The sequence below is a fragment of the Zalophus californianus genome, chromosome 17 (genome assembly GCF_009762305.2).
Source record: "Zalophus californianus isolate mZalCal1 chromosome 17, mZalCal1.pri.v2, whole genome shotgun sequence".
Classification (NCBI taxonomy): domain Eukaryota; kingdom Metazoa; phylum Chordata; class Mammalia; order Carnivora; family Otariidae; genus Zalophus; species Zalophus californianus.
Window position 1 is genome coordinate 43,525,097 of NC_045611.1, and position 68,421 is coordinate 43,593,517.

General features: G+C 52.9%; 5 protein-coding genes across 5 annotated transcripts in view; 2 read left to right on the forward strand and 3 right to left on the reverse strand.

Annotated features, from left to right (window-relative positions):
- The window catches only part of DMKN (dermokine), a 13,983-nt gene extending 13,932 nt beyond the window's left edge, over positions 1 to 51 (reverse strand). Inside the window, exon 1 of the mRNA XM_035725016.1 lies at positions 1 to 51. This exon is cut by the window's left edge and continues 469 nt beyond it. The gene's annotated coding sequence lies outside the window, so the exon portion shown is untranslated.
- A 6,073-nt stretch (positions 52 to 6,124) lies between these two features.
- Positions 6,125 to 10,694, reverse strand: SBSN (suprabasin). The gene is made up of 5 exons (XM_035725028.1): positions 10,374 to 10,694; positions 8,799 to 9,044; positions 7,324 to 7,389; positions 7,171 to 7,215; positions 6,125 to 6,288 (listed from the first exon to the last, which is right to left on the reverse strand). The coding sequence occupies exons 1-5, from the start codon at positions 10,659 to 10,661 to the stop codon at positions 6,265 to 6,267; spliced, it is 669 nt and encodes a 222-aa protein (XP_035580921.1). The 5' UTR covers positions 10,662 to 10,694; the 3' UTR covers positions 6,125 to 6,264.
- Positions 10,695 to 14,620: 3,926 nt separating this feature from the next.
- On the forward strand, positions 14,621 to 24,082 carry GAPDHS (glyceraldehyde-3-phosphate dehydrogenase, spermatogenic). The gene is made up of 11 exons (XM_027617876.2): positions 14,621 to 14,775; positions 17,209 to 17,365; positions 18,079 to 18,175; positions 18,426 to 18,532; positions 21,132 to 21,222; positions 21,316 to 21,434; positions 21,788 to 21,869; positions 22,181 to 22,332; positions 22,495 to 22,657; positions 23,710 to 23,807; positions 23,893 to 24,082. Exons 1-11 carry the CDS (start codon positions 14,709 to 14,711, stop codon positions 23,963 to 23,965), a joined length of 1,206 nt encoding a protein of 401 aa, XP_027473677.1. The 5' UTR covers positions 14,621 to 14,708; the 3' UTR covers positions 23,966 to 24,082.
- Positions 24,083 to 24,275: 193 nt separating this feature from the next.
- On the forward strand, positions 24,276 to 26,068 carry TMEM147 (transmembrane protein 147). The gene is made up of 7 exons (XM_027617944.1): positions 24,276 to 24,482; positions 24,551 to 24,620; positions 25,074 to 25,133; positions 25,219 to 25,355; positions 25,493 to 25,577; positions 25,666 to 25,787; positions 25,868 to 26,068. The coding sequence occupies exons 1-7, from the start codon at positions 24,406 to 24,408 to the stop codon at positions 25,989 to 25,991; spliced, it is 675 nt and encodes a 224-aa protein (XP_027473745.1). The 5' UTR covers positions 24,276 to 24,405; the 3' UTR covers positions 25,992 to 26,068.
- A 2,886-nt stretch (positions 26,069 to 28,954) lies between these two features.
- ATP4A (ATPase H+/K+ transporting subunit alpha) lies at positions 28,955 to 40,389 on the reverse strand. The gene is made up of 22 exons (XM_027617396.1): positions 40,378 to 40,389; positions 40,151 to 40,291; positions 40,004 to 40,063; positions 39,442 to 39,645; positions 38,570 to 38,683; positions 38,083 to 38,335; positions 37,638 to 37,906; positions 36,860 to 37,058; positions 36,365 to 36,474; positions 36,150 to 36,284; positions 35,476 to 35,668; positions 34,519 to 34,694; positions 33,280 to 33,416; positions 33,048 to 33,198; positions 32,789 to 32,957; positions 32,521 to 32,675; positions 31,371 to 31,494; positions 30,815 to 30,960; positions 30,111 to 30,244; positions 29,712 to 29,813; positions 29,528 to 29,619; positions 28,955 to 29,347 (listed from the first exon to the last, which is right to left on the reverse strand). The coding sequence occupies exons 1-22, from the start codon at positions 40,387 to 40,389 to the stop codon at positions 29,319 to 29,321; spliced, it is 3,105 nt and encodes a 1,034-aa protein (XP_027473197.1). The 3' UTR covers positions 28,955 to 29,318.
- Between the last annotated feature and the right edge of the window lie 28,032 nt (positions 40,390 to 68,421).

Genomic DNA, 68,421 nt, shown 5'->3' on the forward strand with positions numbered 1-68,421 from the left:
CCTCTGCGCTCTGCCCCCTGACTTCCTCTGCTGTCCCCCTCAGTCCGCAGCCTTCTCTCTCCTTTCCTGGACTCCCCTGCCTTCCCAGAGTCTCCTCCCTGCCACCACTCCTTATACCGTGGCCTGGGAGACGGGGACAGGGCTGGGTAGCCCAGAGTCCCTCCCTCGTGACTCAGGGCCAGCCACCGATAGGGTAATGAGCTGTAATTGTGAGCCTGAGAGTCTGTGTTGAAACAGAGAGGGGAGCCCAAGCATCAGGGAGGGGGGACAGAATGGGATAAGGCAGGTGCCAAAGTGTTCCGATTTCCTAACCCCAGGAATTTGGGGCGCAGGGTGGGGATGGGGACATCTGAGGAGATGGTTGGTTGGTGTCTCCTCGAGGTGATGGGGTGGAGGGTCTCAGGAGAAGGGAACCCCAGGCGGGACCCAACCGGGAGGGAAACGTAGGGAGCCCAGCGGGGCGGGACCCACCCGAGGGGTAAGCCAGCCTGGCTCAGGGGCCCCGGGATGAGCGGCAGCTGCCCTCTCTTGGCCTTGCTCTCTCAGTTTTGGCGGCCTTTTTCTCTCCCATCTCTCTTCCCTCCCATACTGCCACCTAAAGGTGACTGTCCTCACACTCTTCCATACCTCCCAGCCCACAGAGTCTGGCAGCTGTGAGACTGCCCTCCGCGCGGACCCCAGGTACCAAGGAAGGAAGTGGCCAGCCTGAGAGGGGTCATCAGGGCGTCTCAGCACTGGGGCTGCTCTTGGCCGAGAAAGCTGGGTGCGGAGCAAGGAACTGGGCGGGCCAGCCACCCCCAGGCCATGAGTGGGAGGGAGCAGCTGACCCAGGCACCCATCCTGTTTACCTGGCCCACAGGGGCACGTGTGTGAGCTCAGAGCCTCCTGAGAGGACCGGTACTGCTGCTCGCCCCACCCACCCCCAGTCTCCCCAGGGCCTGGCCGCACCAGCGGGGGAGGAGGGGTCAGCGTGAGCCCCCACCCCACCCCCTTCCAGGGCCCCAGGTCAGCAGCACGGCCCTCTCCTCGTCCCAGCTCAGGACGCAGGGCTCAGGCATCTTCCCCATCTCGGCCCTGTCCAGCACCCGGCTGCTTCTCTGCTCCCAGGACCCCTGGGCCTCCCACTCGTCGCCGGCCTTGTATCACTGGAACTCATCACCAAGTTAGGAGGGGCTGGTTTCCATCTGCCTTTCCCAATGTCTCTCAGTCAGTCTCTCCACCCCAGCACCCGCACCCCAACTTGTAACATCCAACACCTCTCACCATGTAAACACAACCCCTGTCTGTCCTGGGCACCTACTACCTCCCTGTTATTCCACCTCTCTTTAATGACAGTGATAATGGTGGTAGTGGTAACCATCATCGTAATTGTCAGTGCAGCTCCAGTCTATCCACAGCTCTGTGTGCCCAGCGCCGGACCAAGCGCTTTAAGGCTCACACAGCCCTGGCAGATAGTCTTAGTATCCCCCCATTTAGAGACAGACAATCTGGGGCTCAGAGGGGAATGGTGGTGTGTGGTAGAGCCAAAGCCAAGCCCAGGCCTGCTCCACTTCTAAACCCTGCTCCCAGCACGTTCTTTCGTCCTCTGTCTCAGACCTCCCCCCCCCCCCCCCCGCTTGTCAAAACCTTCACTCTTCTCTGGATGGAATTGGTGGTGGCTTTGCCCTGGGGCCTTATGGAGGGCAGGGGCAGGGGGGCAGGAGTAAATCTGAGGCCTCCGGATTGCTGATGGACACCTCGGCCCCTGAGCCGGCTGCCTCCGCGTCCAAGGGCAGGACCATGGGGCTGGAGGTAGAGCGCTCCCTGCTTCAGAGATTCATTCCCACACTTCCCTCATGGGATACCACCTTCACCGTGGTATGTATCTGCCCCCTGACCCAGCTCTGTTACTAGTGTTTTTCTTTAAGCCAGCTTACTTTCTTAAGCATATTTTATGTCGCTACTGTAAGTGGAGAGCCAGGATCACTTGCCCATAAAGAGAAAGTACCAGAAAACACAGAAGGAGATTGGCAAGTATGAGGGAGGTATTCAAGGCACAGGAGCACAGAAGTTGAGTCTTCTTCTCTAACATAATCAGAAAGTTTCAGAGAAAATTGAGAAAAGGGCACGGCTCTCACTGTGTGATTCAGACTTATTCAAAGCCATGTTCCTGAACCAGCTGGATTCTCCCATGCACTCCCATGCTCTGCCTTCTGGAGAAAACTACCCTCAGGCATCTCTGGACCTGAGAGGTCACCTCACGTGGTCTGCAGGCATATTTATGAAATACCTGTTGTGAACCAAATAGAAGGCTAAGTGCTTCCACATGCATGATCTCATTTAATCCTTACGACAACCTCGGGGCGGGGGGGCGGGTAGACATTCCCATTTTACAGGTGAGGTAACTGAGGCCCAGGGCTGGTAAACACATACATAATAGCGTATTTAAAAGAGATGGTGGTAAAATGGTGCTGTCCGAATATGACCCAGGTCTGTCTGACTCCAAACAGCTTTTTCTCCTACATCCATGCCTCCTTGGTTCTTGTACCTAATGGCGTCCACAAATCTGAACTGCCTGACCTCATGTCCTCTGATTTCAGCTTTTCTAAGTCACTATTTCATTCATTCTGTAAGTATTTATTGAGTACCTACTGTGCTGTGTGTCACACCTGTTCTAGGCACGGGGATACAGTGTAGAAGATCATCTAAATCTCTCTCCTTAGGGAGCTCACATTCATTGTGAGGAGGTTGGACAATAAACGTATCAGGTGGTGAGCACTAATGAAGAAAAATAGAGGGAGGTGGGGGACTAGAGAAGACAGAGTATTTTAAATCGGGTAACCAGGAAAGGCTCTTCAAGATGTGACCTATGAACTGACACCCAAAGGAAGTGAGAGAGTGAGCCATGAGGACGTCTGGGGATAGGGTATCCCAAGCGGAGGGACAGCAGTGCAAAGGCCCTGGGGCAGGAACCTACTTACTCTATTTGAGGACCATTGTGACTGGAGCAGGGGGGGGAATGGGAAGAGTTGAAGTCAAAGTCAAAGAGAAACTGGCCCAGACGGGGGGACTTGGGGCCATTGTGAGGATTCTGATTCTTATTCTGAATGAAGTAGAACCAGGGGAAGGTTTTGACTGAGGAGGGCTGTGGTCTGACTCAGTGTTAACAGGGTCCCTCTGAGGAACAGGCTGGGGGGCAAGGGGCAGGAGGTGGGTACAGAGACCAGGGAGGAGGCTTCAGGGTGGGGGGTGGACAGAGGCTGGACTCAAGCAGAGAGAGGAGATGGGGCTTTGGATCTGGGTGATGTCTCTGCTCCCCTCGGTGGTATCCCGAGCCTCCAGCTGGCATCTGCTGATCCACCTGTGCGCAGTACCTATCCTGCCGCCGAGCTTCAGATCCTGACTCCTCCCCTTACTAGCTGCGATCTTAACCCACCTGTGCAGCGGTTTCCTTGTCTATCAGAGGCAGGAATGCAGGGGTGAAGTGAGGGAATCCTGGCGGGGTGCTCAGAACAATGCCTGGCACGCTCCTGTGCACTCACTATGTGTTCTTGCTAGTGGTGGGCACGTTGATGTTGGAGTATTTGCTTGGCAGTTTAATTGCGAGACACATACACAGGCACGCACACACCTCCTGAAGGCAGAAACTTAATTTTAAAGAGGACTTATTTTGAAGTAGCCCCCCTCCTCGCCGAGGGTCCCAGGGAGGCCAGCCATCTCGGCCACCAGCAGAGACCAGCAGCTGGGAAGTGCTCGTGACTAGGAGGAGCCGGGCCATCACCACTCACTAGCTGGGCGGCCTCAGTCTGGGAGGGGGAACCATCATGGTGCCTGGCTCACGGGGAGCTCGAGAGGATGGAATGAACCTGTCTGTAAGTGCTCAGCACAGACGTAGTCAGCACCCAATAAAAGAGAGCCTCCCCTCTGTTAGCTGCCAGCCATCTGTGCCTGGCCTCGGCCTCTCCTCTGGAACATGTTAGTCTAGGGGGAAAATGGACATTAAATGAGTAAATATATAATTACACATTGTCATAAGCACTGTGAAGAAAAAGATCAGTGTGCCAGGCCAGAGAATAGAAAGGTGGCCCTTTGGGTGGTGTGGTCAGGACAGCCGACACCTGCAGGGTAAGGAAGCACTGGCACAGGGGAAAGAGGGACACAGAGAATATTCCTGGCGGACGGAGGTGCACACCGGACCCCGAGACAGAAGTGAGCCAGGCCTCGTTTACCCTTGAAAACCGGCTAAGTTCTTTTCCAGAAGCCTCCCAAGATTGACACCCCCCCCACACACACACACCCCCATAGGATTATCCCATATCACTTTGACACTTTCAGGACCCCCATCCAAGTAAACCCAGCAACAAAATGTGCGTACAAATAAAATCGGTGAAAGCTTTTACTTCAGGAAAGAGAGATTCCCTAGAATATGCCCTTTCCAGAAGGGACGACTCCAGTTTGTATGAAATGAGCTCCAGCACAGAGTAGACCCTCAATAAATGTGTGATGTGAATGAATGCTTCTTGTTCATTAAAATGCGGGAAATGGACAATTGCCATTTAACGTATTGATGCGTGGCTGCATGGGTAGATATGTGACAGATGGACGTGTGATCAAGCAAGGAGAGTAAACTGTTAATGGTAGACTATAAGGGGTGGCTACGCAGGTATTCACTATAAACCTCATCTTTATGGTGCGTTTGAAATATTTTCAAATTAAAATATCGTAGGGGAAGGGAAGGACCATAGGTCGTGAAAATGATGGTATTCTACAAATCAGGAAAAATGCAGTGAACATGAAGTCTCGGGAGCGTCACCTTTATTGTACACATGCAGCCCCCACCCCCACCCCTCCTGGTGGCATCTAGTTCTTTTCGATGCATTGCTTCATATTTGTTTTCATATTCTGTTTATGCACCTTGTATCCCCCGGGAAGCCTGTAAATTCCCCAAGGGCAATTTTGGGCCTCCTATTTTTGGTCCCACAATTGATGGAATTTTGGTGTCGGAAGCTATGTTTGCAGTCCTCCCCTGCAGACAACCCCCCCAAGACACACACACACACACACACAAGCACACACATATACAGAAGGAAACTGTGGCCCCCAGAAGGGAAGGAAGCTGCCCACAGGTACATGGTCCTACTAGGAATGCACACCTCCCGGCACACAGACCGGTGCTTGGCAAGCCTTCTAGAGACTTTCTAGGCAACCGTGAAAGGTCAGGTTCTGGCAGTGGACAGCCAGGGCCCTGGGCCCTCTGAGCCTCCGTTTTCCTCATCCATACAATGGGGATCACAAAAGGGCTTCTGCCTTTGGGTTATGAGAGGCTTAAATGGTTTCAGCTCTTCACACAGTACTGGAAGCTAGCTAGTGCTTAGTGAACAGTCGCTGCTGTCATGCATCTGAAAACCGGGCCTTCTGTGTCCCCTTTCCTGTCCATCTTAAGGAGGCCCACCCTCCTGTCACCAGGGTGCTTTCCCCCTGGGCCTTTGGTGCTCCTCCCCATGCAAGCACCTCCCACACGTAGCTTCTTCCTTTCCTGTCTGCACCATTCCCCACTGCTTGATGCCAAAAGGAAAAGACCGTATTTTCAGAATATGCTTTGTCGCTCAAAGTCCTTTCCCCTCCACTTCCTGACTATGTGACCTTGGTCATGTTTCTTAACCTGCGGGAGCCTCCATGTGCTTCTCTGTAACAGAACCTCTTACCTAAGGAGGTGGGGGGGGGGAGGATTCAGTGATGTCATGCGTGGAAAGCACCCAGCAGGGAGCCCAGCATTGCACAACAATTACAAGTTACCATTGTTATTCCTTTGGTGCCACACCCCCCAAACGAGGATGCTACCCCCTTGGGCTCCATCTAGGTTCCCGCCATTCTCTTCGCTGGTGCTTCTGCCCCCACTCTGGCCTGAAGTGGCCTTCTCTGCACAGATGCTCCCCTTAGTACCAAGCACGCACGGGTTTTGCCCACTAGCGAAGCCTGGCTTGTCCCCGTGAGCGCCCTCTTACATCTGACCTGCCTGAAATCTCCAGCCCAGCCTTCCTGTGCATCAGCCCCCAGCTCCTTCCACAGAATAGCAAGGAAAGAGAAGCCTCCCCCCACCCACCCCTCCTCGGGGAGCACAGTGGATCATGATGAGAGTATAACGTGTCATATTTATTCACAAACCCCAGTACAGCCCCCTCCCGGGACTCAGGAAATCTGCCCCCCGCCCCCAGCTCCTCCGGGTCATTTCAGCTAGTATGACAACAGGAATGTCAGTCTGCTGAGTGAGGCCAGTGCATCAGTTTAGGGAATGATGTTGGCGATGCTCTGGAAGAGAGGAGAGAGGAAATGAATGCAGGGAACACAGCCCTGAGGGGACCAAGACCTCTGCCCTCACGTCCCCTAGGGAAATGAGGGGGGACATGGCCATTAGCTTCTCAGGCCCTAGGGGTTGCCTATGTTCTGCGGAATGTCTTCAGCAAAGTGGCTCCTAGATTCAGGAAGAACAGGGAGCCAGCCCTCCCAGGGAGAGGTGCCAGGGCCCTGTGGAGGGGCCCAGAAGCCTTGTCTGTTTTGCCTCAGAGGGTCCCCTGGCACCCCCATAGCCCAGGAATAAACAAGGCTGTGCCCCTGGGTTCCGGGCACGGTCCACAAGGGCTGTTCCACACCCTCCTCCTTTTGCCCCAGGCTCATGCAGCCATGCACTACATGCAAAGAGAAAACTGCAAAGCTAGGATTTTGCTCTGCGCCCAGGGTAGGGACCAGGGTCCCCCAGGAGGCTTTCTACTGGGGAGTCCCGTCAGCCAAGGAAAGCCCAGAGCTGCAGGTTCCCACCCCCCAGCATACTGCTATAAGGCAGCAGAGGGCCCCACGGTGGGTTGAGGTAGGGAGGGAATCCGATGAGAAGCGGTGAGCACACGGAGGGGATGGTTTCAGCAGCGCGCCTCCCTCGCTGGCCTCTGGGGGTCTGTTTTGCCAGCTTGCGTTTGCCTCAGCAGGAATGGAAAGCAGCCGGAAGAGGAAAACAGGGTGTAAGGGGCAAAGAGCAGGTGAAGAAAGGGAAGGCCAGAGCTGGGAAACAGGTTGGATGGTGTCTGCAAGGCTGAGAGTGTGTCCACAGTGAAGTTATCCGTGGACAGGCAGTGGGAAGGGAACTTGAGACTCTCTCCAGAGACAGAGAGCAGAAAGTTGAAACCTCCCAGCACTCACCTTCCACAGAGCTGGAATGTTGATGAAGGGCTTGTTGACCGAGGCCTAGAATTCAAGGGCAAGAGGGTTGGTCCCCAGAATCCATCCCACCGCCATCGTAGGGCGGCCTTCCCTCCCCCTACTGAGTCCTTGCTGTGCCCCCGGGGAACTTACTCCAGATGCTACTGTTGTGGTTGCGCCCCCTCCGTGCTGGCCGGTGGAAACGCCTGGGTGAGTGCCCTGCGGACGAAGCCCAGACTGTCATTACAACCCCTCAGCCCTTGAGGATCTCGCAGGTTCCTCTTCCCCGGTGACCTGCCGCCCTCTAGGGGCTGGGGTGGGAGGCAGAAGCTAACCCCCTACCCCCTCATTACCCAGAAAGAAAACCCAAAGCCCATGTCACTGTGGGAATTCTGTGAGACGGGAAGAAAAGCCTGGAAGGATGTCTGCCCCTCCTGACTAGTCTTCCCCCAATTCCCTTTTATTTCAGTGAATGAAACGCCCTCAGTCGCTGAGAAGGGCCTGAATGGAAACTGGGAAGGGAACCCAGACGACCCACGCAAACCCTAGAACCATAGTTTAACCTCAGCCCCGACCTCAGCTCTACCCCGTCTCTACCCCCTCTGGCCTGGTCCCTGACTTCGGTTGATCCCTGACCTCATTTTCCCCTCAGATACTCAGCCGTGCCTTTGCCGCTGCTAGGGCCAGCTTGGATCCCATAACAAACCTCCCCTTCCTGACTCCTTCCCAGTGAAGCCTGCCGTCTGACTCAGAGCCCGTTCCTCTGCCGTGCACACTTCCTGTGGAGTCCCTTCCTCCTCAGCCACCCAGCCCTGGGTCCTCTGCCTGCGGCCCGCGTGGCTGTCGGCTTCCGGGTCTGGGCCAGTCCTCCAGATGGTGTCCCAAAGACTCCTCATGGAGATTGGAGAGTGGGGAACTGAGGCAGGCAGGGGTCAGGCTTCTGGCCCGCTGTGAATGGCGCCCCTTGCCTCCCCCTGGCCTCCAGTATTTGTTGCCTCTACAGAAATCCTCCTGGAGACCTCCCCTGATGGAGCAGTGTCGGGGGGAGGGGGGGAGACAAAGAACCCTGACCTGTGATTGGCCAGACCTGCTCGCTAGCCACCTGACCTTGGCAAATCCCCTTAAAACTCACTTCTATCTCCTTATCTGAGAATCGGGGAGTCAACATCCTCACCCTGACTACCTCAGAGGCTTGTTATGAAAATTAAACAGAAGAGGGCTTATCTCCCAAAGCCATTCCTCATGCTTACTCTGATGCTCTGGGTTTTCTCAACACTCGCTCTGTTTGCACTGCACAAGATCTTGACTCAGTAATCATTTCCTGTTCCCCAGGAGAGGCTTCATGTTCCTGTCTTTACACCTCCTCAACTAGGAGGGCAGCTCCCTGAAGTGCGAAGGTTCTCACTGTCTGATCTAGGGCTTTGCGGACAAGATGGTGTGACCCATCTGACCAGCAGAGCACCAGCTCCTTTGTAAGGAGATGGAGAGGAAGAAAGGGAACGTGATCATAAAGCTCCCCAAGCTTCTTTCACTGAATGAAGGCTACATGGACTACCCAAATGTCCCAAGGGCTTAACCTCTCCCTCCCCCAGCCCCTTCTCCCCATTTCCCCACCCCTGTTCACCTACATTCAGCAGCTGGTTGGCCTCCTTGCCGGCTTGGTTGACCCCATTATGAACATTCTGCTGCAACCTGTCCACCTCCTTCCCGGCCTGGCCAGCAGCATGGTGGACACCTTGGCCAAGTTTATCCGCTTCCTTTCCAGCCTGGCCAGCAGCGTGGTTGACCCCTTGGCCAAATTTCTCTGCCTCCTTCCCGGCCTGGTTGACCCCATCGTGGACCCCTTGGACCACTTTGTCTGCCTCCTTTCCGGCCTGTTCAACGGCATGGTGAACTCCCTGGCCAAAGTGCTCCACCTCCTTCCCAGCCTGGTTGACCCCAGGATGGATCCCTTGGACTATTTTGTCTCCCTCTTCCCCAGCCTTCCCTGCAGCATAATGAACATCATGGCCAAATTTCTCTACCTCCTTCCCAGCCTGGTTAACTCCGTGGTGGACCCCTTGGGCTATTTTGTCTCCCTCCTTCCCAGCCTGCCCAGCAGCGTGGTGGATCCCCTGACCAAATTTCTCCGCCTCCTTCCCAGCCTGGTTAACCCCATGATGGACCCCTTGGATTATTTTTTCTCCCTCTTTCCCAGCCTGCCCACCAGCATGGTGGATTCCCTGGCCAAACTTCTCCGCCTCCTTCCCAGCCTGGTTAACTCCATGGTGGACCCCTTGGACTATTTTGTCTCCCTCCTTCCCAGCCTGCCCAGCAGTGTGGTGGATCCCCTGGCCAAACTTCTCCGCCTCCTTCCCAGCCTGGTTAACCCCGTGATGGATCCCCTGGCCAAACTTCTCCGCCTCCTTCCCAGCCTGGTTAACCCCGTGATGGATCCCCTGACCAAACTTCTCCGCCTCCTTCCCAGCCTGGTTAACCCCGTGATGGATCCCCTGACCAAATTTCTCCGCCTCCTTCCCAGCCTGGTTAACCCCGTGATGGATCCCCTGACCAAACTTCTCTGCCTCGTTCCCAGCCTGCCCGGCAGCATGGTGGACCCCCTGGCCAAACCTCCCCGCCTCGTTCCCAGCCTGGTTAACGCCATGATGGATCCCCTGACCAAACTTCTCCGCCTCCTTCCCAGCCTGGTTAGCCCCATGATGGACCCCCTGACCAAACTTCTCTGCTTCGTTCCCAGCCTGCCCAGTAGCATGGTGGATCCCCTGACCAAACTTCTCCACCTCCTTCCCAGCCTGGTTAACCCCATGATGGACCCCCTGACCAAACTTCTCTGCCTCGTTCCCAGCCTGCCCGGCAGCATGGTGGACCCCCTGGCCAAACCTCCCCGCCTCGTTCCCAGCCTGGTTAACGCCATGATGGATCCCCTGACCAAACTTCTCCGCCTCCTTCCCAGCCTGGTTAGCCCCATGATGGACCCCCTGACCAAACTTCTCTGCTTCGTTCCCAGCCTGCCCCGCAGCATGGTGGGCCCCCTGGCCAAACCTCCCTGCCTCACTTCCCACCTGGTTGACCCCATGATGGACCCCCTGAATCACTTTGTCTGCCTCCTTCCCAACCTGTCCAGCAGCATTGTTGACCCCATGGGCAAACTTCTCTGCCTCCTTTCCTGCTTGTCCGGTGCCACTGTTGATCCCATGGGCTACCTTGTCCAAGCCGTTGTTGAGCCCCTGGACGCCTTTGTCCAGTTCCTTGCCGGCCTGGCTCCCCACGTGGCTAAGTCCATTAAAAACTTTTTCCACTTCCCTTCCAGCGTGAGTGATTCCATTATTGATGCCTTCCAGGGCCTTGCCCACCTCTCTCTCTGCATTGCTCAGCCCTCGGTTGATTCCTTCAATGACCTTCTCAATGGGGTCATCATTGGCCGCCCATCCAGGAAGGGCCCCCAGTAGCAGTAGGAGGGAGCAGGAGCTGACCAAACTGGCAAGGTGCATGTTGTTGGCAGGGTGGGGAGGATGCAGAGAGGAGCCAGAGAAGCAAAGCTGCTATTTATACTCTACCTCCCTCTCTCTTCTCCACCCCTCATGACTCAGTTACCCCTGTGAGGCACTGACTTGGTCCCCAGTCAGGGAGGTATTTCTCAGGGAGCTTGAGTTAAGCAATGCAGAGGAGGAGGAAGAGAAGGTGAGTCATGAATGGAGAACACTCACGTGTCATCTTTCCTCCTTGCCCAGCTCAGGCCCTCCACCCCAAAGCCCAGATGTCTGCCCTTCCAACCACCCCCTCTTTTCATTCCTCACCCACTATCCAGGCCTCCTCTCTCCCAACCTCACCTGCAGTCACCCCCATCCCCAGGACCCAGGCCTAGTTCTTCACTCCTCTCAGGGGATCGAAGGGTCCAGTTTCCCCAGCAGCAAAAGTCTAGGAAGATGGGAGGCTCAGTCAGGGGGGAGGAGAGCACTCTTGGGGAGTTGAGGGAGTCTTCAGACCTTGCTGTCACTGTTCTCGTTGACACCCCCCTACGCTTACTACGTCCCAGCCCCACGGGTCTTCTCCCCGGTCCTCAGACACCCCGGGCTCATTCCCGCCTCATGGCCTTTGCACATGCTGCCCTCTCTGCCTGGAAAGCAGAACTCACATCTTCACATGGTGGGTTCTTTCTTATTCTGTTCTTGGTTCAAATGTCACCACAAAAAAAAAAAAAAAAAAAAAAAAAAAAAAAAAATCCCTGGCCGTCTCTGTTATCCTGGGTGATATCATCGTTTTGTTTTTACAAGCACTTACCACGATCCAAAATTATCTTTTATACTGTCTGCCTCACCTATCGGATTGTAAACTTCCAGAGGACAGGGCTTTTGTGTTGGCCACTGCTGTATCCCCAATTTTTAGAACATTGCCTGGGGTTCAGTAAATATTTATAGATTGAACAAATGGATGGATTTAAAGAAGCACTCCAAAAAGGTATGGGATGTAAGTACACATAGTATGCTTGCTAAGGGAAGCCCAGGGAAGACAGGCCAAGCCCGGGTCTCAGAGGGTGCTGGAGAGAAGGGTGCCTGGGTCCCCAGAGCAGCCTGGGGCCCCTCGGGGAGGCTTATAGATTTTGGAGCCGGGACCTTGGCCTCCTGCTTCCCAGACCTTGGGCGAGGGCAGAGGACCGATTGCCATGAGCTGGGACAGGACGCAGTGTCTCCTGAAAAGCCGGTTGAGGCAGCCACGGGGAGGGGCTGAAGACCTGGGGCAGCAGGAGACTATCAGCCAGAACCTGGGCTGGAGGCCAGGGGCTCATCCTTCCTTCCCTCCTCCCCCTGGGGCCTCCTCGGTCCCAACCTAAAGCCCCAAGCGTTGACATGGTGGCATGGGTTGGAGGGGAACGGCTGGGAGTCTACCCTGGGCATGAAGAGGGTCATCAGAAGGAAGGACAGGTGGTGGCTGGGAGGTCTGTGGCAGCGTAGCTCTCTGGGGCTAGAAGCCGGCCAAGACCAGAAGAACAAGAGCCCAGTGGGTGGGTAAGTCGGGTGCAGGGGTGAAAGATATTTGGGTTTGGGTGCCAAAGGGAGAGACAGAGAGGGGGTGGAGGTGGGATTGCAGGTGGGAAGGAATGTGTAGGGTGTGAGCTGGTCGGGGTGACAGAGGTATGTGTGTGGGTTCCCCAGGTGTGGTGAGAATCTGCATGGGTTTTCAGGCTTTGCTCAAACGAGGGTGACCAGGCCCACTCCCGCCAGAGGACCCACGCTTCCACTCCAGGTCCTGGACACCCAGGCCCAGAGACCCAGGAGCTTCTGCCACTTCTAGGCACTGCCTAGAGAGGGTGACTAATCATGCCACCTCTCCAAGCTTGAGCTCATTAAATCTGTTTCCCAGTTTCACGCTCCAGGGACAAAGCCAAATCCCTGGGCAGCCTCAGGTGTGGCTCTCCTGCCCTTGTCCAGTGCCCAAATGAGGGAGTTTCCCATGCCAGGGGATTGCAGGGTGGGGAAGGGTGGGTGGTGACCTGCCGAGTCCTAATCCATCCTGAGATGGAGAGGTGGGGTTTCTCCTTTTGAAATGTACTCCCATCTTCTCCTTCCACCCCTCTCTCGGCCCATGCCGCCATCTTCTGCCAGCCCCGGTCCCTCTCGATCCAATTCCCATTTGCCACTGATTGATTCAGGACTTTGGCATCTGTCCCCGTAAGAGATTGGCCTGGAGTTGTCCTTTCTTTGCCGCCCCCCGCTGGTTTGGGTAACGTGAGCCTGCTGCTTTTCCAGAGCGAGTGGAGGAGGTTTCCGTGGCCCAGCATCAGGGCGCTCCCACAGAGCACTCCCAGGAAGTGTGCTGGCCAGCCTGCGCGGCCTCGGAGCACGAGCCCTGCCCAGAGCCCCTCCGCGCGAGGACTGCCACCCGGCTTCCCTGCTCTGGTTAGGATCCGCACCAGTTCCCCATGCTTTTTGACAGATCCTGCCCATAAAGTCATCTGGATTTGAATCAGCCTCGGGGAGCGTAGATCTTAACTCCGGTTCTTCTCTTGTTATTGGCCTACTCGCTCAGCTTTGCCATTTCTGTTTGCACCAGGGTTGATCGTTTATATTTTCTAAGAAAATTTTTAATTGCATCTGGCTTTTCACATCTATTATTGTAAAGTTGTACAAAATCGAGCCCCTTTCAGTCCTGGTTTTATTTGTGTGCTCTTCCACGCCCCGCCTCCTCCCAACCCCCATCACATGTATTAAGTTTGTCCCCCTTTGTTTAATTAATACCTGCATTTTGGTCTTGGGCCATTGAAATTCCCCATCTGTACACCGATGTATTTTCAGTTCCACCTCTCTGGACCATCCAAGCAGGAGAGCCTCACCCTCACCCTGTCCCACTGTGGGTGCTTGGCGAACTGAGTTCCCGTGAGGACTTAGGGAAGGAGGAGATTATGTCATTCTGCCCCTTCTTGCTTCCATACCACTGTCCGGGATGATGACTCCTTCCTGGCACAAACCGCCACACCCCCTAAAACTTGGTCACAACTGTGTGTCAGCCAGCCCTGCAGGTGAAGGCGCCTATCTGTGAATCACAGATGTGCAAACGAGCCTCCACCACCCCCCCAACCCCCCACCCCCATGCATTAGAGGAAAGAGCCATCTGTCCTGTTCTTCCCCAGAAGGTGCTTTGTGCCAGGCACGGTTCTAGGCGGCGGCAGAGGCCCCGTGCTGAACAACGGGACACAATGAGCATGTAAATCAATAAGTGGATCATGACAAACTACTTGAAAAGCCACAGGTGCGGTGAGAGGATCTGGCTTGGAGGTCACTTAAATTTAAGATTGGGAGTCGGAAGACATGGGAGGCAGCGATATTTATATACGCATTCTGGCGTCTGAGTGAGCACCCACAGGCGCCAAACCTTCTAGTCACTGGGATACAAAAGTGAAGGTAGACAAGCACTCTGCCCTCCGACAGCTTACAGTCTGGTGGGCAGAGACAACTGGCAAGAAAACGAATAAACAGGATGATTTTGAGACAGAGACATATGCTGTGAGGAAAACAAAAAATGTGGCAAGAGGGTAGCCATGGAGTAGCTTTGACACAGGAGCATCTAACCCAGGAAGGGAAGTCAGAGGAGGCTTCTGGAAGATGAGCAGATTGAGGGGTGAAGGCCACGGCGACAGTAATGGAGGAAGGAGAGAACTTTACGTGGGGAGTTAGGAGGGCCCCTCTTAAAAGGGTGGAACCAGAGGGAAACCGGGAGGCCCCCGAGCAAGGACAGGGCAGGGCTTTCCAGGCAAGAGAAAACAGCCAGGGTAGCTAACTAGCCAGAGGAGGGTCAAGGAGCAGCCCAGAGCCAGGGAGAAGGAAGGGGAGGGGGAGAGAAAAGGGCCTTGAGGACCAGTGTAAATGGCCTGGGGACGGTGGGGCTTGGCACGCGGACGTCACGCTGTTGGCCGCCGCCTCTGTGACATCACCGGGCACTGTGACGTCACGGCGAGAAGCTCCGGCCCCACTAGCCCGAGCGCCCCGCGCCTCAGTACATCGCGGCGGTCCCCGGGCGGCTAGGCCATGAGACCTTAGGCCATGTCGAAACGCGACATCGTCCTCACCAATGTCACGGTTGTCCAGCTGCTGCGACAGCCGTGCCCGGGTGAGGGAGGCGACGGGGCGACCCCGGGGAAGGAGAGACAGGGCGGTCCGGAGCCCGTGCGGCGCGCGTGCCCGCCTCGCCGCGTGCACGAGGGAGGGGGCAGGAGGCGGACTGAGGCTCCCCATCCCTCCCTCCCTCCCTCGCGCCCCACCCTCCCTACCCCTGCCCTGCCCGCCGAGTGGTTTCTGTGGCGTTGGTGGTGGGCCAGGGAGCGGGTTTCCACCTGCCTTGGCGCCGCTAGCAAGCGTTGGGAGGACGGAAGCAGGGGCCGGAGCCGCGTCTACGAGGGCGCATTTCTGGGGATGGACGCTCCCGTCGTCCAGCGCCAAAGGGCCGCTTGGGGGTTGGTGGGCTTTGTCCTCTCGGGCGCTGGGAACCTGCCAGGGCCGCGCCAAGCACCTTCCAGGCGTGCGCGCACTGAAGCCTCACAACCCCCCGGGGAGGCCAGTGTGTTTACTGTCCCCACTCACGGAGCGGGCACCAGAGGTAAGAGAGCGCAAGCCGCCTCCCTCGGGCTCTCAGCACCGGAAAAGCCGAGTTGGGACTCGGAGTCCCCTGCTGGCCCCCACTGGGCAGCCCTACCCCATCCAGCCAGAGGTGCGCACACACACACACACACACCAGCCGGGTGAACCCAGGTCGGCCCGGAGGGCAACCCGCATTCCCTCGCCGCCCCCGCACTGGCCGCAGGCCGGGGTGGGCGGGACGCCAGGGTCGGGGGCGGGGGGAAGGACCCCCAAGAAGCAGCGCCCGCCCCGGCTGCGAACCTCCTCCCTGCTCAGCACTCGCTCTGTGACCTCGGGCCTCGGTTTCCCCTCTGTATGGTGGATTTCTAGCGCATGCCTTACAGCACTCAGTGAGCTGGTGCACCCAAGAGCTCCGCACAGCACCTAGCCCATGGCGGCGCCCAGGAAATGGGAGCGGCATCCTAATTAGGAGAGGGCGCCTGGGCTCTCGTTTCACCTACCAGGTGATGCTGCATCACTGAAGCCCTTCAGGCTCTTCCTAGTGCAGCAGCTTTCCTCCAGCCCAGGCACCCCACCCCTGACTGACTGGGAGGAGAGAGGAAGCCTGGGGGACGGTGGGAGAGGAGAACCATCTGAGCTTTCTTTTGAAAGGTCGAGGAGTGGGCTCAGATTCCCACTCAACCCCCATGGACAAATCTCCCCCTTTCCTGATAGTGGAAGCAGAAACCCCCCAGGAACGCAAACATCCTAGGGTAACCAAAACCACGGGGCCATTGCTGCAAAGAAACACTCATAATACCTTTAGGAACCGGTATTGCCACAGGAAACCCACAGCCCAGGCTCAGGCCACGTGGTCTGAGGCAGCCCCTGGAGGTCAGGGGGACCCACAGGCCAGCTGGCCCATGGTTCTAGCCCCACCACCTCCCAGTGCCTCTGACCCTGGCGCCAAGAGCAACAGTCACCTTCCACCTCCAGCCCCACTCCAACCTCTCCTCTCTTCCTCACAAATACTCTTAGTAGCAACTTCCTCCCTCTGTTGACGTCAGCACCTACTGGGTGGTGCAATCTGAGTCCTCACAGTAGCCCCCGGGCAGAAGGTCAGACGTGGCACCAGCAAACAGGCCAGAGAGGTCATTAACTTGCTCAGGACTACACAGCTGGCAGGCGGCTGAGCAGGGGGTGAGAGTCAGGCCTGCCTCCCAGATGGAAACCGTCTGCTGGCCAGCACCCCCCCCCCAACTGCGGCCTCCACGTCTCCCCTCCTCGCCTCAGGCCCTTATGGGCAGCCCGGCTCGCACACCTCCAAGTGCGGGGCGGGCGGGGGGGTTTCGAATGCAGTCCGGGAGTGGGAGTGTGTACGTTTGGAGAGGTAGAAGCTGTTGTGGGTTTCCTCTATTTCCTAACTACTCTGAGGATAAGAATCACCTGGAGTGCTTTTAGAACCAGGATTCCTGGGCCTCAGTGTAGACCCACTGAGTCAGATTTCCCTGGGAAGAGGCCTACCCCGGGGTTCTTATCATAACAGCTTGGGGTCCGCTGGGTTGGAACAATTATCAGACGAGTTTGGGAAACAATCTTTGAAATACTCATGTAAGTGGACTGTTTCCTAGACTCTCTCATACGCATTACCTCTATCACCTCACTTAATCATCGCAGTGACTCTGAGAGAGAAGTGCTATCATCTTCCTTTTACAGAGGAGGAAACTGAGGCACAGACAATATGACCCCAAGTGATTGTTAAAAAGACATGTGCACTGAGTTAGACCCTCCGGGAAAGGGGCCCTGGCACTGGTATTTTAAAGCAAGCCCACCCCCTGTTCATTGTGTGGATCAGGTAGGTTGGGGAAACAGCTAGATGGTTAGCCGCCAGGGGCCAGGAGCCAGCAACGGGTTCTGGGTGGCCAAAATGGTTCATTCTCTCCCACTGTGATGGCACAACTCATTGCCCCCACCCAACCCCCAACAGTGACCAGAGGACCACCCCCACCAGAGCCCAAGGTTGAGACAGAGCAGGAGCCCCAGCCTGAGCCAGAGCCCAAACCTGAGCCAGTCAAGGAGGAATCCCCACTTCCTCAACCTACGAAGCCTTCTGTGGTTCAGAAGCTGACAGTGGGCATCAATGGGTGAGTTGGCCCTAGCGCGAGCCATTCCTGAAGTCTTAGGGCCCGGCCTTTCCTCTGGTGGCTGCCTGGGCCATCTCCCCCATTTCTCACCAAACAGTGCCTTCAGTCTGCCCACCCTTAGGAAACACAGGGGAAAGGCAGACAGGGCTCCACCCTCAGAGAGCTCACATTCTGGTGGGAAGACAGCAAAGAAGGAACACGACAGTTCAGTGATGCATGTCGTGAACAGTGTGGAAGTCCAGTGAGACCGGGGAGTGCGGCGGTAGCCAGCTCTGAGCTCAGTGCACAAAGAACGGGCAGGAAGTCAGTGTATGCGCGGAGCAAGCCAGGGAGGAAGGGGGAGGGAGGTGGGAAGCTGGCAGGCACGGTAAGCAGTCTGGATCTGGTTTTACTGATGGAGAGCCATGGAGGTGTTCAGGCCAAGTGACATACTCTGACCTGAAGCTCTAAGAGGATCGATCCAGGCTACAAGGTCAGGAATAGGAGGGAGCGATGATGGTTAGAGGAAGCAGGAAAAGCGGTAGGAGGCTGAAGAGGACATCTGGGCAAGAGAGGACAGTGCCCGCACTTTGCCTTCTTTCCCCAGACTGAGGAGTCCCCCCCAGCCCCCGAGGGTGCACCTCCTCCGTCATCCCTTTCGCTTCCATCCCCTCCTCTGCCTGCCAGCAGTGAGGATTCTGAGCACAACCCCCACCACCCTTGTCCCTGGACAGATTTGGACGCATCGGTCGCCTGGTGCTCCGCGCCTGCATGGAGAAGGGTGTTAAGGTGGTGGCAGTGAACGACCCATTCATCGACCCGGAATATATGGTGAGCGGCCAGCAGAGGGGAGAACTGGGAAAGGTGGGGCCAGAGCGGGGAGCAGAGGGGCGCCTGGGTGGCTCAGTCGTTGAGTGTCTGCCTTCGGCTCAGAGTGGGGAGCAGAGCTCCGTGGAAGGTTCCTGGTTGCCATGTGGAACCTTCACCACCGGCGGCGGCGGGGCATGGGGGGGTACTCCCTAGGGTACCCCTTGGGGTACCCTTGGCCACCCAAGACTGGGAGCCCTCCTGTCGCCCACAGGTGTACATGTTTAAATATGACTCCACCCATGGCCGGTACAAGGGGAGTGTGGAGTACAGGAACGGAAAACTGGTGGTGGACAACCAGGAGATCAGCGTCTTCCAGTGGTAAGCATGCCTGCAGCAGATTAACGCTGGGGCTGTGCGGAGGACTGGAATGGGATTCCAACCTCTCACACTGGGGGGCGGAGGCCTGAGCCCAGACCCCCCAAAACTGTGTGCGCGCTTGCCTCTGGGTACTGGGGCAGACAGGGATCGAAAAGAAGTCCCTGACCCCTAAAATGGTTAAAAAAAAAAAAGCACTAATCTAGAAAGGTGTCCCACTCTACTCAAAATACTTTTAATACACATGTACATGTTTTCTCACAGGCATGTCAACTCAGTATGTTTAACGCTCATCTTCTGATTCTCCTTAAACCCCCAAACCTAGTCACCTCCCTCCCCAGGAAATGGCACTGCCATCTAGCCAACCCTTTCCACTCTGTCCCTAAACAGCAGCCAGAGGCCTTTTAAAAACATCAACTGGCCTCGGTTAAACCCTCCAACGGCTTCCCATCCCCTCATGAATAAAATCCCAGCTCCTGCTGGGGCCCCCAACACCATGCGCTGCCCCCCTGCCTTCCCATGTCATCCCCCCCACTCCGGCCAACCCCGGCCATCCCCGAACCGTACTTTACCTTCCTAATGTGAATTAGCAGCCACCGCTGGCCCCCGGGCGGCATGCGACTTTCCCACGCACACGCACTCCCCCGCGCGCTCGCCCTGGGGCGCAGTCTCTCCCGGCCCCGCGGCTTGTACTTGTGGGCAGGAGGGCTTGTGATGAGGTGCTCAGCGCTGCACATGGGAGTGGGAGGGCGGGTGGAGGCGGGGACTGGAGACTCCGTGCGGATGAGAAGCTGCTGGACCCAAGTTTGGAATCTGAACACCAAACACCATCCCAGCGGAGCTGCTCAGCCATCCCCTGTCCTTTCGGTACTCGGCCCGGCGCTCCTGCCACCCGGGGCATTCTCCCTGCCTTCTCGGTCCCCACACAGCTGCCGCCTCAACGGGCACCCTGCACCCACGTGCTGCCATCTCTGGTGACTCCAGCAGCGCTCCGCCGTCCCTAGCGGTGGAGTTCTCCGGGCACTCGGTACAAGCCATGTTGCTTGCATGCTTTACCCCTACCCCACCCCTTCCTAGTTGGGTGACCTTGGGCAAGAGATTGAACTTGTCCTAGCCTCAGTTGCGTAGGGCATCTGATGGGGATGATGCTCACAGCCCCCACAGCGGTAGCAGAGAGCACAGCCGGTGGTAACAGGTGTGTGGGGACACTGGGAAGGGCATTCCCCACAAAGCCACAGCCTCCTCGCCAGGAGGGCCCTCTCGCTTCGTGTCGCTATCACTACTTTGGGCACCGCAGACTCTGGGGAGACTTAATACTTCCTGGAAGAATGAACGAACAGAATCCTCAAAACAGCCCTCTGGGCAGAAGGGCAGCGCCCAGGAGAGCCTAGAGAAGGGGCTGGGATCTAGGATGCTGTATTTTCCCCTCCCCTCTGCCCTGGGGCTGGCTCCTCTGAGAAATGCCAGTAACAGTACTTACTCCTCAGGTCACCAGGGTTCAAGGGGTCAATAGAGGTAGAGCACTTAGAACATGGGCACGTGGCAGGTGTTCAGTAAACTTGTGTAGAATGGTTAACAAACAAAACCCACAAACATTGATTGAAACCCTATGGCGGGAGCAGGCTCAGTGGCATACAGTGGTCTAGAAGACAAGACAGATGCTAACAAATCATCAGAGAACATACACTGTTGTGATAAACCCTGTGAGGGGAAAAAGTCATTTACTGCTTGTTGGCTAAAGCCAAGTAGAAAACAGCAACATCTAGATGTTTGATGTTTCAAATACAAACATTTGCTATCGAGTAGAAATGTGAAATTCTCAAACAGGAAACAAAATCTCCTTTCCCTCTTTTTTCTTTTAAGATTTATTTTCTTTATTTGAGAGAGAGAAAAACAGGGGGAGGGAGAGAGAAATCCAAGCAGACTCCGGGCTGAGAGGGAGCCCAACACGGGGCTCGATCCTATGACCCCCGAGATCATGACCTGAGCCAAAACCGAGAGTTGGCCACCCAGGCGGCCCTCCTGTCCCTTTCCAATGTAAACCACTATCCACTGCCGGCCCGGGCGCTGCCTCAGGCTTCAGCGCTCCCCCCGGGGAGCTGCTCCCGGGGCTGCAGTGTGTCTTCAGAGAGCTACCCAGGCTCCGGCAGCAGGACCTTGGTGCAGGAGCCGCGTGGTAAGGAGGGGCAAGGAGGGCGGTGGGAAGGCTGCCAGGGCCGGGGACCAGAAGCAGCAGGACAGGCCTTGCCAACCTGGGGTGCATTCTGGGCAGCATGGGTAGAGCGGGCCCAACCTGGCTGGGAGCGGTCAGGGATGGTCCCCCTGGGGGGCAGAGGCCTGAGTCAGGAAGGCACAGTAGGGGTGGCCAAGAAGAGAAAAGTGGCCCACGAGGCGGAGTCAGTGATGAAAGGGGACACCAGCAGGGTGGAATCCAACAGCTACGATGTTGGGCTGGGGGCGGGGGCGGGGGGGGGGGGGCGGAGGGAGAGACGGATGCCGGCCAGGCAGGAAGGCGCCTGGTCAGCTTCTGGAACAGTGAAGGCCATGACGGCCAAGGCCAGGCCGTGCAGGCAGACTGATGGGCGCTGCCACCCCTCCACAGCAAGCAGCCCCGAGATGTTCCCTGGAAGTCTGTCGGGAACCCCTTTGTGGTTGAGTCCACTGGCGTGTACCTGTCCTTACAGGAGGCTTCAGTAAGTGGGGGACAGATGCCCGGGGCTGGGTGCGGAGAAGGCATGTGGAGGTGGCACTCGAAGGGGCCCCTGACACCTGTGCTCCTCCTCTAGGACCACATCGAGGCAGGTGCCACGCGTGTGGTTATCTCTGCACCCTCACCCGATGCGCCCATATTTGTCATGGGAGTAAACGAGAAGAACTATAATCCGGGCTCCATGAAAGTTGTCAGGTAACGGGCAGCAACATTCTGAAGTGTGTGGGTGGCACCCACAGGACATGCCGGCCTCCCTCTCTTCACCCCCACTCAGTAGACCCCTGGTGCTGCTTCACACCTCCCCTCCCAAAGCCCTAACGCCCTCACGTTAACATTTCCCTGAAACTGTAAGAACAGCAGGACTCCCGGAGGACATGCTTGGGGAGCTTCCCCAGCCATACCTCTGGGGCACCCCCAGTGATCCCGCTCATCCCCATCCTGACTGCCACAAAACCAGGCCTGTGTGCATCACCCGAGAGGGAGGGGAGGGTGCAGGGCTGGCTCTGCGACTCAGCTCACAGTGCCCCTGCACACCCGCACCGTTTCAGCAATGCCTCCTGCACCACCAACTGCCTGGCTCCCCTTGCCAAGGTCGTCCATGAGCAATTTGGGATCGTGGAAGGGCTGATGGTGAGTCGGAGAGAGGGGCTAAGGCAGGAGGGGTGGCAGGGAAACTCTATCTCTCCTTCCCAGGACTTGCCTAGGGTGTGGGGTGAACAAGGAGAGACGGTTTCGGGAGGAAGAGCCAAGTGGTAAAGTCTCTTAAAACACCGGGCAACTTGCAGACAGGGCTGGACCCTTGGCCTGCACATGGCCCTCCTGTGGTCTGTGGTGGTGGTCCCACCAGCCTCCACACCTGGGTCACCACCTCAGGCCTGGGAAAAAGAGGCAGGGGAGCTTCGGAGGAGGAAGGCCTCACCTCGGCCTTCTTCTTCCCCAAGACCACAGTTCATTCCTACACTGCCACCCAGAAGACAGTGGACGGGCCATCGAAGAAGGCCTGGCGAGACGGGCGGGGTGCCCACCAGAACATCATCCCAGCCTCCACCGGGGCTGCCAAGGCCGTTGGCAAAGTCATTCCAGACCTCAAAGGGTATGAGGGCAGAAAGCTGCAACCAGGGTCAAGGGTACACCCCAGGAGGACTGGACTGGCCCCCAATCCCTGAAGTGTCTATTGAGGGGAAAGCAGGGACAACGTGGGATGGATGGAAAGGTCCTGGGTTCTGACTCCCACCCCTAATGTGGGATTCTCCAGGAAGCTGACAGGAATGGCATTCCGGGTGCCAACCCCAGACGTATCTGTTGTGGACCTGACCTGCCGCCTGGCCCAGCCTACCTCGTACGAGGCCATCAAAGACGCCATAAAAGCAGCAGCCCAAGGGCCCATGGCTGGCATCCTCGCCTACACCGAGGATGAGGTAGGGGCTGAGGAGGGGGATCCTGGGAGGAGCCCTCTGGGGAGGAAACGTGATTTTCCACTTGCCAAAGAGCTGCTCACCATGTATCAAGACAGGGACTGCAGGGCTGGGAAGGTCTGCTCTTCCTGCCTCAGGGTCTTTGCACTTGCTGTTGCTTTGGTCTGGGTAGCTTTTCTTCCAGGTGGCCACATAATCTGCCCTCACCTCCTCCAAGTCTCTACTTCCGTTTCTGTCCTCAGTAAGATATTCTCTTTCTGGCCCTTTCCCTTACCTGAAATTTCATTCCATAGTCCCTGTTGGCCCTGCTAGCATGTACACCACAAGAAAGCAGGGGCTTTGGGACTCAGTGGCTCCAGCCATTGATTGTCCGGGGGCCTGGCACCCCAGCAGGTGCTCAAACTTCACAAGCTTAGTGAACAAGACAATGGCTCCCCTTTTTCAACCCTTGTTCAAGGCAAGGCATGGCCAGGGGCCTTCCCTGTGAAGAAAGGATGTCACCATGCTTTTGCTCCCAGTCGTGCCACCCTCTGGTGCTGTCTCTGCTTTAGCTCCTACAGCTCCGCTCTCACACAGCCACCAGGACCTCTTGTTTTAAGGAAAGCAGATCACATCCTCCCACTGCTGAAAACCTTCCTCTGTGGCCTTACACCACACCACTGAGGCCAAACCCTCAGGGCCCCTGTGCTGTAGCTCCTTCCACCTCAGGCACTGCGGAGGGCCCGAGGTGACCAGATCCTCCTAGACATCCAGACCCAGCCTCACCGTGTGCCCTCCGAGAGGGCCTCTATGCGGCCAGCCATCACGACGAAGACCTGCATCACTGCCAGCATGTGCACTGGTGCAGCGTCAGGGTGTCTGCGGTCTTCGTCCTTTGGCCGCAGGCAATGCCCCCGCGTGCCTTCCTCACACCGTCCCCAGAACCTGGACACAAGCAGGGCTCCACCAGATATCGTAGATGAAGGGATGTGCCCATGTGCCTAAGAGTCGGGGCCTGGGCTCCTGGAGGCCCTTGCTCCGCGACCCACACTTATCTTTGAAATTCGGACGCCCAGGTCGTCTCCACTGACTTTGTGGGCGATACCCACTCGTCCATCTTCGATGCTAAAGCCGGCATCGCGCTCAACGACAACTTCGTGAAGCTCATTTCCTGGTGAGGGGGGAGGGGCCCGGGGGCGTGGGGAGCGGGCCAGGAGCGGTCTGGAGGGACTCCCCTGACCCGCCTCCTCCCTCCCCAGGTACGACAACGAATACGGCTACAGTCACCGAGTGGTGGACCTCCTCCGCTACATGTTCAGCCGCCACAAGTGAAGCAGGATGGCCCCTCCTCCGCTCCCCCGGGCGGGAACCCGTATCTCCCGTGCCCGCTGTCGCCTCCCCCGGGGAAGGAGGGTGCCCCGCTGTGAAATAAAAAACGCAGAAAGCTCAGAGCCGCGCCCGTGTCTCTGCGCCGGTCACCACGGGGTCACGGCGCGCCCCGCACGGAAACCCGCTCGACCTGCGCGCGCACGCGCGCGCGGACCACCGCGCCTTGCCTCCGAGCCTTGCTCCGCGCCGGCGCACTGGGGTCGCGCAGGCTCCGGGGGCCGGCCGCGGGCCGTGACGTCAGTGCGCCGGCGCCGGCCGGCCTCCCGCTCCCAGAAGGCCGCGCGGGTCGTGGCGGAGGCAGGTGGGCGCCAGGCCCGGGGCTCCGGCGCCAGGGAGGCGGAGGGAGAGACCCGCGCTCCGGCGGGCCCCGGGCGGCCGGCGCCATGACCCTGTTCCACTTCGGGAACTGCTTCGCCCTGGCCTACTTCCCCTACTTCATCACCTACAAGTGCAGCGGCCTGTGAGTGCGGGGCGCCCGCGGGCGGGAGGGCGCGGGCCCGGGCTAAGCCTCACCGCCCGCTCCTGCAGGTCTGAGTACAACGCCTTCTGGAAGTGCGTGCAGGCCGGGGTCACCTACCTCTTCGTGCAGCTGTGCAAGGTGAGGGCTCCCGGGTCCCCCCGGGAATACCCTGGAAGACGTGCTCCGGAAGGGGCGGAACTTGGGGAGAGGTCTCGAAGCAACTTTTGTATAGCACTTTAGTAAAATTGAGAAAACTCAGTTGTGTGGTGGAGCGTTTTGTATTTTGAGGAGGCGCGAAGGAACCCCAGGGTCCACACGGTGCTCCTAACACTGCTGGGGTGCCTAGCCCCGGCACCTCCATGCCTGACCCGATCGCCTGGGATCACCACAGAACCCAGACTTCGGACCCCAACCCTCTGTCTCCCCTGATCCTGTAATTTCGCCCCCTTTCTGGTGGTCCCCTCTCCACAAGGGTTCCCCTGAACCCCAGAGCCTTACCCTCCACATCCACACTGACTTTGTACATATCCCACTTGGTTTATTCTCCGCCCCCCCCCCCCCCTTGCAGTGATCTCTGTTTTCTGTTCTCAGATGCTGTTCCTGGCCACTTTTTTTCCCACCTGGGAAGGCGGCATCTATGACTTCATTGGGGTGAGTGGGGCAGGGAAGGGGGAGGGAGTGCAGGAGTGGGGCCCCCTGGCACCTGTGCTCACTGAAGCCTCAACCTGACCCACAGGAGTTCATGAAGGCCAGCGTGGATGTGGCAGACCTGATAGGCCTAAACCTTGTCATGTCCCGGAATGCAGGCAAGGGGGAGTACAAGATCATGGTTGCTGCCCTGGGCTGGGCCACCGCCGAGCTCATTATGTCCCGGTGTGTGCAGCAGCCTGGAGCCCAGATTCCTGAGAAAGGACACCTGGGTTCTAGGGAGGTGCTGGAGGGCGGGGGCTCAGATTCTGAATGCTGAGGGTGTTTGGGTGCTGGAGAATCCCTCCCTTTGCCTTCCTTAGCTGCATCCCTCTGTGGGTTGGAGCCCGGGGCATTGAGTTTGACTGGAAGTACATCCAGATGAGCATTGACTCCAACATCAGTCTGGTACGCAGCCCTGCTCTCCCACACACCTTTTTCCAGCGGCTGTGCTCTCCCCCCCAAGGCCTGGCCCTGACTTCCTGCTTCCCTGCAGGTCCATTACATCGTGGCATCTGCCCAGGTCTGGATGATAACACGCTATGACCTGTACCACACTTTTCGGCCAGCAGTACTCCTGCTGATGCTCCTCAGCGTCTACAAGGCCTTTGTCATGGAGTGAGCTGCATGGGGTTTGAGGGTGGGTCCAAATGGGGGTGGGTTATCTGTTCTTCTCTCATGGTGATGTTTCCCCACAGGACCTTTGTCCACCTCTGTTCCCTGGGCAGCTGGACAGCACTGCTGGCCCGGGCAGTGGTGACAGGGCTGCTGGCGCTCAGCACCCTGGCCCTCTATGTCGCTGTTGTCAACGTGCACTCCTAGGCTCGGTGCCCCAGACATTCACACAACCCTTTCCCCGTCTCCAGGTTTCAGTGAAGTAAACAGTATTTGGAACATTGTTTCTGCCGCCATCTCTCTCTCTCTGGAACTGTCTACCAATACCACGTTCACCAGGTTCTAGAGGCCCTTGTTCTGGCTTTGAAGCCAGGTAGATAGGCTGGGAAACTGGCCAGCACTGGTTTGTTCTATATTCTACAGCAGTTCCCAGGCTCCTCATTTTCCCAGCATAGAAGGGCTTGGAGAAGATAGATCATTTTTTTATTATTATTATTTATTTATTTGACAGAGACACAGCAAGAAAGGGAACACAAGCAGGCAGTGGGAGAGGGAGAAGCAGGGAGCCCGATGCAGGGTTCAATCCCAGGACCCTGGGATCATGACCTGAGCCAAAGGCAAGACGCTTAACGACTGAGCCACCTAGATAGATCATCTTTGAGCAGTTGCAGAGACCGGGGCCCTCGGGGAACAGGTGATAGAAGGAAGCTAGAATCCAGGAATACAGTTCTTGGGAGGCTTTTCCTCGCAGCCTTAACATGGCCCTTCTCTGGCTGCTTACCTCCTAGGCTCTCAGCGCTAATCTCCCCTTTTGATCCACGCTTTGTATGGCAGCCAGGGGGATCAGTCTGAAATCCCAGTTTTATTAGTGCACCCTCCTTGTCTACAACCATCTAAGACTCCCCATTGCACATTAAACAGTCCAGCCACCTGAACTCTGGGTTTTGCTCTTGAGGGTAGACTTTTATGATTCTGAGCTCTTCAGTCCTTTGGTTTGGTTCTGTAGTCCTCACAGCAAATCCTGGCTAGAGTCTTCTCAGGGTGGGGTCCAGACACTGCTGCAGCCGACTGGCACAGTAGCTGAGCCCACCAACTTGGATATTGTCCTGGAGGCTGCCCTCCCTGCCTCTTGTTTCACAAACTCCTTGGGAGCTTCTTGGGTGCAATGAGAAACCGCCCCCCTTATGCAGAGAGTAGAGAGGGGAAAGGTGGCCACTCCAGGTTGGTAGGTGGCAGGTTTAAGAAGCAAGGGAACTTTTCAAGGCTTTTCTTCGGGTTGCAAGACATCTAGATCTCTGCACCCACCTGCCAAATCTTAAAAATTTAGATCAGGGCCTTAACTGGGTTTAGTCACATACACCATCTAGTGGAACCACATCGCTCTCTCAAGGCTATGTCCAGCAAGGGGCGGCAGCGGGTGAGAATGCACATCCCAAGGACTGAAGGTCTACAGGTCAACCTGTCGAGTTCACGGGCTCTCCATCTCCGACACCACCCTAGCCCTTCCCTGTCCTGGTGGAGCCAGTCGCCTGCCCCATTCCCTCCCCCTGTCTGAGAAGCACGTGTCAGAAGCGGGTCTTTGAATGTCATGTTTATGCACCACCTTGATGCAAACCCTGCCCACCCAGGAAGCTGCTCCCCAGCCCCAGTGGATCCCCCAAGGCCTGGGATAGGGCAAGTGCCCCTCCCTCCTTCCCTCCAGGGTGTCAGTTCCTGCCATACTGTTGCTTAACCGTGGGCTCGTGCTGTGCTGAGTCCTGGTGTGTGCAGAGGGAGCATTTGCCCTCAGGTGGGGCAGCCACCACCTAGCCCTGCCCCCTTTCATTGTCCCTTGAGGAGACTGTGTCCACAGGTGTCTTGGGGGAGGGGTGGAGAGGTGAGCGATTGATTGGGCACGGAGTATGGAGTATACGGGCACTCCCCCAGCCCAGCGGGGTGGCCTGTGATAGGATCGCACTCCCACACCTCCCCATGCCCGCCCAGCCTCGGACCAGTATGGGGACAAGTGAGGGTTGCAGAAGTGATTTCAACAACTATTTGCTGAGCAGGGACTCTTGAGCTGGAGCCCCTGCTACTGGTGGCCAACTATGTGGACGAATCCCAGCTTACATGGGGCTCAGGGAGACCAGAGCAGTTGGGGTTGAAGTGAAGGGAGCACAGACCAGATCAGGGACGGGCTGGGGGCCCAACGTGGAGACCCTGGAAGACAGATGTGAGCTGTTGAGGCCAGAGGAAAAGCCGGTGGCAAAGCCTGTGGAAAGGCCTTGAGGTGAGAGAGCCGGCCTGGCTTTTCTAGTGAAACAAAAATTAGCTGGAATAAGATCGAGGTGGCTTGTGAAACTGGCAGTCCGCAGGGGAAGGACAAACCATGGAGGATTCTGGGCCAGGGAAGGACAGGGAGTCTAGGGCTCACCACGTTTCCCAGGAAGAAGGAACCACACTGATGGGACAGTGGAAGGAGCAGGTTTGGAGGATGATGCAGAGGCTACTGGGGACCCCTGGGCCATGCAGGGTGGGGGAGCCACTGCAGAGAGATCTGAGGCCATGGGGGCAGCAGAGGGGGGCTGTGGTGGGAGGCAGGAGGAGCTGGGGTCCTGCCAGAGAGGCTCATACTAAGGAAGAGAGGTGAGGAAGGGGCTGGGGGAGGGGTGGGGGCGGGGGGGAGAGTCAAGGCAGTTTCCAGCAGTTGGGGAGGTAACTTTTCAGGGGAGAGGGGTGTGAGGAGGGGACCGGGACTTTAGCCTCCAGACTCAGTCCCACTGCAGCAACAGAGGAGCAAACTGGTGGAACCAGAGTGGAGACACCTGCGAAAGGGGAGGCAGGGTGGGGGGCTGCTTGAGGTAGGAAAGGTTCTGACACCATGTGTCAAGGAGCCTGTCGAGGGGAGAACAAGAACATGCTGGGGAGAGAGCCCAGAGGTGGTGTCTAGGCGAGTGGGGCGGTGAAGGCCCCACTCCTGGGGGTGACTGGGAATGCCGTCACCCCAGGCTCATTCCCCCGAGGAACGTTCCGTTGCATACTTATGATGCACGAGGCTGTGTTCGAGGAACTGAGATACAGCCCTGAACAAACAGCTCCTGAGCTGTAGGACTGTGAGAGATCAAAGGGGATCAGGAAAGACACTTCGGACAGGACCTGGCATCAAATAAAAGCATCGTCGGTGTGAGCTGGTTTATTACTGTCACTCAGCACAAACGTGTCTGAAGGGCCCACAGGCAGCCCTCCCACCCGCCTGGAGTTCGAGGGACAGACCCGGCTCACAGGAGCCCAGCTCCCGCCCCCTGCCCAGGGCCCCCTACCCCGCTCAGAGCAGCAGGCCCAGGGACGGCTCTGCCAGGGGCGCGGGGTGCTCTCTGTGGATGGGGAAAGGGAGTGGGGAGGTCTCTCCAAGGTTGGGGTGCCGTGGGCTGCGGGAGCAGACACAGATGGTGCTGGGGCTTGATTGCTTAGATGTTCCGGTGGCTGCTCAGAGGGTCCCATGCCCCCCACCTCTGCTGTGGGGTTTGCGAGGATGGCTTGAAGGTGGCAGGTCCTCTAATAGTAGAGCTCCTGATCCCACCAGCCTGGGAGGGAGAGAAAGGAGACTCAGGGCTGCGGGATGTGGGTCATGGGCACCAGGGGCTCCGGTACGGATCAATGGAGGCTTGATACAGAGGGTCAAGGGCTCAGAGGTCAAAGGTCAGGGCAGCTGTTCTGAGGACGCTCCAGCCCCCCACCCCCAGGCCCCCAGTCTCCACACTCACTCCCTGGGCAACAGCGAACTCCCAGTTTCCGAAGCTCATCATAGACGAAGATGAGGAGGCCAAAGGGCATGGGGACCAGCCACCACTGGTACCTGAAGGCCCAGGCGAGATGACAAGGTGAAGGCTACCCCTCAAGTCTGTGTCCCCGTGCCCGTCCCTCTACTCACAGCTCCCGGCCCCTCACCGGATGGGCATGAAGTTGAAGATGTTGGGCATGCCGGGGCAGTAGCACAGGAAGCAGCCGATGCAGACCTGGAACACGATGGCGATCACCAGGATCCTGTTCCTGCGGGCGGGCGGGGTGGGACAGGCTCAGACCGGCAGGTGCAGAATAAGGCCAGGCCGTGAGGAGCGGGGGACGCCCCGACAGTGGCCACGGGTCCTGTCACATCTCCCCTTTGGCGGGTGAAAACGGAGGGGCCGGGCCGGGGGAGGCAGGTGGTGGGAGCTACCGGCCCGCTGTGGACGAGGCCCGGCAGCACCTGGCGCCGGCACGCTTGCTGGCTGCGGTGAGCCCTAGTGGGGGGCCGGTGGGAGCTGGAGCGGCGCGGAGGTGGGGAGGGGCGGGGCCGGCTGGGGACACCTGAAGAAGCCCTGCTGGAAGGCGGAGAGGCGGCGCGTCTTGCGGATGAGGACGTCGGCGATCTGGCACATCTCGATGCTGATGAAGAACACGGTGTAGCAGGTGTACTGCTGGTACAGGCGCTGGCCGAACGTCTGCGGGCCAGCAGGGAGCAGAAGTGGCCTGAGCCCGGACGGAGAGGGCCTGCGGCCATGAACCCCTCCCATCAGAGGATGGAGTCGGGGGAGCAGAGAGAGACCCCGTCGGCCAGGTTTGCAGGACCCTGGGCGGGGGCGGGGGACACAGCTGGAGAGCTTGGCCTTGCAGAGACTAGATGTCAACGCCGGGGCAAAGGGAAGCTCAGGCCAGTTGCTTTCACGATGAAGGAGGGATGCAGGCTTTCCCGCACACCCACAGGAAGGCACCTGGGGAAAGGGAGTCGGACTCCTAGGGCAGAATTTGCAAAGTCCAGCGACTCTGGTGCCCGGGCGGACGGCCAAGATGAGTGACGTGGGCCAGAAGGGCCTTCGGGGAACAGGGTGAGCAGCAGGAGTGTGGAGCTCAAGATGGTGGTGGGAGAGGCCCCAGAACCGGCAGAGAGTCCGGGGACCTGGGATGCTCCAGCTGAGCCCCGCCACAAGCGGACTGAGTGTGGGCCACCCGCAGGGAAGGTGGCACTGGGAATGAGGGAGCCACGGGCCGGGGGCGGGGGGGCCGGGGCTCACCCACTCCTGGCCGTAGCTGTCCTGCAGATCTTGTAGGTGGTGGTTCTCCCAGTATGGTCGCAGCCCCACACACAGCAGTGGGAACCAGCCCTCCTGGGCCATGGCCGTAAAGTAGTCAGTGAAGCCGGCAAATGACTGGATGGCACCTGGGGGACAGGCAAGGTGACACAGGGTGACAGAGATGGGAGACCTAGACAGGGACATGGTAAGAGACAAGGACATGGAAAGATAGGGACACAGAGAGATAGCCGCAGAGAGAGAGTCAGGGACACAGGCACACAGACAGTGAGGGACGGACACAGAGAGACAGAGACGAGGATCCCAAGAGAGATCAACAGCGATGCAAGAGACAAGGCACAGTGAGGGGCAGAGACCTGCCGAGAGACAGAGAGGGGGCACGGGGATGACAGCAGACACGGACTCAGAGAACAGCAGAGACCCAGGATCAAATGCCAACCCGGGGATCCAGAGTGAGCCAGAGCCCCTGTGAGAGATGCCAAGGCAGGCGAGCGGCCCTGCAGGGTACCCGGGGCTCCCCGGGCCCACGGGCACTCACCGATCTGGAAGTAGGAGTAGGCAGCCAGGGGCTCGTTGACCAACCGGTCGCGCTTCGGGTTCCGTGGACGCAGATGCATGATGTCACTCTCTGCCTTCTCGTACGCCAGGGACACGGACGGGAACTGGCCGGGAGCGGAAGAAGCCAGGGTGAAGGCTTTGCCCGTCCCCTACGTGCCAGGAGTCTCCCCTCCCTCCCTCCCCCCACCGCCCCGGTGGACAGAGACAGGACTGAGGTCGGGAGGCAGGTGACCGTGCGGGCACACCTGCCCGGACAGCAGGGACCAGGTGGCCCTCCAACGAGGCCGTGGTGCCATGTCCGTCCACAGCTGTGTCCACATCTGACCTGCCACCCATCTGCATTGGAACATCTGCATGCACCTCCCCTCCCCCCCACCTCTCCCCCTTACTGTTTTCGTGTCCCTGTGTCCCCTGTCTCTCCCTGTCACGCTCTCTGCAGCTCTTCTGTCTCTGTGCGCCCAGCTCCTCCCTACCCCCCACCCCATCTGCCCGTCACGGCACAACGGCCACAGAGTGGACCGGTCAGGAGCAGAGGCCCCGGGGCCCCGCACTGCCTGGCCTCCAGTCCCCGTGCGCCACTTACTGGCTGTGTGACCTGGGACAAGCCGCTCAACCTGTCCGTGCCTCAGTTCGCTCATCGGTAAAATGGGGACGATAAATGAATGAAGCCCCTCCCATAGAGCATTCCTGAGGACAGAGTTAAGGCAAGTAGTGCCTGCCTGACCCAGAGAAGACGCTATGCGAGCACCGTTGAGCGAGAAAGTCAAAAAGCCACGCACCCGGCTGCATTTGTGCCTGTACCTGTGGTTCTCTGTCTGTCCGTCCGTCTGCCTTGGGGCCTGACAGCGTCTGTCCAAGTCTGTTGAGGGATGTCTGTCTGTGATCCAAGCGTCGCCAGATGTGTGTGTGTGTGTGTGTGTGTGTGTGTGTGTGTGTGTGTCTGAGGGTCCTTATCTGAGTCCGCAGGTCTAAGCCGACCTGAGTGTCCACCTGTGCGGCCACGTCTGTACTTCCGCCTGGGACCACCCGCCTGCCCGCCTGTGCGTCCCCGTCTGGCTGCCTTTGCACCCTATGTCCAAGAGCATCTGCGGGCCCGTCCATCACGGCTGCCGGCGGGGCTGGAGACTCACGATGTCGGTGCAGAGCTCTATGAAGAGGATGGTGATGCAGCCGAGGGGCAGGGGCACGCTGACAGTGATGTAGATGAGGTATGGCGTCAGCTCGGGGATGTTCTTGGTCAGAGTGTAGGCGATGGACTTTTTCAGGTTATCAAAGATCAGCCGGCCTGGGGTGGGGGGTGCGGGGACAGCCTCAGCCTCCTCGCTGCCCACTTCCTCCTGTGCCCACGCCATCGCCGCGCCCCCCCCCCCCCCGCCCAGTCTCTGCCCCGGCTCGGACCCTGCTCCACGCCTGTCACAATGGAGGCAAAGTTGTCATCCAGCAGGATCATGTCCGCCGCGTTTTTGGCGGCGTCCGAGCCGGCAATGCCCATGGCCACGCCGATGTCGGCCTTCTTCAGGGCTGGGGAGTCGTTGACACCATCCCCCGTCACAGCCACGATGGCCCCCTGCCGGGGGGGGGGGGCAGGGTGGTCAGGGGGAGGCCCACCCCTGGGCCAGCCCAGCCCACTGGCCCGCCTCCCTCAGCAGAGTCGTACCAGTCGCTGGCAGCTCTCCACAATCACCAGCTTCTGCTGGGGACTGGTACGAGCAAACACCATCTCAGGGTGAGTACGCAAGGCCTCGACCAGCTCTGACGGGTCCATGTCCTTCAGCTGCATGCCATTGATGACGCAGGCACGGGCATCCCTGGCGGGGGGAGGGGGATCACCAGGGCCTCAGTATGCGCGGGCTGTGGGAAGAACCACGGCGAGGGCAGCAGGGGCTTACTTCCTATTGACTTGGTCCACAGGTACACGGAGGCGGGCGGCAATGTCCTCCACCGTCTCGCTGCCTTCCGAAATGATACCCACACTGGCTGCAATGGCCTTGGCCGTGATGGGGTGGTCACCCGTCACCATGATCACCTGTTGGGGAGGGGACCATCAGACCCTTGATGCCTTCAGTGCAGCCCACTCTCCCCGTCCTCCCTGCTGGCCATCTACTGATAGACCCATTCGCTTATTCATCCACTGAATGTCAGGGACAAAACAGACTAAAATCTCTGGTCTCGTGGAGCCAACTCTCTAGTGCAGGAGAGAGAAGAGACACAAACTAAGGGGACAAATGATACAGCCCTTTAGGAGAGAGGAAAATTAAGCTGAGTAAAGGGGATGGCAAATGTCAGCTGGAAAAAGAGGTGTCGATTTTAAGTGTGTCCGGGGAAAGCTTCATTGAGAAGGTGACATCTGAGCGGAGGTCTGAAAGAGGCGAGAGAGTTGGCCACATGAAAAACGGAGGGAAGAGTGTTCCTGGCAGCGGGAACAGCCAATGTGAAGACCCTGAGGTGCGAACGTGCCTGAACTGTTGGCGGAGCAGCGGGGAGGCCAGCATGACCGCAGAGCAGTAAACAAACGAGAGGTGGGGGGCTAAGGAATAAGCTCAGAGCCCAGCTCTCACAGGCCTTAGAGACCACAGGGAGGACGTGGGTGTTGTTTGCCCAGCCTTGGCTCCCCAACTCTCGATCTGTCTTCAGGAACCAGGGTTGAAGTGAGGTCTCTGGCCAAGAATGAGCAAGTAAGCCCAGACCTGGTCAACCAAGGTACCCCCCCCCCCAGCCACATGACTGGTTCAGAGAGGAACATGTGACCCAATCTGGGACAACAGCAGAAGAGGCACTCTTTTTTTCTGTGGGGTGGCTAAACAGGTGGGATGTAGGTTGGAGCTTCTGAGGGTGGTCATCTTTCTCGACCAAAATAAAGGCACTGGTCGAGTCCCTTGAGAATAAAGCCATCAGAGAGAAAAGTAGAACCGAGACATGGAGAAAGGCAAATTCTTAATGACACTCAGCTCCTAGATGCAGCTATACCTGACGCTTCAGTCCCCAGAACTTTTCCATTTCATGAATCGATAGATTTCCTTTTTTGGTTCAAACCACTTTCAGGGAGTTCTCTGTCACAGGGTTCCTCACCCCCAAATACTGCTGTCCTCTGTTCTCACCCCTGCCTGCTCCTCTCCCTGGTTGCATACCCGGATGCCTGCCGTGCGGCACTTGAGCACAGCATCGGGGACGGTGGCCCGGGGCGGGTCTATCATGGATACAAGTCCCGCAAAGCACAGGCCACTACTTGGAAAGTTCATGGCCTCCACGTCGAAGGCATAGCCAGGCGGGTAGTCCTTCTCACTCAGGTACAGCTGGCAGAAGCCTGACCAGAAAACGGGGAAGTCAGAGAGGAGGGCTGGGCAGACCCTCGCCTAGCAAGGCCAGGTGATGAGTGACATAACCAGGCCCCTCACACCAAGCACCTGTGGATGCCTGACCCTGTGCTGAATCCTTCACATGATGTGAGGCTGTTAGCATGCTCGTGTTGCAGACAGGGAAACTGAGGTCTAGAGAGGGGATATTTCTTGCCAGACGAAAGATCCAGAATTGAGCCACAGGTTTGTGCCTCCCAGGGTTGAGGCAGGGGTTAGGGAAGTTTAGGAGTCAGGACAAAATGTTCAGGGAGGTCAGAGGTCAGGACAAGGATTGGGAAGTCTTGAGTTGAGGCAGGGACTGGGGAAGGTCAAAGGGTCAAGAGGAGGACACTGAAAGGTGGAAGTAAAAGCGATGGCAGGTCAACGTTGGGGCAGGAGCTGGGAAAAATCAACAGATGTCAGGCCAGGATAGGGAAGGTCTCAGGGAGGACAGGTGGGGAGGGGCTGGGTCAAGGTAGAAACTGAGGCTGGACAGGGGTCAGGACTGAGACAGGGAAAGTCAAAGGTGAGTGTGTGCACTGGGGCAGGTTAGCCGTCAGCGGGGGATGGGAAAGGTGATGGTGAAGGCTGGGCCGGGAAGGCTGGGCGGGGTCTGTGCTAGCTCCTCCTCGCCCACAGGTTCACCATCTACTGTGGGGGCTCACCGAGCCCGGGCGGGGGCGGGGGCGGGGGCGGGGGCGGGGGCGGGGGCGGGGGCGGGGGCGGGGGCGGGGGGGGAGGGGCGCTCACCAAGCACGCGTTCACCCAGGCCTCCCAGGCTAAGGTAGGCAGTCTGGAAGGCCTCACGCCATTGCTCGTCCAGCGGCAGCTCCTGGCCCTTGATGAGGATGGAGCTACAGCGTTCCAGCACGCGCTCGGGGGCGCCCTTCATCACCAGCACGTGCCGGGGGTCCCGCGGGTCCTCCAGCGTGTGGATGGACAGCTGCGGGCGAGGAGGCGGACGGCGTCTAGGAGGCGGGCAAGGGGCGGGGCCTGGGAGAAGGGCGGGGCTGACGGCTCGAAGGCGCCGCGGGTAGAGCTTTGGGAGGGTACTGGCTGGGGGTGAGGGGCTTGCGTGCTGAGCAAGTCCTTGGTGGGGGCTGAGGGTTAAGGGGCGCAGTAAGGAGCCTGGGCGCCGGGAATGGACAGAATTAGGGTCGGAGTTGGGCTGGGGCAGGATTTGGATTGCGAGCTACCCCACGGAAGCCTAAGAGCCGGCGGTGAGCCGCCGGCTAAGGGGGTGTGGGTGTGGCCTGCCCGTAGGTGGGCAGCGGCTGTGGGCGGGGCGGGAGATGCGGGTGGGGTTTGGCTCGGAGAGGGCGGAAACTGAGAAGCCCCGCGATAGGCCAGCGCTGCGTGTGGGGGTGGGGCCCGAAGTGGGCGGGAGGAGGCCGTGGGCGGGGCCGGGCCCGGCGAGCGCACACCTGGAACTTGTTGGTGGAGTTGAAGGGGATCTCGCAGACTTTGGGGAAGCGTTCGCGGTAGCCCATGGCGTTGCCCAGAGTCAGCTCCGAGAACTTGAGCAGCGCCGTCTCAGACGCGTCCCCGATCACTATGCGCTGGAAGCGGGGGCCGGTGTCAGGGGCGAACCTGTCCGCACCAGGCTCCCGGGCTCCCCCGGAGTCCCCCGGGGTCTCACCTTGGGCACGGGCACCGCGTCCTGGCCGGACTTGAAGGCAGCGCGGTTGCACAGGGTGAGCACGCGGCATAGCGCCCGCCAGGTCTCCGAAGACTGGTCAAACGTCTGCCCTGGAAGCCAGGCGTCCAGGCTGGGGCCGAGAGGGGGCTCCGCGCGGGGCCCCAGGCCCGGAGCAGCTCTCTCCCATACCAGAACCGAGCCCCTCCCTCTAGATTCAGGACAGGGTCCCCTCCCAGACCTGGGTGGGACCCAAACCCTCCTCATACCCCTGGACGGAGCCTTCTCTCCAGACGCAGTATTGAGTTTCCTAGGACCCCCGATACCAAGCCGCTTCGCAGAGCTGCAGCTTCATAGACCCTCTCCCCTATCGGAAAGGAGCCCCTTCTCCATTCATGCAGAGCCCTCCCCAGGCTGCTTTCAGTCACCTCAGAGCTCCCTTCCTAGTCTACCATCTACCAGATCCTGCCCCAGCCCCGTCTCCTCCCACCGCCACACCTGACTGGTCCTCCGTAGTGTCCGCCGTGTGGATATGGTTGTCGAACCAGAGATGGGACACAGTCATGCGGTTCTGAGTGAGGGTCCCTGTCTTGTCAGAGCAGATCACTGATGTGGAGCCCAGTGTCTCCACCGCTTCCAGGTTCTTGACGACACAGTTCTTGCTGGCCAGCCGCTTGGCTGTCAGGGACAAGCAGACCTGCCAGGAGGGGTGAGAAGCGCAGGGAGCCTTGACCCCAGCCACGGTACTATGTACACAGCATCCCTCCACAAAACCCATGCTTTTCTTGCCTCAATGTTTTCCTCAGCCTGTGCTTGCCACCTGGGATGCCTCCCCAGTCGGCCCAGAGGAACATAGCCAGGCCCCTCACTAAGCTGCCCGAGCTGAGGTTCTGTGAGTTCTCTCAACAACACAACCACACCGAGAAAACAAACGTCCTCTGAACACCCCCTGGGGCTGGCCTTGCCCTGGGTGCTGACTGCTGAGGGCTGCCCACGCTGGACCTCAGCCTCCTCCGGTCAAGGATGCGGCCTGTTCACCTGTGAGTCCTCAGCGTTCAGTACAGGGTGTGGCCCAGAGCGGCCTCGGTGAGTGGCTGCTGAATGGATGGACAGATGGAGGGCTGAGGGGTAGGGAGGATGGCTGAGGGAAGGTGCGTGGGGGGGAGGTGAGTGGGTGGAGACGGCCAGACATGATGGAGGCAATCCTGGGGGAATGAACAGACAGATGGACGAGCCTCCCGGCTCTCTGCACCTCTCTTCCGTCTCCCCCACTCACCGTGACAGTGGCCAGCAGCCCCTCAGGCACATAGGCTACCACAATGGCCATGAAGAAGACCATGGCCCGCAGGAAGGTGTAGCCAATGCACATGGCCACCACAAAAAATGTAGCGCCGAAGAGGATGGCCAGGCCTGCGATGATGTCCACAAAATGTTCGATTTCAATAGCGATGGGTGTCTTCTCGTTCTCTACTCCCGACGCCAGGGACGCGATGCGCCCGATGATGGTGCGGTCACCTGTGTTCACCACCAGGCCTTGGGCTGTGCCTGCAGCGGGGCCAACAGGGCACCTCAGGGCCGGGCGGGTGGGCGGCAGTGGGGGTGTGCCCGCCGCGGGAACCGAAGGGGGTGTGGCGGTGGAGCTCAGTACGGGCCGAAGAGGGGCAGGGCAGGCAGCGGGGTTGGCTTGGGGCAGGGGGTGGGCGGGCAGGGGCCTCACAGACCCTCAAGGCACATGGTGGAGAAGAAGGCGATATTGCGGGTCTCCAGAGGGCTCTCGTGGGTACACTCGGGCGAGCGGGTCTGCGGCTCAGACTCTCCAGTCAGCGACGAGTTGTCCACCTTGCAGCCCTGCGCCTGGAGGATCCTGATGTCGGCTGGCACTCGGTCCCCGCCTTTCATCTCCACCAGGTCGCCCACCACAAGCTGGTCCGCGTTGATCTGGAACTTGTCCCCATCCCGGATCACAGTTGCTTGCTGTGGGGCGGCGGGGGGGGGGGGGGGGGGGGCAGGGGTGGGCGCCAAGTGCAGGGGAACGTGGGGAGGGGCAAAGGGGAAGGGTTGAGAACCTAAGGGGCGAGCCGGAGGCCACGGGTGCAGAGCAGCTTGGGCCTGGAGGGAGAGCCCACACAGACCCAGGAGCCACCCTGTGCGCCGCCGCCCCCCAGGGGTGCAGACCCGGACCTGAAGTGACCGGGCTGCAGGACCCACCTGGGGCACCAGGTTCTTGAAGCTGGCAATGATGTTGGTGCTCTTAAACTCCTGGTAGTAGCCAAAGCAGCCGGTGACCACGACCACAGCGATGAGGGCCAGGGCCAGGTACAGCTGGGTGGAGGTGGGAAGGGGGTGGATTAGAAGAGGCTGGAAGGTCCCTGCACAAGCCCCCCCCCCGCCTGCTCCCTGTCCCCTGGTGTTCTTGGGCTCACCCCTGGGGTTCTCCCTGCTCTGCTAGAGAGCCACATGTTTGTGTGCATACTCTGGGGGCTCCACGATCATGTGCCAATTTCCAAGTCCCTATGTCCAGTGTCTCCCCACGTCTGTGTACCTCTAAGTCCCCATCCTGTGTCACATGTCCTGTGGCTTTCAAACCCCTGTCCAACACCACATGTCCCTAAGTCCCCATGTCCCTTGTTCTGACCTCTTGTCTGGCATCTCGATATTCTCTGTCTCTGTCTCTGTCTCTGTCTCTGCCTCCTTGTCTGGGTTCTGTTTCTTGGCACTGTGTCCCTATGCCCTTGCGTCCCATGTCTGAGTCCCATGTCCCCTGTGCCCTTGGTCTGTCCCATGCCCTCTGTTTCCTGGTCTCCTATCTTAAGGATCGCGTTTCCACGTCCTTGTACCCCCACCCGTGTCCTCCATACCGGAGACCCACTCTCCAGGTCCCCTGGGACCTGTGTCACTGGGGCTGCCCCACATCCCAGTGGCCTTCATCCCTGCATGACCCCATGTCTTGACTGCATTTCCAAGTCTCCGCATCCCCATCCTGTGGCCCTCGCGTCCTGAGTCCATGCTCCATGTCCTCTCCCCGCCCCCCTGGCCCCGGTCCCCGTGTCCCACACCCGCCGGCAGCATCTGCCACTCACATTGTCGTCGGTGGTGAGGTCACCCTCACTGGCCTGGATGCCAAAGGCAATGAGGCAGATGGCAGCAGCCACCCACATGAGGCACTGCAGCCCGCCCGCCAGCTGCCGGGCGAACTTGACGTACTCGGGGGTGCCACGCGGCGGCCGCAGAGCGTTGGGTCCGTCCCGCAGCAGCAGCTCGGCGGCCAGGCCGGCAGACAGGCCCTGGGGACGGGGCGGGCGCTCGCCGGGGTAGCTCTTCTGTCTCCTCCCCCCACCCGGCCCCGTCAGTGTTGTTCCTCTTCACTTCTGTGTCGGTCCTCGCCTCTGCCCCCCCCCCACCTCCCCTGTGTCTCTCTCATCTTTCTGCCTGGCTCTCTCTCCCTGTGGTCTCTGCTCTGTTTCTCTCTTACCACTTTGTCTCTCTCTGTCTCCGTCTCTCTGCCTCTTTTTATCTGCTTCTCCTACTCGGTCACTCTCCCCCCCCCCCGCAACTCCTCTGTTTGGCCCTTTCTAATGCATTTCTCCCCTTTTCTCTCCCCCCCTTGCTCTGCACGCACCCCTCCCTCTGCGCCCAGCTCACCTTGGTCGCACTGGTCCGGTACTTCTGTTCCAGCTCGGCCACGGACAGCTGGTGGTCGTTCTGGGGGGGGGGGGCAGGACACTCACTGTCCAGCTCTCACCAGCCAACGCTCCTGCCCCCCGCCCGGCCCCCCAACCCCATGCTCACAATCTCCATCTCCTTCTTCATGTTCTCCAGCTTCTCCTTCTTCTTGCCTCCTCCCTTGTCCGCCTTCTTCTTGCTCATCTTGGCGGCCATGTCCCCACCAGGGCCAGGACCCAGCTCTACCGAATACATCTCGTAATTCTCCTGGGGATGGGAGGAGGGGGGAGGCATCAGATCCCACACCCCTCCAGCCTCCATCCCCCCAACCCCTGACTCGGGGCCCCACTCACTGCCTTCCCCATGGTGCCCGGTGCAGCCACCCTCCTTTGCCAAGACAGAGCCTAGGGTCTGGACCAGCCCTGATATACCCAGGGAGGGAGGGGTGGAGCAAGACTGGCCCGATTCGAGCTGATTGCGGGGCTCCTTGGGGTGACCTCCAGGCCTAAGCAGCTCAGGCATTACCTACTGGGCTGCCCCAACCTGCCCAGACCCATCTCCACCTGCCACTGAGATCAGGGGACCACTGAGTAGGTCCATAGTAACAACAACAACAACAACAAGAAGAGCAAACCATATGGTGCTCATTATGTGCCAAGCACTGGGCTGGGGGCTTACCTGTATTAACTAATGGAACCTCCCAACAACCCTTTGAGGCGAGGACCATTCTTACCTCCCCCTACCATAGTGATGGGGAAACTGAGGTGCGGGGAGGCTAAATCACTCGCCTATTGTCCCCCAGCTACGATGGGAAAGAGTCGGGACTCAGAACCGGGTAGCTGGGCTGCGGTGTCCTCTTCCAGGCCACATTGCCCATGTCCGACTCCTGGAGCGGGAGGGTGCTCACAATAGTGGTTATAACAGCTTTTGTTTAGGGAGGACTTCCTGTGTCCCGGGTCTGCCCAGGGAGCTTTGTGTGAATGTTTCCTTAGCTCCTCACAACAGCCCTTTAGAAAGTTATGGTCTCTCATTAGCCCCCGTTGTACAGATGAGGAAACCGAGGCACAGAGAGATCAAGGACTTGCTCTAAAGCTGCGATGATTGGGACGCCTGGGTGGCCCAGTCAGTTGAGCATCTGCCTTCGGCTCAGGTCATGATCCCAGGGTCCTGGGGTCGAGTCCCATGTCGGGCTCCCTGCTCAGTGGGGAGTCTGCTTCTCTCCTTCTCCCTCTGCCCCTCCTCACCCCTGCTCGTGCTCGCTCCCTCTCTCTCTCTCTCAAATAAATAAATAAAATATTTATTAAAAAAAATAAAGTTGCGATGACTAAGTGTCGGGAAGAGGATTCCAGCCCAGGTCTGACCTCAGAGCCTGGCTCTCCCGTGGGGGCCACTGACAAAAGAACTCAGACCTCACAGCAGCCGCGGCAAGTATGCGCCGGGCACTGAACACATGTGACCTCCGGGGTCCCCACAACAAACCCCCATGTGGGCAGCACTATCATTCCCGTTGTGCACAGGGGGAAACCGAGGTTTGGAGGGGTTCAGGGAGGGTCCCAGAGGTGCCCCACGCCTCCAGCTGTAGCCATCACAGCTCTGTGGTTCCTGTCTCCACCCCAACCTGCCCGGATGGGGAAAGGAAGGTGCAAAGTAGGGGAAAAGATGGGTCCAAGGCTCCTAGCTCAATCTTGGTATTGGTGCCAGGTTTGAGGTCCCCCAGGCAGGGACCTCTGTGGGTAGCAGTGAGGGGCTGGACTGCCGGAATGGCAGGTTCTTGATATCTCCTGCATGGGCCGCACAGGTTGGACGTGTCTGATAAGATAATTGCCGGGGCGACGTCCTTCTCTCCTGGGGCAGGTCACCTGGGAAAGGCTAAGCTGCTGAGCAGCCCAAGCTCCTCCCCACAGCCACCCAGCTGGTCATCCCAGACTGCTACAAGAGACCCCCAGAGAGGAGGCAGGTGGGATGAAGTCACACCGACAATGAGTCTGCCCTTACAACGAGTCCACTCATCTCTCTGAGCTGCACATGTGAAACACCGTGTGTCTCGTCACTCCCCTGCTCACGACCGTCCAGAGGCATCCCTTCTCCCTCAGAATAGACTCCAAAATCATTCCTGCAAGACCTAGCCCTGGCTCACCTCTCCTGGCTCAGTCTCTACTACAGTTCCACTGACACTGGCCTTCTTGCTGTACTTCCTACAGGTCAAGGTCATTCCTGCCCCAGGGCCTTTGCACTTGCAGTTCCTCTGCCTGGTGCTCTCTTCTTTAGATACCCGCATGGCTCTTTCTCGCTGTGAGGTCTCAGTTCAAATGTCATCTCTTCAGAGAGTCCTCACTTCTACTATTGTACCCCCATCAGGCCCCATCCCCTACAACCCTTGTCCCAACCTGACACTGTATTTTATTTTCATTTGTTTGGTGTCAACCTTGTCACACTAGAAGGAAGACTGAGACTTGGTTGTGTTTGCTGCTGTATGCACAGCACCCGGACCAGTGCCCTAGACACACTGTAGATGGTCAGTAGACACTGTCCGATGCGGAATATTCACGAACAAACCTGGAGCATGGGGCAGGCCCTCGGGAAGTCTGTCATTGGGAGCTCCTCGGGTGCCTCTGGCTCTCTCTAGCTCTTCCACCTTGCCCACTAGGCCTCTACCCCTGCAAGCATCCAGAGCCTGGGGCAAATACAGGGTTGTGTCTGCACAGATTCGGGAACTCCACAACCTAAGTCACAGGGGGGAGACTGAGACACCATCACTGGCAGCAGGGGGCCGACCTTCCATATGTGGAGACCTCTGTCAAAATCAGGGACTGTCCTCTACTCTCTGCCCCATCTGTGGCTCCCCCCACCTATTTTTTTCTTTTCTTAGTTTTATTATGTTAATTTTCAATGGTTTATTTTAAATATTTCAGACCCACAAGTTATAGGGGTAGTAAAACAAAGACCTGCCTGACCTTCAGCTAAATTGAATGATTTTCCCAATTTGTGGTTTCTAGAGAGATGAGAGAGAGAATAGATTCTTCTTTTTTTAAAGCTCAGGCTGACCCCCTTGAGAGTGAGTTGGAGACGGGAGGCTTGTTTCTCCACGAACATGTCGGCATGGGTCTCCCGTGGATAAGGACACTCTCTTACGTAACCGCGGTCCAGTGGTCAAATCCAGGACGTTCACATCGAGAGGACATTAGGAACTAATCTGGAGAATGTATTGGAACTTCCCACTTTCCGTCTCGTGTCCTTTTCTTGGTCTGGGATCACACTTTGCACTTAGCCGTCATGTCTCCTTGGTCTCCTCCAATCTGTGACATTTCTTTACTCTCCTTCTCTTTCATGACCTTGAAATTTTGGAAAAGTATCAGTCACTTGTGTTGCAGAATTCCCCTCAGTTTGGCTCGGCTGACGGCTCATGATCAGATTCAGGTCGTGCGCGTTGGGCAGGAACACAGCAGTGATGTGCGCCCTCCTCAGAGCTTCCCAGGCAGGACGGGCCCCGTTTTTGAGTCTTGAGGCGGTCTGGAACAGGGGGGACGTTTGGAGGATACCCAGAGGCTTAAGGAATGACCAGAGGGCTATTCTGTGATCTCTTTATTTTCTATTCAAAAACACTGTCACAGGGCCACCTGGGTGGCTCAGTCGGTTAAGCATCTGCCTTCTGCTCAGGTCATGATCTCAAGGTAAACCCACAGGGAGCCTGCTTCTCCCTCTCCCTCTGCCACTCCCCCCCCCCCCCCCCCGCCCCGCCCCGCCCTGCTCGTGCTCTCTCTTTCTCTCTCTCAAATGAATAAATAAAACCTTAAAAAGAAAAAAAAACTAATGGTCAGAATTGGATTTTTCTTTTTCCTGAGAAAGAGAGGGCAGAGGACAGATTTTAAATGGCTGGTGAATACTGAGCGGGTTTTAAGAGGAATCTGAGCAAGAGTCTCCTAGAATCATGACCACACACTTTTAGGGACTCAGCGCCCTACAAGGCCTGATGGGATCAGATCCCTGGCTGTGCCTCCTTTCCCGTGCCTTCCCCCATCATGCTTTGGGATGAAGCCCACACAGCCCTTCTGTTTATCAAAATCATCATTTCAAGATCTCAGCCCGTGAAGCTTCCTCTGCCTGAAATAAATACTCACCCCGCTCCCTCCCCACACTCAGCTACTCATCTTTCATGCTCTCGCACAGATGTCCTTCTCTCCAGGGAACCTTCTTGGACCACGTACCAGCTGGGTCAGGTACCTCCCCTGGGCTCCCAGAGGCCCCTAGGCTTCCCTATCCCTGCCCTGACCCCTCTGACCCATAATTCCTCCATCACGAGCCTGGCTACTCTGGGCGGTCACCATGTGATGACGTCTCATCGCCCCCCTGGACGCCTGAGGACAGGATCCAGGATGTCTCAGTCGCTACTGTGTGCCCTGTAGCACCCAGCCCAGGGAGTGTTTGCTGAGTGCAAGAACTCACTGTGACCGTGACTTCTGGTTTGTGTTTGGATTCTCCGATAAGATAGTGGATTCAGCAATGCCCTTCGCCTCCTGGTCAGGTCATCTGTCCCGGCCATCTCCAGGCCCCGGAAAGATTGAAGAGAGGGGCAGGGCAGGCAGGAACCTTGCTTCTCCCTCCTTCTCAAGCTGGTACAGGAGCAGGCAGTGGGTCAAGGAGTCAGGGACAAGGTCTGGCCTCAGCCCGGTCTCCTGCGTTCTGCTCCTCTCCCAGCTTCGTCCAGATGTGGAAAGGTCAACCACCCTCAAGAAATTTGCCTGACTGTCCTCATCTGGGATCTTAAAATCACATCTGGAACCCAAGCATCTCTCCCTCCTCTGCTCCCACCTCCATCCCTTCCTGCCTGGACATCACAGCAGCCTCCTCCCCAGTCCCTCCCTCGTCTCCCTGCTCCCTTCCCTGCCCCCCTGCAGTCCGCCCCCCACCCAGAGCCAGAGGGAGCCTGTGAACCCCTGGGGTCTGGGCTCTCCTGGCTGAACCCTCCCTTAGCTCCGCCTGACTCTTGAAAACAAAGTCTGCATGCTGGTGCCCAAACCCAACCCGGGTCTGGGGCCTCCCAGACCTCCCCTCCTCCTGCTGCAGCCACACTGGCTCCCTGCAGTGCCTCAGACTCAGCAAACAGCCTCCCAACCGGCCTGTGCCTGTGCCCTTTCCCTCCTCTTGAAATGCTCTCCTCCCAACACCTGCATGGCTCCCTCTCTCCCTCCAAGGTCTTTACACAAATGTTGCCTTCCCAGTGTGAGCTCCTTGACTAGCCGAATTAAAAACTGCGACCTGGGGTCCCCCTGCACCTCTGTCCCCATTATTTTCTCCCGTACTGGGTCATTGCTCTTATCTGTTGGGTTCCTTGTGTGTTTTCCGAATCCCTCTGACAGAAGGTGAGCTCCATGAAGGCAGGGATTTTTGCCCGGTTTTTTTTTTTTTTTTTTTGGACTGATGTCAAACAGCAAACAATAGACACTCAATAAGCTTTTGTTGAAAGAAATAAAATAAATCTCAGAGTCCCCGAGACACCCCACAGCATGCAGCAGCACTCCTAGCCACAAATAGTGACATGGACATGTGGTCCCGCCTTGGGATGATGCTCTTGGTCCCCCAAAGACACACTAGCCCAACCTAAAGCAGAGGGACAGGCTCAAAAAGACACAATGACAGGAAGCCCATGATAACAGTGATGCTCATTGAGACCTCACTGCCCTCAGCCCTGGCCGAAGTGCCTCGCTTGTGTGAGCTCATTTCATCCTCACAACAACCTTATGAGGAAGGTACTGTATTTATCCCAGTTTTACTGTGAAGAAACTGAGGCGCAGAGAGGTTATACAACTTGCCTAAGATCACACAGCTAGTAACGGGCAGAGCCAGGATTTGAACCCAAGCAGCCTGGCTAGAAATTCCTCCTGTGTGAGTATACAGAATCACACCAGACACCATTTCACAAAGAGGCCTCCCATCAAGACTATACTCCGTTCCATGATTTACAGAATGTTGACTGAGCATCTGCTATGTGCCAAGGTTTTGTTAAGCCCTGAGATTTGCAGGGAACAAAACAGTCATGGACCTGCTTACACTCCAGCGTCCCGAAGTAATCAATAACAAATGAATCTTTACTGGCAAATGAGAAGAGCATGAAGGAAAATAACAGGGTACTTGAGGAGAGAGGCAGAGGGGAGGAGGCTGATAGACTACGGTATCAGAGAAGGGGCTCCGAGGAAGTAACACTCGAGCTGAGGCTTCAAGGATAAGGAGACAGCCAGGAATAATCTGGGAGAAGGAACAGGGAGAACAAAGGCCCTGAGCTGGGAACAGGGTGATAGTGAGGGTCAGCAAGGAGCGGTGGTGGAGAATCTGGATACGGTTAGTGAGGGGAGGGTTAGGGTGCAACGTGAAGGCGGGGGTCCGTTCATGTGGGACCTTGTGGACCAGGGGGAGGAGTTAGGATTTTAGTCTAGGAGCAGCTGAAGGCATTTGAGATTTGATCAGAAGAGAGGCATGGTCAGGACTGAGTCTGGAAGATGCCCCCACTGTCTGTCATGTGGAGGACACTCAAGGGGGAAGCTGAGATTAGAAGCCCGGGGAGGAGGCTGGGGGAGGGAGGCTCAGGAGATCGCCTGTGGGGACATGGGCTGGGGCAGGAGGTGTCTGGCCTGGGGCGGGGGGCTCCCCAGGGTTGGGATCCAGGAGAAGAGGTAGGTTTGCGGAAGGGCTATAGCCTGTGTAGGAATTGGGGGACCAGGAAGCTATGGGACAACTGCAACTTGGAGCTTCTGGAAGAAGCTGGAATTGGGAACTGTGATGAGGGCCTTGCCAGCGCAGGAAGAGTAGAGTGAGCTAGGGATGGTGAGACAGCCTCTGGCAAGGGTGGGGAGAAGAGCAAGGAGGGGAGCTGAAAGATACAGGAAGAACCGGGAAGGGGTGGGGGGAGGGGGGCAGGCGGCAAAGGAAAAGGGAGCTTCCGAAGGAGGACGGGTTCAGCAGTGTTTTGCATTCCTGAGTGCCCCCAGTGCCCGGCACACAGCAGCTGGTTCACTTGCTGCTGAATGAGGGCACCCATGGGCGAGCTGAAGGCAAAACTCTCATAGATACAAACCCTGAGGCCTCCAGGGCCGCATATTATGGCCAGGGCAGGCCAACTCCCCCACTCCCCACCTCTGGCAGGGAAGCTTGAGAAAAGTAGACTTAGAAAGGGTATCCTTGGAGGGAGACGCATGCAAAAGTTCAGAACGGGGCTCAAAAGCCAAGAATGAGGGTGTGAAAGGTAGGCCAGAAGGGGGAGCTCTCCCGCTGAACCGCTCCAGGTTAATGACAGGAAGACCAATGAAAGACTCCTCAACAGGAAAGAATGATCAACTACCCGCGCCAAGGGGAAAAGAATGTACGTTGCATCTCCCACAAGAAATACACACACACACACACACACACACACACACACACACACACACACACACACACACACACACCCGCCAAGGGGAAAAGAATGTACGTTGCATCTCCCACAAGAAATACACACACACACACACACACACACACACACACACACACACACACACACACCCGCAACTCAGCCAAGGGGAAAAGAATGTACGTTGCATCTCCCACAAGAAATACACACACACACACACACACACACACACACACACACACACACACACACACACCCGCAACTCAGCCAATGAGAAACCACCATCACCCTGGACTCATGCTTTTTTTCCAATGGACTCGGGTTCAAAACAACCCCTCCAAGGGCGCCTGGGTGGCTCAGTCCCTGAAGGGTGGGACTCTTGGTTTCTGCTCAGATGATGATCTCAAGATTGTGAGATCAAGCCCCGCATCGGGCTCCGCCTTGGGCCAGGAGCCTGCTTAAGATGTTCTCTCTCCCTCTCCTTCTGCCCCTCACCCCGCACCACAGGGGCGCAGGTTCTCTCTCAAAATAAACACACAACCCCTCCAAACTTCCTCCTCCTTCTCCATAAAATAACGGTCCTCTCCTTTGTTTGCCAGACTTGCCTATGGTTTTGTCATAGTTTGCATGTCCCAAATCATAATTCTCTGTTATTCCTGAATAACCCATTTGCACTGGTAAAATAATGTTTTATTTTTAAGGTTAACAAGGGGGTATAGGCCTCTTGATCCAGTCGTCCAATCCAGGAGCCAAAATTCATAGATGGGGCGTTGGGGGAGGCGGAATGGGACTTCTTTGGTCAAAGTTTCTTCCAACTGCCAGCCAATAACAAAGGCAGAATCAAGAAGTAAGGCTGGACCGACCCAATCAAGAAAGAAGGTCTCTATCCACTGTCAGCTAGTAGGTAAAGAAGAACAGGAGGGTGGGGTGGGGCCAGCATAATCTGGATGGTGGAAGTAACCAGGACCCCCTGTTCACTGTCAGCCAATCGGAAAAGAGAACAAAATGAAGGGGCTGAACCAGTGGCTTCCATCCAGGGCAAGATCCTAGGCTAAGCCCCTTGGTTTTCTTTTCTTTTCTTTATTTATTTATCTGACATGGAGAGAGAGTATAAGCAGGGGGGAGTGGCAGAGGGAGAGGGAGAAGCAGGCTCCCCGCTGAGCAGGGAGCCCGATGCAGGACTGAATCCCAGGACCCTGGGATCATGATCTTATCAGAAAGCAGACACTTAACCAACTGAGCCACCCAGGTGACCGGGATTCCTACATTCTTGCCCACATTTGATGACATCAGTCTTCTTACTTTTAGCCATTCTTTGGGTATATAACTGTATCCCACTGTAGTTTTAATTTGCATTTCCCCAATGACTAAGGATGTTAAGCACCTTGCACATGCTATGGCCATGTGGAAATTATATTTTCTGAAATTCACATTCGCATCTTTCCCATTGGAGAAAAAAAATGGACGGCCTGTTTTTATCTTATATCATTTTTTTTCCAATTTGTGACTTGCCTTTTCACGTTTCTCGTGGTCTTTTCATAAGAAGAAGTTTTAAAATTTGTAAAATCCAATGATCATTTTTAAATATTATGCTTAGGTTTTCTGTGTCCTGTTTAAGAAATTTTTATCTACCTATCCAAAGGTTATAAATATACTCTTTTATGTTTTTGGATAGAAACTTGATAGCTTTAGCTTTCTTATTTAGGTCTAGGATCCATTCTGAATTAATCTTGTGGCCACCATCCTGGACAATACAGTTCTAGGTTGAGATTATGAAAAAAAAATAAGATATGAAATAAGGAAGGGTTCAAGATTAATTTCTTCCTATATTGATAATACAGTTTCCTTAGCATTAATGGACAAGACTATCTTGTCTCCACTATATTGAATTGGTACCTTTGTCTTGTTAAGAAAGAAACCACAAACCCTAAATGGCCACTTGTTCTGAGCCCCACATCAGCAAATCAGGACTAAATACCTAACCTGATTGCAGTTTCAGCCTCTCCCAGGAATGTGACTTTTAACCAGTCATTCTTGCCAACCCGCCAGTTATTTTACCAGCAAAGATGGGTTAATTCGGGAATAACAGAGAATTGTAATTCAGGACAAGCAAGCTATGACAAAACCGTACGCAAGCCTGGAGAACAGAGGAGAGGAAAGCTCTTTTACAGAGAAAAGAGGAAATTGGAGTGGGGGGAGTACTGTTAAAAACAAACGGTCCTTTGGAGTTCTAAGTACAGTGCCTTTTCATTGGCTAAGTTGTGAGTCTCTCATTGGCAGGGCTATTGCCGGGGGAGGAGGAAACTTTTCTTCTTCCTGCCCTGATAGTCAGGTAGTAGCTAAGGTAGTATTGATTTCCAAGGTACCACTTTTCCTGTGGGGTCTGCAATTGACAAGGACAATTGATAACAAGAAGTAGGGCATGAGACCTACCCCTTCTGGCCTCCTGACTCCATTTTATTTATTTATTTATTTATTTATTTATTTATTTAAAATCAGTTGTGTTTACTTTTTTATTTAAGATTTTATTTGTTTATTTGTCAGAGAGAGCACAAGCATGGGGAGAGGCAGGTAGAGGGAGAAGCAGGCTCCCCACTGAGCAGGGAGCCCGATGCCGGACTTGATCCCAGGACCCTGGGATCATGACCTGAGCCGAAGGCACAGATGCTTCACCGACTGAGCCACCCAGGTGCCCCTGACTCCATTTTAAATGAAGTTTCCTGGGGCGCCTGGGTGACTCAGTCGTAAGCATCTGCCTTTGGCTCGGGTCATGATCCCAGGTGGGATCCAGCCCTGTATCAGGCTCCCTGCTCTGTGGGAAGCCTGCTTTTCCCTCTGCCCACTCCCACTGCTCATGTTCCCTCTCTGGCTGTCTTTCTCTCTGTCAAATAAATTAAAATCTTAATAAATAAATAAATAAATAAATAAATAAAATGAAGTTTCCTTTTGTTAATTTTCACACCACTTAAGCAAGAAGAGTTCCTTAGTTCTGGAATGCGGTTCCTTTAGACTTCTTTGCATCCACAGCTGTTTGCTGTCTTTAAAACACATGAATTTTTTGTTTCTCCTTTTCCCCCCAGCTATTATGGAAGGAGACTGTGATATTATGTTGTGATTTATAATAAGAAAAATCTTGGTCTTCCATCCATTCCTGGCACTGAGCTCCTAAAACCCCTGGAGTTTCCTATTATAAAAGCAATCAAGGTGGCTTTTGTTATGTTCATAAAGTGACTTTTGGAAAGCCCTTAGGTGACCTAAGGATGGGGGCTGGTTGGAGGGAAACAACTGTGTGAGTAGAGTTGGAACTTCAGTACCTCCCCCCAAACTCCAGGGAGGGGAGAGGGGCTGGAGGTTGAACCAATCACCAAAAGCCAATGTCAAATCCTGACTGTGTCATAAAGCCTCCATAAAAACCCAAAAGACCAAGGTCAGAGAGCTTCCGGGTTGATGAACACATAGAGATTCAGGAAACGTGGCATGCTCAGAGAGAGTATGGAAGATCCACAATCTTTCACCATACTTTGTCCTATACAGCTCTTCCATCTGGGTGTCCCTGAGTTTTATCCCTTTATAATAAACCAGCAATCTAGCTTTTTTATTAGTAGGTAAATTGTTTCTCTCAGTTCTGTGAGCCACCAAGCAATCAAACCCAAAGATGTTGTAGGAGGCTCTGATTTTTAGCCAGTGGGTCAGAAGTACAAGTAAAAACCTAGGCTTGCATCTGACCTCTGGGAGAGGGGCACCCTTGCAGGACTGAGCCCTTAACCTATGGAGTCTGATTCTATCTCTGGGCAGATAGTGTCAGAAGTGACTTGAATTGTAGGACACCCAGCTGATGTCCAAGAATTGCTTCCACACATAATTGGAATTAGTACCAGAACCCACTTAGAGACCTTTTACATTCAATTTAGACATCAAAGTCAGTCTTTTAAAAGCAAATTTGGGTTCTCCCTGTTTAATACCTCTAAGGACTTCACTTCATATTTAAAAATCCAACCTTCTTCCTGTGACCTTCCATGCTGTGACCTGCCTCCTGCCCATCCTCTGACCTTACTTTGTAGTACTCTCATTGTTCACTCCAGTCCCACTAATCTTTCTCTTCCTGGGACAAGCCAGGCTCCTTCCTGCCTGAGTTTTTGCACTTATTGCTCTGCTTAGAACTCTCCCAGATGTTTCTGTGGCTCTCCTCACTTCAGGTCACAGCTCAGATATTGGGTCTCCCGTAGGGCTTTCCTGAGCCACTCTGTCATAAGTCCTTCTTCCTGTTCCCCCAATCTCATCCTGGTTGTTTTTTTTTTTCCATAATGTTGACCGCCACTAGAATTGTGCTGTCCAGGACAGTAGCCACTAACCGCATGTGGCAAATTTAATCTAAATTAATTATAATTAAATAAAAAATTGAGTTCTTCAGTTGCACTAGCCACATTCCAAGTGCTCACTCAGTAGCCACATGCGGCTAGTAAATACCATATTGGATAGAATGGCTTACAGAACATTTCTATCATTGCTGAAAGTTCTGTTAGACAGTGCTGACCTACAACTACCTTGTTGCTTTACATTTTACTTTTTTTCGGTGTCCTCTTGATATACTATAAGTTTTATAGAGGGAAATACCTCATTTATCTGAATCAGCACTGAATCACTAAGGTCTGAAACAGTGCCTGGCACACAATAGTGATTGCCCAATAAATGTTCACTGAATATATGGATAAGCCCCATTGTACTCAGCGAAGTAGACGCACAAAAGCATGTGAACACATGTGCATACGAGCAGAAAGCAGAAGCCTCCTCATAAACTTTATTTCTCTTAACAAATGCTAATGGAGGGGAGACTTCCTCCAGTACAGGTAGATTATTGATGTCCAAATTCCAAGGCTCCAGAAGGTGCAGTTCATGACTCTTTGAGGGAAGTGAGCTTTCAATATTATCTCATACTTTACGTTTCAGGACTCCAACCACAATAGAGCAAATGATCATAATGGAGCCCACCAGGATGCTTGAGATGCTGAAGCCCAGGGCCAGTCTGGAATTGATCTGTGCTTTCCTCTGATTCCCATGAAAGTTGGCTTGCCGGGCCTGTGGGGATGAAGGCCAGCTGGTGGGAGTGCTTCCAAGGAAGGAGGGAAATGGGGAGGGACATCCCAGGGGGAAGTGGGGAGTGCAAGACCAGGAATGGTGGTGTGAGGGAGGTAAGGGCAGGGTTCAGTCCCCCAGTGGAAAAAGGAAGAGGAGCAGTGAAGGCGATCCTGGGAAGGAAAAAGGGCATCTAGATGGTGAAGGAGGGAGCAAATTCTCCAGGAGGAACACGAAGAGGTCCCTGGGGAGCAACAGGGGGATAGGGAGTGAAGGAGGAGGCATATCTGGGAGCAATGGGAGTTGGTGGTAGCCAGACCGTACCCACCTTGAGGGAGAAGAAGAGGGCTGGGATTGCCAGCAAAATGAAGAAGAAGAAGGAAATGATGGAGAGAAACAAATAATCCTTTTCTGGGGGATTCAGGGACATCAGGATGACTGGCTGCATTGGTGTGACCTTGAACTCCAGGTTCCTGGACTCAGTCATAGTAGCCATTGACCTTGGTGTGAGGAGGAGACGCTGGGTGGGCAGAATCTGCAGACAGGAAATGGGTCCCGGACAGGGAACATCTAAATTCCCAAGAAATGAAGATCAGTTGAACCAACCCCTCTGCCTAGAGAGGCACTGAAAACGGATATTGCCCCAAGCCAGAAGCCACTATACCTCCATGTTCCTGATAATAGCCTTACTGGCCCTATGACAAAATTCAGCCTTTTTCTAGCCTCTCATAATTCCTCTCTGTACCCCCATTATGCCCTTCCATGTCTCCCTCCAACTGCTTCACTTTCCTCTTCTAAACTCTCCTCATCCCACTCCACCCACATACACTTAAACTCACCGCTCTTTTCTGATTATCCCATCGCAAACCTAGTTAATGGCCCTAGGACTTCCCTTGGCTTCTCAGTTCCTGAGGCTGTCCAAGTGATGTGTCATGGGGCGTGGGCCACCACTTCATTAAGATTGGGGGCTCAGGTTAGGGTGTCTCAAGTGCTCAGACCCAGCTTCCGATTGGTTCAGTGTGTGTACGGGTGGTTACTTAGTCACTCCCTTTTCTTCCTGCCCTCCTAATAAATTCAATGGACAAGGGGACTGGGTTAGCCCCTTACACTTTTTGTTGTTTCCCCCAGTTTGAACTCCTGATTGGTTCAACATATAGCGTGTGGGTCTCACTTCTAGACTGGATCTAAGTGCAATGGGCAAATTTACTGATAGTCCTACCAGGAGCCTACTGTACACGAGGCCCACACTGGGCTCTGAGGACCATGTGGTGACTAAGGCAGACAAGATCACAGCTCTCCTGGAATCCACAGCCCATGAGAGAGAAAGAAGGAAAACATCCAAATAAAGAAATGAAACGATTTGGAGAAGCAAGGGCTCCAAGGAATAACTAAAATGAGAAGGAAGAGGGAATGTGCACTATGCACAAAAGAAGACATAATTGTCAGAAATATTTATGTAGTAAACTACATATCAGCTACATTGTGAAAATGAAAGCAACAAACAGGGAATTTTAATAAAGCCACTAGAAATACAAGGAGAAATGTATAAAACCACAACCTTAGTAGTGTGAGATCTAAATATGCCTCTTAGAAAATCTGAAAATGAAGTAGAAAAAGAATGCAAATATATATATATAGGATTTGAAGAATTTAACTAGTAAGTACAATTATAGAATTATTTAGAAAGTTACACCCTAAAGTAGTTACTGCACCTTCTCTAGTTATATCAAAGAAATATTTACAAAATTCATCAAGAACCTGGCTACAAATAGAAATTCCAAAATGTAGAGTTCCTTAAATCATACAAAAAAAATCAGAAGTAAACAAAAAGGAGACTTAGAAAAATTTCTATTTGCAAACTAAGAGACATTCTCATAAATTAGTAATAACCCTTGTAGATATTGCAGGTTGGGTTCCAGACCACTAAAATAAAGTCAATATCACAATAAAGCAAGTCAAATGAATTTTTTGGTTTCCCAGAGCATATGGAAGTTACGTTTACACTATACTATAGGCTATTTAGTGTGCAGAAGCATTATGTCTGCAATAAAGAGGCACACATCTTGACTTTAAGATACTTTATTGCTTAAATTTTAAAAACACTTTATTGCTAAAGAATGCTACCATCATGTGAGCTTTCAGCAAGTCATAATCCTTTCACTGGTGGAGAACCTTGTCTCCATGTCCATGGCTGCTGACTAATCAGGGTGGTGGCTGCTGAAGGTTGGCATAACTGGCAATTTCTTTTTTTTTAAGACTTTATTTATTTATTTGACAGAGAGAAACACAGCGAGAGAGGGAACACAAGCAGGGGGAGCAGGAGAGGGAGAAGCAGGCTTCCCGTGGAGCAGGGAGCCTGATGTGGGGCTCGATCCCAGGACCCTGGGATCATGACCTGAGCCAAAGGCAGATGCTTAACAACTGGGCCACCCAGGTGCCCCTGGCAATTTCTTAAAATAAGACAAACTGAAGTTTGCTACATCAATTGACTCTTCCTTTCATGAATGATTTCTCTGTAGCATGTGATTCTGATTGATAGCATTTTACCCACAGAAGAACTTCCTTGACAATTGGAGTCAGTCCTCAGGGTGCCTGGGCGGCTCAGTTGGTTAAGCATCTGCTTTCAGCTCAGGCCCTGATCCCAGAGTCCTGGGATCGAGTATCACATGGAGCTCCTTGCTTAGTGGAGAGTCTGCTTCTCCCTCTGCCTGCCACCCTCCCTGCTGTGTGCTTCCTCTTTCTCTCTCTGACAAATACATAAATAAAATCTTTAAAAAAATTTTTTTAAAAGAATTGGAGTCAGTCTTCTCAAATTCTGCTGCTACTTTATCAACTAAATCTATGTCATAGTCTAAATCCTTTGTTGTCATTTCAACAGTCTTCAGAGCATCTTCACCAGGAGTAAATTCCATCTCAAGAAGCCACTTTCTTTGTTCATTCATAAGAAGCAGCTCCTCATCCCTTCAGTCTGATCATGAGATCACAGCAATTCAGTCCCATGCTCAGGCTCCACTTCTAATTCAAGTTCTCTTGCTGTTTCCACCACACTGCAGTGACTTCCTCCACTGAAGTCATGAACCCCTCAAAGTCACCCATGAGTGTTGGAGTCAGATTCTTCCTAAATCCTATTTATGTTGATATTTTTACTTCTTGCCATGAGTCAGAATGACATATAGAACAGTGGATCCTTTCCAAAAGGTTTTCAATTTATTTTTCCCAGAGCCATCAGAGGAACCACTATCTACCTAAGGCAACCAGAGCCTTATAAAATATAGTTCTTAAATGAAACCTGAAAGTCACAATGACTCCTTAATCCATGGGCTGCAGAATGGATGTTGTTATCATCAGGTGTGAAAACAACATGAATCTCATTGTCCATCTCCATCAGAGCTCTTGGTTGACCTGGTGCCCTGTCCGTGGGCAGTAATATTTTGAAAGGAATCTTTTTTTTCTGAGCAGTAGGTCTCAACAGTGGGCCTAAAATATTCTGTAGACCATGTTGTAAATAGATATGCTGTCATCTCAGCTTTTTGTTTCATTCAGAGAGTCCAGGCAGAGTAGATTTAGCATCATCCTTAAGGGCCCCAGGATTTGAGGGGATGGTAAATCACCATTGATTTCCACTTAAAGCCACCAGCTGCATTAGCCCCGAGCAAGAGAGTCAGCCTGTGCTTTGAAGCCAGGCATTGAATTTTCCTCTCTAGCTAGAAAGTCCTAGATGGCATCTTCTTCCAATAGAAGGCTGGTCCACCTACAATTAAAATCTGTTGCTTAAGTATAGCCACCTTCACAAATTATCTTAGCTAGATCTTCTGGGGAACTTGCTGCAGCTTTGACACCAGCACTTGCTTCACCTTTCAGTTTTTGGGGGGGTTTTTTTGTTTTTTGGTTTTTGTTTTTTTATGTCATGGAGATGGCTTCTCTCCTTAAACCTCATGAGCCAACCTCTTCTAGCTTCAGACTTTTCTTTTGTAGCTTCTCCACCTCTCTCAGCCTTCATAGAGTTGAAGAAAGTAAGTGCCTTGCTCTGGATTAGGTTTTGGCTTAAGGGAATGTTGTGGCTGGTTTTATCTTCTATCCAGATCACTAAAACTTTTTCCATATCAGCAATAAGGCTGTTTCACTTTCTGATCATTTGTGTGTTCACTGGAGTAGCATTTTTAATTCCCTTCCAGAATGTTTCCTTTGCATTCACAGCTTGACTGTTTGGCACAAGAGGTCTAGCTTTTGGCCTATCTCATCTTTCAACATGCCTTTCTCACTGAGATTAATCATTTCTATCTTTTGATTTAAAAGCCATTTCACTTGAACACTTAGAAGCCATTGTAGGGTTAGTAACTGAACCAATTTCAATACTGTTGTGTCCCAGGGCATAGGGAAGATGGAGGAGAGGGAGATAGGTGGGGGAACAGCTGCTGGTTGATAGAGCAGTCAACCCACACAATACGTATCCACTAGGTTTGCCCTCTTATATGGGCACAGTTTGTGGCCCCCCAAAAGCAATCACAATAGTAGCATCAAAGATCACTGATCACAAATTACTGTAACAAATATAATAGTAATGAAAAAGTTTGAAATATTTTGAGGATTACCAAAATGTAACACAGACACATGACATGAGCATGTGCTGTTGGAAAAATGGAGTAGATAGACTTGCTTGATATAAGATTGCTGCAAACCTTCAGTTTGTAAAAAACATGATATCTACAAAGTGCAATAAAATGAGGTGTCCCTGTATACAATTCAGTGGCTGCTATTATAGTCACAGAGTTGTGCATCCATCACCACATATCTGGTATTAACGTACCAAAGGCCTTGAGAATGGAACTATGGGGTAAGCCATTGCCAGGTCTCAGTGCTATTTAAATCTCACCCCTAGGTGATGAATACAGGAGGCAAGATTAAATAGCACTGTAAAAGCTCTAAAAGCTGAGCTTGCATTGGAACCACAACCCACAAAAAACAGATCTGAACTTGGAAGAATGAATCTAATTGGATACTATCTGTTAAAACAAACCAAAAAAATCCATGTAATATAAACAAAATGTCCAGAATACAATCCAAGATTACTTTACACAGAAAAAACTAGGAAAGTCTAACAAATTATCAAGGAAAAAGATATTCAACACACATTAATCCCGAGACCCAGATGTTAGAATTATCAGACAGATTTTATAACAGCCATATAACCATGCTCCAAAAAATAAGGGTGAACAATCTTGAAATAAAAGGAAAGGCAGAAAGTCTATAAAAATAACCAAACAGAAATTTTAGAACTGAAAAATGCAATAACTGAAATTAAAAAAAAGATTTTATTTATTTATTTGAGAGGGAGTGAGAAAGATGGATCATGAGCAGAGGGGAAGGGTAGAGGGAGAAGCAGACTCCCCACTGAGCATGGCGCTCATTGCAGGATTTGGTCCCAGGACCGTGGGATCATGACCTGAGCCAAAGGTAGACACTTAACTGACTGAGCCGCCCAGGCACCCCAATAGCTGAAATTTTTTAAAAAATCACTAGATGAACTCAATAGCCAATAGAGATGACAGAGGAAAGAATCAGTAAACCTGAAGGCAGTTAAACAGAAATTATCCAGTTTGGGGGCACCTGGGTGGCTCAGTCAGTTAAGCGTCTGCCTTTAGCTCAGATCATGATCCCAGGGTTCTGGGACTGAGTCCCACACTGGGCTCCCTGCTCAGTGTAGAGTTTGCTTCTCACTCTTCCTCTCCCTCTGCCCCTCTCCCCCCAGCTCATGTTCTCTCTCTGTCTCAAATAAATAAAATAAAATCTTTAAAAAAAAGAAAGAAAGAAATTATCCAGTTTGGACAATAGGGAAAAATAGATTAAGAAAAATTAAGAGAGCCCTGGAGACCTGTAGGACAATTTCAAAAAGTCTGACATTCATGTCATCACAGTTTCAGGAAAGGAGAAAGAATGCTACAGGAAAAGAAGAAAGAAGAAGAAGAAGAAGAAAAGAAGAAGAAGAAGAAACCATAATGGCTGTAAACTTCCCAAGTCTGGTGAAAGACATAAACTTATAGATTTAAAAAGCTCAATGAATCCCAAATAGGATAAACCTAAAGAAATCCACACACACAAACATGATAATAAGACTTTTGAAAACACAGAAGGAAATCCTCATGACCTGGGTTAGATAGAGTTCTTAGATGTGACACCAAAAACACAGTCATAAGAGGACAAAGTTGAAACTGGCTGTTGTTGAAATTGAACATATTTGTTCTGCAAAAGAAAAAAAACTGAAAAGACAACAGCCTGGAGAAAAATGTTTACAAATCACATATCTGAAAAAGGACTTGTATCAGAATTACAGGAAGGAAACCAATAATGCAATTTAAAAATGGACAAAAGATTTGAACAGATCCTTCACTAAAGAGACTATAAGAACATCAAATAAGCACAGAAAAAAATATTCAAAATCATTAGCTATTAGGGAAATGCATATTAAAATTTTGATGACATACCACACATACCTATTAGAATGGTTCAAGTAAAAAAGGCTAACTATATCAAGTGCTCGTGAAGACCTGGAACCTTCATTCATTGCTGGTGGAAATGAAAAATGGTATAGTGTTCTGTAAAAACAGATTGGAAGCTTCTTAAAAAGTTAAACACACATTTATCCTATTCACCCAGCAACCCCACTTCTGGGTATTTACCCTAGATAAATGGAAACATGTTCACACAAAGTTTTATGAGAATATTTACAAATACTCTATTCACAATCTCCAAAAATGGAAACAATTCAAATGTCCCTCAATGAGGGGGTGGATAAACAAATTGCATAGACCAATACATTGGAATATTACTCAGAAATTAAGTGTAACAGACTGGTGATACACTCAACAACTTGGATACATCTCAAGGTCATTAGGCTGAGAGAGAGAAGCCACTCTCAAAAGGTTATATATATATACTAAGAGTGATGTCCATGAAAATGACAGAGTAAGGAACTTCAAAATCCCATCCACCCATGAAAGCAGTGGATAAACTAACAAAAACTGTCAAAATCAACTTTATCAGAATCCAGGGTTTACAGCAACCAGGCAAATGCTTAATCAAGAGAAAAAAAAAACCCCACCAGTGTCAGTAAGAGAGCTTTGTGGTGTTTTAACTTATCCTGGAACCATCTCTCACTCCCCACATCAGTTGCAGCCTTGAAGACAACAGCCCACATTCCCAATACAAGTTCTTAGTACCTATACTTAGGTACTAGATACAGAATTCATTCTCAAAGAATCATGGTTTTTGCTTTAACCTGTCTTGGCGGCCCACTGAAAGACCAGCTCAAAAGGTTTGCCTTTATTTCTTCTAACTGAGAACAATCCTAGGGATGAGGTAGCTACTAGAGGTGTAGCCTTTTTTACTTGAACCATTCTAATAGGTATGTGTGGTATGTCATCAAAATTTTAATATGCATTTCCCTAATAGCTTTGGACAAACCAAAGAGCTTTGGAGGAAAAGTTCGGGAATTAGATGCTTGGGAAATAAGGGTGTAGAAAAGCTCCCATATATTCCTGGGAATCTAGAAATCCATGTTTTTGTCCAGGGTTGGATGCATGCTTAGAAAAGACCTGAGAAGACCCTCAGTTCTCAACTATGGCTGACCTTTAGGGCTGTATAAGTAGTAGTGATGGTGAAGGGAGAGTTGTAAACTACATGCCTGAGTGTTGAGGGCATGCACCAACACACACCTAGAGCTCATCTGCAAAGACTGGGAGATTTCTGATTTTGCCTTCAGGTATTTAAGAAATCTCTGTCAAATAATTAGCTGACTACTATACTAATAGAATAAAGACTTCAGAGGCGACACACAACAAAGAATACACTTTTCAAAAATTAGTGCAGAAAAGTCACTAAACAAACAACATTACAGTAAGCTGCAACAACAAACCATGGGAAAGGGGAGAATTTGATTTCAAGATTTGTCACATCATGATATCCAAATATCTGGTTTTCAAGAAAAAATGATCAAACACACAAGAAAGTAAGGCTCAAGTACAAACAAAAAATAAATTAATAGGGGCACCTGGGTGGCTCAGTCAGTTAAGTGGCCGACTCTTGGTTTTGGCTCATGTCGTGATCTCAGGGTCTTGAGATCGTGTCCTGCATGGGTTTTTCTCTGCTTGGGTTTTCCCCAAATCTACTTGGGTTTTTCTCTCCCTCTCCTTCTGCCCCTCCTCCTCCCTGAGCACATACATGTGTGCACTCTCTCTCTAAAATAAATAAATCTTTTTAAAAAATTAATTAATTAATATGGGGAGTCTGGGTAACTCAGCTGGTTAAGCATCTGACTCTTGATTTCCACTCAGGTCATGATCTCAGGGTCGTAAGATCAAGCCCTGTGCTGGGTTCCACACTGCCGTGAAGCCTGCTTAAAATTCTCTCTCTCCCTCTGCCCTCTTCCCCACATTGTACAAGCATGCACACATGCTCTCACTCTCTTAAAAAAAAAAAGAAAGAAAGAAAGAAAGAAAGAAATTAATAGACACGTCCCTGAGGAGCTCAGACATTAGATTTATCAGCTAGAGATTTTTAAATCAGCTATTTAAAATATACTCAAAGAACTACAGGAAACCATGAGAATGTGAAATACACAATATCAATACAGAGAAATCATAAAAAGGAACCAAATAGAAGTTTGGGAGTTAAAGAATACATTATCTGAAATGAAAAATTCAGTAAAAAGATGCAGAAGCAGAATTGAACAAACAGAAGAAATAATCAGTGAACTTGAACTTGAACTAGATCCCTTGAGATTACCTAGCTGAAGAGCAAAAAGAGAAAATTATGAAGAAAAATGAACACAGCCTAAGACACCTGTGGGACCCCACCAAATGTATCAATATATGCACAACAGGAGACTCAGAAGGAGAGGAGAGAAAGAAAAGTGAGTGAAGAATATTTGAAGAAATAATGGCCAAAAAACTTCCCTAATTTATTAATCTTTTTTTTTTTAAGAGAAAGGGGGGAGAGAAAGTTATGGTGGGAGGGAGTCTGTTTGAGATTCTCTCTTCCTCTGCCCCTCCCCCTGCTCATGCTCTCTAAATAAATAAATAAATAAATAAATAAATATTTTTAAAAAAAGAACATGTCTACACTTTAGAGCCAAAGACATAAATAGGTTGAAAGTGAAAGGATGGGAAAATATATTCCATACAAATAGTAACCAAAAGAGGGCTGGAGTCACTATCCTAATATCAGAAAAATAGACCCTAAAACAAAAATTATTAAGAGATAAAAAAAAAGGACATTATATATAATGATAAAAGAGACAATCCATCAAAGATACATCAGTCAAAAAACATAGATTCCCCTAACCACAGTGTCCCAAAATATATGAGGCAAAAACAAAAGTGAAGGGAAAACAGACAGCCCAACAATAATAGGGGGATATTTCAACACCTCAAATGCAAAAATGGAAACAGAAGACCTGAACAATATATTAACTAGACCTAACAGACATCTTTAAAACATTCCACCCAACAGAGAATAATATGCATTCTTCACAAGTACACACGGAACAGCCTCTAGGACAGATCAAATGTTAGACCAAAACAAGTCCGAATATATATAAAGACAGTAAAATAATATAGAGTATGTTCTCCAACCACAATGGAATGAAACTAGAAATCAGTAAGAGAAGAAAATCTGAAAAATTTGAATATGTGGAAATTAAACAACACACTCCTAAACAACCAATGAGTCAAAGAAGAAATCAAAGGGAAATTAGAAAATGTTTTTATGTGAATGAAAACAGAAACACAACATACCAAAATTTAGGGCATATGGTAAAAGCAGTGCTCATAGGGAAATCTATAGCTGTAAATTCCTACATTAAAAATGAAGAAAGATCTCAAATCAACAACCTAACCCTCCATCTTAAGAAATTATAAAAAGAAGAAAAAACTTAACCCAAAGCAAGCAGAGGGAAGGAAATACTAAAAATTGGAGTGGCAATAAATAATACAGAATAAACAGAAAATCAATGAACAAAAGTAGTTCTTTGAAAAGAACAACAAAATTGGCAAACTTTAAGCTAGTCTGACCAAGAAAAAAAGAGAGAAAACTCAAATTACTAAAATCAGAAATACTTTCAAAAGTGAGGACATCACCACCAACCTTACAGAAATAAAAAGGATTTTAAGAGAACACTATGGACAATTATATGCCAACAAATTAGATAACCTAAATGAAATGCACAAATTCCTGGAAAGCCATAAACTACCAAAACTGACTCATGAAGAAAGGGACATTCTGAATTAACCAATAACAAGTAGAGATTAAATCAGTTTAAAACCAAACCAAACCAAAGGGCAACAACAAAAACTTCCAACAGAGAAAATCCCAGGCCCAGAAAGCTTCACTGGTGAATTCATCAATGTTTAAAGAATTAAAATGAATCCTTTCCAAACTCTTCCAAAAAAGAGAAGAGGACAGAGTACTTCCTAACTTAGTCTATGAGGTCAGTGTTACCCTGGTATCAAACCATACGAAGACATCAGGAGAAATGAAAAAGAGACCAATATCCCCTATGAATATAAATGCAAAAATCCTCAACAAAATACTAGCCAACCCAATCCAGCAGCATGTTAAAGGGATTATACCCCATGGGCAAGTGGGATTCATCCCGGGAATGCAAGGTGGTTTAACATACAAAACTCAATCAAGGTAATAGAGAAAACAGGATTATCTCAACTGATACAGAAAAAATGTTTGACAAAATTGAACACCTCTCCATGATTTAAAAAAAAAAAAAAAAAAAACTCAGGATGTTAGAAATAGAAGGAAACTAGCTCAACCTGATAAAGGGCATGTAGGGAAACCCCCCAGCTAACATCATCCTTAATGATAAAAGACTTGATGCCTCCCCACTAAGATCAGGAACAAGACAAGGACATCTGTTCTCACCACTTCTATTCAACACTGTACTGAAAGTTCTAGCTACGGCAATTTGGCAAGGAAAAGAAACAAAATCATCCAAATGGGAAAGGAGGAATCTAAACAATTTCTGTTCACAGATGACATGATCCTATGCATAGAAAATTCTTTTTTTTTTTAAAGATTTTTTAATTTATTTGCCAGAGAGAGAGAGATTGAGAGCACAAACAGGGGGAGAAGCAGGCTCCCTGCTGAACAAGGAGCCCAATGAGGGACTCAATCCCAGGACTCTGGGATCATGACCTGAGCCGAAGGCAGACACTTAACCGGCTGAGCCACCCAGGCGTCCCTGCCTAGAAAATTCTAAAGAATACACACACACACAAAAAAACTGCAGTCGCTAATAAATGATTTTAGTGAAGTTGCAGGATACTAAGATCAACATATAAATATCAATTGTATTTTAGTTCACTAGCAGTGAACAATCTGAAAATGAGATTAAGAAAACCATCCCATTTACAAAAGCATCAAAAAGAATAAAATACTTAGAAATAAATTTAATCAAAGGTGGTACAAGACTGGTACCCTAAAAACTACAAAACATCTTTTAAAGAAATTGAAGAAGACTTAAAATAATTGAGATATCTTGTGTTCATTGATTGGAAGGCTTAATTTTTCAGTTGCTAATACTCTCTAAACTGTTCTACAGATTCAATGCAATCTCTACCAAAATTTCAACTGCCTTTTTTTTTAACTTTTTAAAAATTTTATTTATTTGAGAGAGAGAGAGTGTGCATGAGTGGGGGGAGGGGCAGACAGAGAAGCAGAGTCTCCACCGAGTGGGGAGCCCGATGTGGGACTTGATCCAAGGACCCTGGGATAATGACCTGAGCCAAAGGCAGACACTTAACGGACTGAGCCACCCAGGGGCCCCTCAACTGCCTTCATTGTAGAAATGGATAAACTGATTCTAAAAATCATATGGAACTGCAGGGGACCACGAATAACCAAAACAATCTTGAAAATGAACAACAAAGTTGGAGGACTCTTATTTCCTGATTTCAAAGCTTTGATCAAAGCTACAGTAATCACAAAGAGTATGGCACTGGCATAAGGACAGACATATAGGGGCGCCTGGGTGGCTCAGTCGTTAAGCGTCTGCCTTCGGCTCAGGTCATGATCCCAGGGTCCTGGGATCGAGCCCCGCATCGGGCTCCCTGCTCAGCGGGAAGCCTGCTTCTCCCTCTCCTACTCCCCCTGCTTGTGTTCCCTCTCTTGCTATGTCTCTCTCTGTCAAATAAATAAGTAAAATCTTAAAAAAAAAAATAAGGATAGACATATAGATCACTGCAGGAGATTTGAGATAGAAATAAACTTGTGCATCTATGGTCAATTTGCGTATACCAAGGGTACCAAGCCCAGGGATCCAGGGACATCTCACCACCAGGGTTCTGTGGCATGACCTAGAGGGCCTAGAGAGCAGCAGATTGAAGATGACCACAGCCAGGGAAAGGGTCTCAGCACAGTGGCCAGAAGAATGGACAGCAGAGACCTCAGTGAATGGAGACCAGGTTGAACCAACTCTGCAGGTCAGAGGAGCCCTGAAAGGTGACACCACCCCAAGGTGGGACAGCCTGGCCCCCACACCACCTCACTGCCCCAGTATGTCTCCTCACTGTCCTCTATCTAGAATGCAATGTGAGTTGCCTGATTCCCGTCCGTTTATTTTTCCTGTCCCCCACAGCCTTCCCTGACACCTAAAGGCCCTCTCTCTGTTCTCCATAACACTGTTTCTGTCCCCAATGAATTTTCTCTCTCCTCATTTAAATCCCATCTTCCCTTAATTTTTTCTTGACTCCTTATGACCTTGCCTTTTGCCACTATGACACTGAATACTTGTAACACCCCATCCCCACTGCCCTTTATCCCTCTACACAAGCTCCTCCATTTAACCTGCAGTGTGTGCCCTATAAGCTCTCCCAGTCCTCCTATAGCCCTCTCCCATTCCCCCATTAACCCCCTCTCTGTCCTCCCTTAATTTGACCCTGGTGCCCTACCAGTCCCCTTCCTTTATCCTCTAACCAGCTCTCTTCCCTCCTCACCCCCTCTCTGTCCACATATGATCCTACCCTGGTCTTAACTTCCCCACTCTTTCTCGAAAGCGCTCCACTTAACCTAAGGAACTAGGGCCTGGAAGTTGCCATGGGGGGATGACGTCATGGGGCGTGGTCTCTGTGCTCAACAATATTCCCTTTGCCCTTTGTTTCCTCGATGTGATTGGCTGTTAAAATAGAAAGGGTGGAGTCCCAAGTGTTTAGTTCAGATTTCTTCTTCGTTCCCTTGAAAATGAGGCTGACACCTAGGAAAACCTCTTCTCCTGAAAGAATTGGGTGGAGCTTTATTTGCATTTATCCTCCAGCTGGAACTCCTGATTGGTTCAACGTGTAAAATATGTGGGTCTCACTCACCGGCAGGTATATCCGTGATTGAACCTCTGATTGGTTCCATGCATCCAGAGGACAGGATTTATGAATTTATTAAACATATTTTAATTAGGAGCCTACTGTGTGTCAGGCCCTGTGCTCAGTCACCAGGGAACAGTGGTGACCAAAGCAAACAAGGCCATGGTTCTTCTGGAGTTAATTCATGGGGGAGATGGAAAATAAACAGCCAAATAGCCCAGAGGACTTCAGAATGGGCCAGTGACTATGATGGTCATAGTTAGAAGGAAGGAGGGAGGCCTGACAAAAGAGGGAGGCACCATTTGAGCTCAGATGTGCAGGATGAGCTAGCCAAGAGCACATCTGGGGGAAATGGAAGAGTTCAGGCAAGGGGACAGTGAGCACAAAGGTCCTGAGGTGGGAGTGAGGTTTGTGTGTTCTGGGAGCAGGAACAAGAGCTCTGTGGTTGGAGTGGGGGAGTCAAGAGGGGAGGATGTGTGGAGGGTAGAAAGCGGACTATGCAGGGTTTGGACATCTGAGTGAGGGTTTGGATTTGATCCTAATAGCCACGGGAACCTCCTAGAGGCTGTAAATCTGGGAGAGATGAGATGTGATTTAGATTGTGGAGAAGCTCTGGCTGCCCTGCACAGAATGAAAAGTAGGAGGCAGTAGGTTCCTGGCAAATGAGGAACCCTCACAAAGCAGAAGCTGGGTCTAGGGGTGAGCAGGGCAGGTGTCAGGGAGGTGCCCCCACTTCCAAACTTCATAGGAGCATTCTCTGAAATAAGGCATGGCTGACTATGGTCTGTCCGCTTTCTGGCTTATCTGGGTCCCTCTCCTGCCCCTGCTCAACCAACTTTGGTGTAGGTCCAGTGCCCACCCCAGGAAAAGCAAAGTCCTCTCAACTCTTATCCTGGGGTCTTAGAGTCACTAGGACACCCTTCTTCCCCTACCCTATACAACCCTGTATCACCAGGCCCCTGCAGACCTCACAAACCTCAGCTCTACCCTCTCTCCTCTGACTCACTTCACCCCAAACTAAAGCCCCCAGAAACAGTCTTGCCTGGCCATTGGAGCCAGGGACAAAAGGAAAAATGTGCACCCTACTATATACATGTTTGGTGTGGTTTTTTTTAAGATTTTATTTATTTATTTGACAGAGACAGAGAGAGAGAGAACACAAGCAGGGGGAGTGGGAGAGGGAGAAGCAGGCTTCCCGTCGAGCAAGGAGCCTGATGCGGGGCTGGATCCCAGGACCGTGGGATCATGACCTGAGCCGAAGGCAGACGCTTAACGACTGAGCCACCCAGGCGCCCCCTGAAACTGCTTTTATAAGACATCACTGTATTGTTTAAAAAAAAAAAAAACTCTCAAGTTCACTTTCAAATTTGGATAAGATTGTACTAAGCAAAATTTGTGCATCAGGTTTAGAAGATCCAAACCTGACACTGATAAGACAAGTTACTGATATGCCATACTGCTTACAACTATTTCAGATTAAATTTCCACAGTGCTTGAAGCACCAGAATACTTAAGATCCAACTCAGCAGCAGATTAACTTTTCAGTAGGTAGAAATTTAAAATCTTAAGACACTGGGGCACCTGGGTGGCTTAGTTGGTTATGCGTCTGCCTTTGGTTCAGGTCATGAACCCAGGGGTTCTGGGATCGAGCCCTAGGCTGGGCTCTGTGCTCAGAGGGGATTCTGCTCGTCCCTCTGCCCCTCCTCCCGCTCCTGCACACACACTCTCTCTCTAATAAATAAAATCTTTTTAAAAAATTAAGACACTTTGTTTAATTTTTCATATCTCCAGTTCAATGTAAAACTAGGATGTCTATAATCTAATTTGTATTAAGTGATTATATAATTACATTATAAAAGTGATGAACACTTTTCTTATAATAATTGATACTCTCTAGTGATTAATACATTTCCATTTTTTTTACTTTTCTTTCTTGTTTATATTCAAATTTGGCACAACTGTTCATATCTCTTGCTGTTCATCCAACATATTTTCAAAGTAACTTTCATTTATTATAAGCAAAGGACTCAACCTTCTATTAAGTGTAGAGCCTTTATATACAGACATCTTTTTTAAATTATGGAACTTTACTAACCTTTCTACCTGTTCAACAGATTTTCCCATACAGATAGATAGCATAAATACCTGTAATCTATTTGCACCAAGATGTTCCTGATTTCAGCATAATGTATTTTGTCATCTGATCTCACATCTTTTAACAAACGCTTTTATTTTTTGTGCAGTACCTTGATTTCTTTCAATCTTGATGGTCACTGGGTATCCGTGTTTTTACAGTGGTTTTTAGCGTAGACATAAGTATATATTCTTTTGTACAATTCTTTTTTTTTAAAGATTTTATTTATTTATTTGACAGAGAGAGACACAGTGAGAGAGGGAACACAAGCAGGAGGAGTGGGGGAGGGAGAAGCAGGCTTCCCGCTGAGCAGGGAGCGGGGCTCAATCCCCCGACACGGGACCATGACCCGAGCTGAAGGCTGACGCCTAATGGCTGAGCCACCCAGGTGCCCCCTTTTGTACAATTCTAAAAAAAAGGTTATTGTTTTTAATTCACTGAAGCAGCA

Coding starts and splice junctions, on each gene's coding strand:
- SBSN (XM_035725028.1), bottom strand. CDS start 10,661: ATGCACCTTGCCAGTTTGGTCAGCTCCTGCTCCCTCCTACTGCTACTG. Junction 9,045..10,373: donor TCAACAACGGCTTGGACAAG/GTAGCCCATGGG, acceptor GCCGTTGAACAG/GCCGGAAAGGAGGCAGACAA. Junction 6,289..7,170: donor ACATTCCAGCTCTGTGGAAG/GTGAGTGCTGGG, acceptor CCTCTCTTCCAG/AGCATCGCCAACATCATTCC.
- ATP4A (XM_027617396.1), bottom strand. Junction 39,646..40,003: donor ACCGGACCAGTGCGACCAAG/GTGAGCTGGGCG, acceptor CCCCGTCCCCAG/GGCCTGTCTGCCGGCCTGGC. Junction 37,059..37,637: donor GGCTGCTGGCCACTGTCACG/GTGAGTGGGGGA, acceptor CCCTCCTGGCAG/GTCTGCTTGTCCCTGACAGC.
- GAPDHS (XM_027617876.2), top strand. CDS start 14,709: ATGTCGAAACGCGACATCGTCCTCACCAATGTCACGGTTGTCCAGCTG. Junction 17,366..18,078: donor CTGACAGTGGGCATCAATGG/GTGAGTTGGCCC, acceptor GTCCCTGGACAG/ATTTGGACGCATCGGTCGCC. Junction 18,533..21,131: donor GAGATCAGCGTCTTCCAGTG/GTAAGCATGCCT, acceptor ACCCCTCCACAG/CAAGCAGCCCCGAGATGTTC.
- TMEM147 (XM_027617944.1), top strand. CDS start 24,406: ATGACCCTGTTCCACTTCGGGAACTGCTTCGCCCTGGCCTACTTCCCC. Junction 24,483..24,550: donor ACCTACAAGTGCAGCGGCCT/GTGAGTGCGGGG, acceptor CCGCTCCTGCAG/GTCTGAGTACAACGCCTTCT. Junction 25,134..25,218: donor GCATCTATGACTTCATTGGG/GTGAGTGGGGCA, acceptor CCTGACCCACAG/GAGTTCATGAAGGCCAGCGT.